At 33.8% G+C, this 72,089-nt stretch overlaps 2 long non-coding RNA genes across 2 annotated transcripts; one reads left to right on the plus strand and one right to left on the minus strand.

The window, feature by feature from the left end:
• The first annotated feature begins 16,200 nt into the window (after positions 1-16,200).
• On the plus strand, positions 16,201-52,257 carry LOC140596629 (uncharacterized). Its single transcript, XR_011998525.1, has 3 exons — positions 16,201-16,270; positions 25,337-25,406; positions 50,021-52,257. It is a non-coding gene; the product is annotated as an uncharacterized lncRNA (long non-coding RNA).
• On the minus strand, positions 19,017-46,898 carry LOC140596628 (uncharacterized). The gene is made up of 3 exons (XR_011998524.1): positions 46,802-46,898; positions 21,327-21,399; positions 19,017-19,199 (listed from the first exon to the last, which is right to left on the minus strand). It is a non-coding gene; the product is annotated as an uncharacterized lncRNA (long non-coding RNA).
• Positions 52,258-72,089: the final 19,832 nt, after the last annotated feature.

Below are 72,089 nucleotides of genomic sequence, written 5' to 3' on the forward strand. Positions count from 1 at the left end.
TTGCTACTCCCTGTTAAAAATTTTGATTTTCCTTTAAGCCTCCTGAAAACAACGACAGTGCTCCTATTTTATCTCCGTGCTGCTATTTATTAGCTCCAAGGCAACTTCCTTGATATCTTCCTTATTAATTAAGGATGTAGCACCTGTTTCATAGTAAATCATCAAATCTTATTACCAGTCTAGAAGGGTCTGATGTTTATGTGTATATTCTCTCCAACCTCATTGTCAATGTGATCTTTATCAAATGTAAATCAGAACATGTCACACTACTCCGTAGAATCTTTCACAGCTTTTTTTTTTTTCCTCTCTTTTGCTCTCCTAGATTAAAAAAATGCATACTCCTTAGCCTGTTAACAGTTCTCAACCAAGGACATTTTGCCCCTAGGCAAAATGTTCCCTGGGGAATATTCATGAATACCTGAAGACATTTTTGATTGTCACAATTGGAAAGGTGCTTCTGACATCCAGTGGGTAGAGACCAGGAATGCTGCTAACCATCTTAAAATACACAGAGTAACACCTCACAACAAATAATTATCTGGTCCAGTATGTCAGTAGTGCTAAAGTTGAAAATACTTGGCCTAAGTCTTCAGTGATTTGGAGCCTATCAGTCCAACAGAACTCTTACTAATCTACTCACTCACTCACTCACTCACTCACTCACATTTGAGCCATGCAGACTCCTCCTTTTTGGTTCTTTACTGTCAAGCTTTTTCCTACCTCAAGAGCCTTGGTTATTACTGCTGCCTGAAACAGTTTCTCTAAGTCCCATTTCAGATGGAGAAGAGTGGACCATGGTGTGAAAACACAAACGACATGAATGGGTCAGAGCTCAGATATGAAACAGATCTAAGGAAGCCCTACAGAATTCAGGGCATTATTAGGTATGTGAAGGAGCTGAGGATTTTACCTAAGGACAATGGAAGCAAGTAAGCATGAGAACAGCATGAAGAAGTTTGTTTTAATATAGTAATAATGTTTCTCCATGGTACCATCTATGGATCATATTTCAAGTTTAGGATTTGGGTATTTTTATAAAGCATTTTTAACTCATATATTCTCCAATAGGTCCATGATAAAATGAAGATTGTTTCCTCACCAGTAAATGTTAATAAAGTGGTTAAATTCATCTCCCAGGATCACATGAGCTCACAAGTAGGACAGGCAGTACTGTATCCCAAGTCTAGTCTGATTCCAGATTTAGCTCCTCCCACCACAGAAGAGCAGTTCTGTAAAAGAAAGATAGTCAAGACAGGATAGCAATTCTGTATACCACTTAGGGCTGGGGTAGACTGGGAGGCATTGGAAACATGAATCTAAGGGATAGCTCTGGAGAGAGAATTATTAGATGGATCTGAGTGGCAAACTTGCAGTTGTCAGGACTTAAGAACAGAATGTGAAGATGAGGGAAAGAGGAAAAGATCATAACTGAACTGGTTTCCGGCTGTGATAATAGGTGTTACTGCTGTTTATTTTTCATTACTGTTGAACATAATAGTGGTGGAAATGGTAAATGGTTAAAGCAGATGACACTTCCAGTTTTGTGATTATGGAGAAGTTCAGTAGCTACACAGTGTGGTTCCGGAGAGAGAGGAGAGTCCTCTGAGTTAGAAGCTAGTCAGCATATAGATGGTAGTGGGTGCTAGAAGTTGGATGGCATTCATCTGGGGGAGTTTGTAGAGTGAGAAGGACATACTCCTGCATTACAATCCAGAGGAATCTCAACACATGTGACAATAGAAGAGGTGGAGAACTCTGCAAAAAGGTGACCAAGGAGCAGCTAAGCAGTAGGAGAAAATTCTAGGCAAGTCTTGGATGTAAAGAGTTTCAAAAATGATAAACAGGTGAACAATATTTAGTGCTGTTACAGTTTACATGTGATAAGCACTAAGATATTATAATTTGATTGATGATATATGGTGCTTGAGAATTTAGATGAAGACAGTTTTTTTTTTTTTTTTTGAGAAATGGGAGTAGAAGGGAAATTATAATAGTTAAGTTAAAAAAAAGTGAAAACAAGTGCACGCAGAGTGAAGACAGGGAAGGAAAGGATCAGTTTCTAATGAAATGTATGCTTTAAGTAATACAGGTAACAAGACTTTATTGAAAGAGAAGTTGAAGGCACAGTGGGAGAGAGAAAGTGAGAGAGAGATAGAGAGAGAGACAAGAGAGACAAAATAGAGGCATTTTCTTACTTGAGAAGGAGGAAGAAGACAACATCTGAAGTGAAAATAGCAGTACCAGGCTAAGGGGAAAGCATGTATTTTTCCACTGCACCAAGAAAAGAAGAGCAAAGGGAAAATGCCAGTGCAGATAACTTCAAATTTATGGAATTCATTAGGGATCTGTGTGTGATTCTCTGACTGTCACTATTATTGCTGTGCTCAGTGTTGAAACCAGCTACTGAGAACAAGAGGAAAAGGTAGGAAGGTAAGGCAGTGGTATTCAAGGAATTCAGACAATGTCTTAAATATCTATTGCATATGGGAGAGCAAACTGAAAATAAAATAGTTGGGCCTGTAGGACAGTTGAGCATGCATTGGAAAAGATGCTGGTATATGGAGTTGTTAAATTTTTTCTAGAAACACTGAACCCTCCCCTGACCCCCACACTCCATTATAGGCTAAAATAAGAAAAATTTCATTCCTTAGAAGTTGAGGAGTTGTGAGAAAATTAGACTAAAAGGTAATGGGACATATTGTTGCCTATACTCACAGGAGAGTTGAATACAAGTTACAGATAGAATAGAGGTCTCTTGTGAAGGTGTAAACAGAAAAGCTAGAAGATTAAGAGGAAGTGATCAGATACTGAATGTCTAAATGCATTTCTGAGATAAACTACTCTGGTGGATGACTAGGTTCCAGTTTGGTCATAACTAGAAGAACCATGAAGATACTATGGTCAAACAGATTTAAAGCTAGGTGTAGAATGGTTATTCATCCACAGCTCTTAACTTCACTTTAGAAGATGCTAGGGTTGTACAAAGACTATCAGCCAGTCACCAGTACTTTCTAGACATCAGCTCTTCCCAGTACCCCTACCTCTCTCCTTACTGTATTAATCATTTCTTCCCATCTGTATCTTAATCTTCTTTTATACACTATTTCATTTAACTACGTATTCAAACTTTTTCAATAAGAAATAGTCTCTCTTTTCCAACAAACTGACTGAAAACATATTCATATTACAAAAATCCTTTAAAATGGTATACATTTTTAGACAACTATGATATAACTGAGGAAATACCACTGGTTTAACCCGCTCGGCATTTGTGAAGACTACTGATGATAGATTATGTTTGCAGAGGGCTATATAACAAGAGACTAATATCCCAGAACCCTTATAATTTATCATGTTATCCTGGTTTTACTGTAACTATGATAAAAAAATTGCTTAGCATCCACTTTTCTTCATCTGTAAAATGAACATTTAATGTTTACATATTATAGATAATGTTTATTAAGTGAAGGTATGCATTAAGAAGTCTATCCTTCTAAATAGAGAATATGATATATATATAAAATTGTCTTCATTAACAACAATTAATATTTACTGCAGATAAAAATGAGCCAAAGGGAGATAAAGCAATGTTTAATAAACAGGTGAGTACAAAAAGATTGAAAATCAATGAGGTAAAATTGCCTTCCTCTTAAAACGAATTAAAGTAAAATCCATTTATTGCCAAACCATGGACTATAATTTATATAACCATTACTTTCAGGATTTAGAGAACCCAGGCATTAGCCCTGATAGATTACAGAACTCAGAGACTTTGGCAGATGTCACCATGGACTTTGGTGTGCTTATTGATGGGGAAGATATAAAATAAAGATGATCCTACTTGTCCCCATCAATGCAAATATACATTAGGAGCATTTCAGACACCATCTATAAGCTAAGATCAAAAGACAAAACCTGTCTTTTTTAACAGTATTATTAAGTGTGTACAATAAACTCCCTGTATATAAAGTGTATAATTTTATGTTTTGACAAATGTATGCATTTGTGAAACCACTGGCACAATAAAGATAGTGAACATTTCCTTTTTCCCCTAAAGTTTCTTTTTGTCTCTTTTAACTCTTCTTTCTTCTTTCCCCCACAAAGACCCATAGTCCCTCATACCCACTAAACTTTCTATTATTGTAAATTTTCATTGCCTAGAGTTTCTTAAAGCATGCCATATGGTACAGATATCGTATAAATTATTTTGTCTGACTTTTTTCAGTATAAAAGCACATTGATGTATTTCACAATGTTAACATACTAAAGATAAAAATCAGAAACAACCCAAACATCCATCAATTGGTGAAAAATGAACAAACTGTGAAACATCCACACAGTGGAGTATTAGTTGGCAAGAATATAGAACAAACTACTGGTATATAATTAAATAAAATGGATAAATCTCAAAATAATTGTGCTGAGTGAAAAATAAAGACAAAATTATAAGCTGCATGACTTTATTTTTATGAAACTCTACAAGTATTTGCAAATCGAAAATCTGTTCAGGATATATATGTTCTGTGCTCTTGCACTGTAACATGCATCCTGTCCCCAAGATATGCCATGGTGTCATATTGATGATTTTGAATTAAAGCTACTTAAGAAACATCCAGTGCAAGAACAATTTGACTCTTCTTTGTCTTCAGAAAGCAGGAAATAAATCTCCAGTGTGAAAGGTACCTCCCCTTGCACTAGGAGAGAGAGAGGCATCCTTATCAGAGACAGGCAGTTCAGTGTCAGAGAAGCCAATGTAAACAAAGCTTCTACTTTTGATTTTACTATCCCAGGCCAATTTCTATTCAGAATTCCATACTAGCTGAAGCTCCCAAAGATAAGTTTTCTTTGTCCTATGAATTACTCACAGATTTATGTTTTTGCCTAAAAAAGTATAATAGCTTCCTGCCCTGGTGATTTCTTAGGTCCCATATCTACGAGATCTTCCTAAGTATGAATTAAACTTAAATTTCTCCTATTAATCTGTCTTGTCAGCCAGAAGAATCTTGGAAGTGTTGATAAAAATGTTTCCTCCTCAACAATGTGAAAGACAATTATTCTATGATCAATGAAAATAACAATAATCCCTATTTTGAATTTCCCTATTTTGAAATCAGGCATATATTTTGAAGTTTGTCAAATGCTTTTTATTTTTAAATTTTAATTTTTTTTAAACCAATGAACACTTGCCAATTTTGCATCATTCATACACCTCCAGGATCTACTACAGTGAAGTTGTGGCATATTATTTTTTAAAGTACTTCTAAATATTTTTTCTTGTTATTTTACTTAAAAGGTTTGCATTTCATTTTCTGGGCTTTTCTATTTTTTTGTTGACTCTTAATTTTTATATGTGATACTGTGGTTTATACTTAGAAATAGTATTTGGTCTTCATCTCATTCCTGGCATAGAGTTCCTAAAAAACACTTGTAATTTCCTAAGTGATAAGAGCTATGGGAGCATCTTTTAATTCAATGTTTGATCTTTGGTACTCAATTCCTGAAATAGTTTGAGAACAATAAAGGTGAGTGTCTTTTGTTATTCATAGCAAGCCCCTTTCAAACCCCACCTGAATTTTATGCTAAAGAGGTGATTTTTGGAAAGTCCCTAGATAACCACAGAGTGGAGGCTGGTTGTCAGGGAAACCAATTTTGGGATTAGAGAGTTGGAGCTTTCCACCCCAACCCCTGACCTCTCAGGATGGATGAGGGGCTGGAAATTGAACTAATCCCCAAAGACCCATGATTTAATCAACTCTAGCTGTGCAATAAAGCCTCCATAAAAATCCCAGAAGTATGGGGTTCAGAGAGATTCCTGAACAAGAATCTTGTTCAGGAATGAACAAGAACAGGTTGTTCAGGTTGATGAACAAGAACATATCTATGTTGTGAGAGGGTGGTCACCCCAAACTCCACAGGGACAGAAGCTCCTATGTTCAAGATCTTTTCAGATTCTGTCCTCCATCTCTTCACCTGTTCTCTTGTATCCTTCAATAACCTTTGTAATAAATCAGTAATGGTAAATGAATTGTGTTCTTGAGTTCTGTGAGCAGCTCTAGCAAGTGATCAAAACTGTGGGGGTGACTTATAGTCAAACCAGTCACCTCTGGTTTGTAGGGAATTCAGACAAAAGTTGTGGATAACCTGGGGACCCACCACTTGTAGTTGGAGTCAGTCTTGTATGATTGAGCCTTTAAACTGTGGGGTCTGGGGACACCTGGGTGGCTCAGCAGTTGAGTGTCTGCCTTTGGCTTAGGGTGTGATTTCGGAGTCCCAGGGTTGAGTCCCACATTGGGCTCCCTGCATGGAGCCTGCTTCTCCCTCTGCCTGTGTCTCTGCCTCTCTCTCTCTCTCTCTCTCTCTGTCTCTCAGGGTAAATAAAATCTATAAACAAACAAACAAACAAACAAACTGCGGGGTCTCCACTAACTCCAGGCAACTAGTGTCAGAATTACATTAAATACCCTCTCATTGAAATTTTCTCACAATGCCTGGGTCACTTGTTTTTGTTTTGTTTTGTTTCTATCTTCTTGTTTTGTTTGTCCCCATCCTCCTCCTTTGCATTTCACTTTCTTTTTCTGCCTGGATACTTATAAGGATTCTTGAAGATCATAGAATTCACTAAGATATATCTGAGAAATAATCATGATGTAACAATGTTGGTGCCACATAATGTACCTCTTTGACCTACAGTGTTTGGCATTTTTGTTTTTTAATTCCAGAGATGGGGAAAATGTTCTGCTAAATTTTGGATATGCTTATTTTTGTAACTTGGAAGTATGATTTTTGAAATGTTATCTGTCCTCTTATCTATTATTGTTTTCTAATGTGTTTTGGTTTTATATTTTCTCCATTTTCTTTATTTCTTTGATTAGCCCTATTCCCCATTAAAACTGAATATAATTTCCTTTTTAAGGTAGTAATACTTCTAAATTAGAAAAATGAGTATTTCAAAGATACTGTCCTTGACCACTATGTTAACAGCTTTTAGTGAAGAATGGGAATTTATTTGGATCTTACATGGAATTTATTTTTTCAAGATTTTATTTATTTATTCATGAGAGATATGAGGCAGGGATATAGGCAGAGGGAGAAGCAGGCCCCTGGCAGGGAAGCCAATGTGGTACTCCATCTGGGATTCCAGGACCAAGCCCTGAGCCAAAGGCAGACAGACACTCAACCACTGAGCCACCCAGGTGTCCCTTACATGTAATTTCTTAGTGCAGTGTTCCCTAATCACACAATTCCTTGCTCACTCATCATAGTCCTGACCGCACAGCTACTTTCACCTTGTTATTTCTATCTTTCCCAGCAGTCTTCTACTTTCTCATTTTTAAACATCTTCTGTTCCATCATGCTGTTGTAGAACTACAAACATGAAAAACCATTGTTTGTGTCTCTAATATGAATTCCTCCAAACTAGGGAGGAAAAAAGTGGTGACTCCTGGCCTTTTCCATTTCTGGTGTGAGTCAGTATTTTTTCCATGGTAGTGGGAAATTTTTCCCACTGCAGACTACCATACATACCGTGTCTATTGGCATTACTTCCTCCTAATTTCCTCTATTTACTTTACTCTAAACAGACGGATCCAAATGAGATTTTTAAGAATTTTGTTTGTATTTACTTTCTTTTCAGTTCCCCTCTTCTTTCCTCCCACTACCACATCTGAGGAGTGGTACAGGAAATGAATTGGTTTCTATAATCTTATATTTTTTGTACTTATACCTTAGTTTCTCTTAGTTTGATAGTTTCTGAAATTTTTCTCGTGTATACACCTTGTTACTGTATTTTTTTAAATAGACGTTTAGTTTTGTGGTTTTATTTCTACATCATCTTTTCTTAAGATCACTGGGTTTAAAAAATCATATATATAACAGATTACTTATTGCTTTGTTGGTTACAAGAAACAATTTCAGCCAAAATATTGAGGGGTTTATAACATTTGAGGTAAAGTATTCTACAGGAACTCATAAACTGGACCCCATTGTTTCAAATATCATTAGGACTTTCTTTTCTTCTTAGGCTGTCTTGTGACTCTTTCAGTGTTTATCTCCCAACAAGCTGACTTCTTCTCTTCTTTCTGTAGTATGTTAAACAAATGTAACCTCTTATAGCTTTGGATTTTTATGTACCATACCTTAGTTCAGGTAGAGACACTGTTATGTCTCACAACTTTATCTGTACATTTCCGTAAGGACTAGCTAAGTGTAGGTCATTAGACCAACACTAAACTCAATGTGTAAATTCCAACAGTAACTATGTGCGTGGAATTTGGGTAAAGAATGGTAGTTCCAGATGGATAGATGGATAAGGTCCTATGGAATCAAAGTAATGATTAGCCACTATAACTAGTTATAGGAATCATGATGCCTAAAATTGCTTACCCTGATCCTAGAAAATGCACAATCAATAACTTTTACACCATATCAGGAATTAATGGATCCCTAAAGGTTATCTCTAGTTTCTGGAAATTTACATAACTCAAACTAAGAACTCTCACATGTGAGAGCTTGATGCACATGTAGGATCTAGACTCTTTGGCATTAACCTTCAGTTTGGAGACTATACTAAGGTCTCATTCCTTCACTGTTGAAGATACTAGAACAATAGGAAGAAGGATAGCCTTGAAAAGATTTCATTATATTACATATAATGGTAAAGCTAATTACTGTTCACTTTCTCTTGGAGTAAAGATGAAATGTGTATTCAGAGTTGCTAATCATTTCAACCTGGTTATTTTGGCCAGTTCCTTTTAGTACGAAGTAGCCTTATTGCATGTAATAGGATACTTTCATGGAATGAAGCAAATGCTGTAATAGTCATACTTAATGTATTTAATAGGAAAAACAAATCTTTTTTGACAAGGCAAAGTGGTATATTCAAGACAATGTCTGGAGATGCTTGCTAGTCTGAAGATCATTATTATGCAGAATTGTCGATGTGTTGTAACAGAATGCTTTAAATAAATATAAGACACCTTGGAATATATATACACCTGTAAGGTAAAACAATGAAAAGAAATATGACTTATAGATTCAAGGGAGAATGCTTCAATATTTATATTTTCTCTTTTACTGTAAATTGATTGTGTAATACATTCATATAATGTGCAGTTATTTAGATGTAAGCAAAGGACCAATATGTCAGTTTGGCTGGCTACAATTTAGACAACTTCAGAGAATTTGAGAACTCTTTAAAACCATAAGGGAATTAGTATTCATGTAGATAATTTACATCTAATCATCTATATTTAAAAATGAAATAATTTGTGAGAAAATACTTATGTCTAAAGAAAACCTTATTTAATTTTCAGGATCTGGTAAAATTAAATGTTTTAAATTCTGAGTATTATCCAGTTTATTCACCAAGGACATTGGCCCTTCAATCTTGTTTAGATGTCTTGTGGAATAATCCTGTCCAGTCAATTATGCAACATTTGGTCATGCAAGGAAAAAGAGCCATATAAAATAACAAGCCATGCAAGTGAAATACTGATGAGTTGCTTCTATATTGCTTTCCCCCATTGATGTTATTCTAGTAATTTTGTCCTTGTGTTTAAGATGGTTAACCTGGCACTTATTATGATAACAGCATATGCGAATAAAAGAATAAATTACGAAGTGCATGATTCCTATTGATGTAAGCATTTGTTCTCTATCAGGAATGTGCCTGGTAACAACAGTCAAACAATGCTCTTTACCTTCCAAATTGAACACTGCACAATGCCTGACTTTAGATATAATTACTTCACATAATTGTTTCTGTCAAGAATAAATGAAGCCTTAAAAGAACAATGCAATCATTACAAGTGGAGCATCTTAAGATATATATTATACTGGGCCTTTTACCCTTAGTGTTTTCTGAGTTGATATTAATGACTAAAGATTCTTAAAGCATGCATCTTCAGGCACCAAAAACAGGTATCTGAATGCCTGAGCCATTCATAGCTAATTTTAATACACTCTTCTTGCTCAATGTAAACCTAGTAAAAGCAGTTATTTGTTTGTAGTTAATTTATTCAGCCCAAGCGAAAATGTGTTAAAGACAGAGGAAGAACAGAATGTGGAGTCAACCTCCATATTTTTAATACCAAATAACACAGAGTATGCATTGATAAAGGAAGTGATTTCATCAAGTCTCTGACCTTTATTTTAGAATTCCTGGTTTGCAACGTATATTTACATATCATACTTCCAGATTTATACATATATAATGAAATAAGTCATAAGGTGGCTTCCATGCCTATATAAAGCTGAGACAGTTATTCAGTAATTTCTGGGTCTCTAAGACATCTCTATGCCATGGATTTATATACATAATATTACATATTTTAAATTATATATAGTCATATAATTATATAAATTTTCTCCAGAAGAATCTGAATTGTCTCTCATTAACATATTCAATAAAAAATTACAGGCAACACTGACCTCATCTTTTTCAATATAATTTCAGGTTATTGGAAATCTCCTAAGTATTAAAAGTTTGTTAAGTGTAACTTTTAGTGTCATGGAATAAAATATATATAGGGTGCTCTAATTGTAGCAACATAAAGAGGGCAGGTGGATGGCTCAGTGATTGAGCATTTGCCTTTGACTCAGGTCATGATTCTGGGGTCCTGGGATTGAGTCCCACATCAGGCTCCCTGAGGGGAGCCTGCTTCTCCCTCTGCCTATGTCTCTGCCTCTCTCTGAGTGTCTCATGAATAAATAAATAAAATCTTGAATGAATGAATGAATGAATGAAAGAAAGAAAGAAAGAAAGAAAAAAGAAAGGAAAGAAAGAAAGAAAGAAAGAAAGAAAGGAAGGAAGAAAGAAAGAAAGAAAGAAAGAAAGAAAGAAAGAAAGAAAGAAAGAAAAAAGAAAGAAAGAAAAGAAAGAAAGAAAAGAAAGAAAGCAGCTAAGAGCTATTGCACTAATTCCAACCCAAGATAACAGGAACTTGGACAACAGAGGTATGGATAGTGGGGATAGAGAAAAGCAAACATGCTCTATATAAATTTAGAAGGAAAGAAGGAGGACCTGATGATAGATTAGACATGGAGAGGGTAAAATAGAATGATGAACCAAAGACACTTCCAGGATTCATTTTGTGCAACTTAGTGAATAATCCAACTCAGAGAATGAAGAGATGAAGATTTCATGGAAGGACCATGATGACCTTTAGATGCAACAGAGGCAAGTTGCTTTGCTACATTCACATAAAAGAACTGAAAAAGTGGTTGTACAGGTATGTTGTGGTGCTCAGAGATTTTGGAGCTGAAATACTGTGTAAAGTCTTTGAAAGAGAGGTGATAATTAAAAGCAGGGGCATTGATGTGCCTTCCTAAGCAAAGACCACAGAGTGAGAAAGAAAATTACCTACACTAGGGCTCTTGAGGTCTTCCAGATAGACCTCACTCACGGGGCATGCCGAAATATGCAACTTCTTGGGAAGCAGGAAAGTGGAAAAGTAGAAGTCATTTCTTAATAGTTCAAAGGCTACCACTGATAAATGTTTGTTTAAAAACTTGGTAATTGATGGTTGTAATCTATATCAGGCCACGGAGCTAGAAGTGAGCACCTTGAAGTCTCTTTATCTCATAGCCAACTGTTCATCTCACTGCACCTTCCAGGAAAAACCTCCATCTAATCTAAAAATGTTATATTACGTTCAGAACAGGATCAATCCCACTCCTCACATCCCACCCTCATAAAAGGAATCTGAGCTGAAGACCTTGATCTCTTATCCTGTGTACACCTTTTCTTACACCCATACAAGTATAATCAATCAGAAATGTCATGTATTACCTATCGTTTTTATTTATCTTCTCAAAACCAGTGGTTTTAAATGATGCATAAAGTGTGAAATTTTAACTTCTAGAAAGTATCAAAGGTAGCAAGCAACCCTTTCTAACTGAAAAATTTGTTTTTCTAATTTCTTTTCATTATTTGTTGCTGTGGATCCTTCTAGCTTTAAAAAGTTCTATTCTGTTTTAGCTTTTGTCACACCATTTTCTCTTTTCTCTGTTTCTTATGTATTCTTTTGCTGGACTCTCTTCTTCTGCCTTCTTAAAAATTATAAATTTTCAGTAATTTGCAGACTTCTCTTTCCTTAATACCTTCCCCTTCTGTAATCTCAGTCAGTTATGAACAGTCAGCTTCATGTGTTGCCTGGGTCTGAATGAACATGTAGGTGAGGGGAAGGCACATGGATTTAGTAGCACATGTGGCGCAAATTTGAGCACTTCTACTCACTAACTGCAGAAAGGCTTTTTCTTTTTCTTTGTTTTTTTCTTGGTGTCTCTGAGCATCAATTTCCTCAAAAAAAATATATATCATACTCTATATAGTATTGTCCTTTCATGGATGTTATGAGAACCCAAAATATATCCAGTTGGCAGTCGACAAAGGATTTCTCTATATTACTAAATCTAACTCTTCAACCCAGAGCTCTAATGGATTTCATATCTGCATATCCAGTTGCATTTTGACATCTCATCTGGGTGGACAGAATAATCCTCACTCACAAGCTTTCCTCAAACTAACCGCTATTTCTGGATTTTTGCCCTGCCTACTAATATCCTTATCTCCCAAATCCCTTTCAAGTTGCCCAAATCAGAAACCTGAAAGCTAAAATTTATTTAATCAATCACACCCAAGTCTAATCAGTCATCTTGTCTTAGGAAGCCACTGCCCATATATATTTCCAGTCAATTCCATTGTCTTGATGTTTTTGCATCTTCAAAACATTCATCAGCTAGCCTTCCTAATCAGTCTTCTGGGTGGTTTGTTTCTTCCAGTATATTCCCCTCCAGTCTACCTTATTTGGTACTGCCAAAATCATAGATTTGCTATGAACTACTTTGCTGAAAAGTTTGTCCCTTCTTAAAATTCTAAGCCAGGTCCTTTGAAGTCTTAATTTTTGCCTAACTTTGCCATGTTAGCGCCCTGAACATTAATGTTAACTCCAGCCCTACTGAAATATGTGCAATTTCCACATCAGAGAGTAGGTTTTTAAGGCTCTGTTCTTACTGCCTAGAACATTCACTCCTTCACATTCACTGTACTACTACCTATTTATGACACAAATGTCACCTTTCCTTGACTTACCCCCATCTTGGTTAAAGGTCCAACCCACTCCATCTCCTTAACAATATTATTCTCACTGCCAATATTTGCTTACACGTTGTTTTGCTTTCTCTCATTTGCTGTATTGCCCTTAATGTTTCAATTGTGAGTCACTTTATTGTTCTAGGAACATACCGGGTATCAAGAACATGTTTTTAATGAACTAGTGAATGTATGTTGTATTAACTTTTCTAAAAACAAAACAAAACAAAACAAAACAAACAAACAAAAAAACACTACATTTTCTGCAATTGTATTTTCTCATAATTCCAAATTATTTCTTCATTTCATTAATTTATTTTTGCCAATTAAGAGTAATTAATGGTAGTGATGACTGAATAGCTAGCTCTGTCATAGACTAGATGTGAGACCTTTGTCAAGTTATTAGCTTTTAAATGTCTCAATCTCCTTATGTATAGACTATTAATAAGCTCATAGGTGCATTATGTACATTTTTTAATTTTTTTGAGAAAAGGGTTTAAAACAGTAAATACTGATTACTTGTCTTTCATACTGTTAATAAAGAAGTTGCTGAAAGTAATGCTGTCTCCAAGATCCATTTTTCACCTAAATTTAAAATCTATTTGATAAATTTGTATCCAGAAAACAAAGGATTTATATGAATATCTAGAGCTATTATCTAGTTTCATGTGGTATGGTTCAGATGATTAAAATACATCAAGTGCTACAGAATTCAGTCAAAGAATTTTCTGACATAAAAAGTCAGTGTTTCCTGTTCTCTCTCAATTTCTTCAGTGACAACACGCCAGCAAAATAATCTAATGAATATATTTCTGAATAAATGTAATTAAAACTTATTCTGGAAATCTCTGGTAGTGTTATAGGTAGATTGTTATGTCTACATATGAGGTGAAGTTTACAGAAAAATAATCTAGATTCATAGTCATTTAAAAAATTTTTTTGAGCTTATAAGAGCAAATGATTTGATTGTACATTGTTCCATCAATGTAAATGACCATAAGTGATACCCATTATATTCTCCCTGTTATTTTTAGAAATAAATAGCATAATTGCTTGGGGATTCCTTCAGCAAAATGCAGATGAGTTAGATACTCAGTTGCTTTGAAAGGTAAATACACAACTTCAGAAATTAAGATGAGGAAGAGTACATAGCTACATCTTGTACTTGCCCATCAAGATACAGGAGACTTCATGGATATTCAAGATAGAAAGAGGCCCACTGTTCAATCTTTAGGTAAAATCAAACCTTTCCAAATTCTCAATCTTGAAAAGGTACTTGACATATTTTTACAAGTAAATTCTACTATGAAAAAATGTACTTTTTTCTTGAATCCAAAACTGGATATCTAGACATTCTGCGTTGTTTTACTCTTGGAAGAAAGCCAAACGGCCATGATATGGGTGGGAATACAGTAGCATAAACAGGCCATGCTGATGATCTTAGTATAGGACATGTTTACAACTACTAACTTGTATACTAATATTTGTCTCCAATTTAATTAGAATGACTGGCATATAGTATATCATCTTAAAAGCAGCAATTCCTGAATACTGTTTCTGTCTAACCTCCTGTCTAACCTCTGTCCTCTGTGTTTTGAGTTGTCACTGTGTAAATATAGTCAAGATACAATTTTATCTAAGTATAAAATATAAATGACCCTGACTTTTAGCAAATGACATCCATAGTATGAAATTTGCAGGATTAACAGAGCTACCTATTAGATAAAAGATGTGGTGGTCTTTTTAAAGAGTAAGCTGTTAACTGTGTGTTAATAAGATAATATTAAAGCTAATTTTGGAGCATTTCAAGAGGAAAGAGTTAGCAATCACCTTTTCATTTTAAAAACAACAGTAGTGCTACTTGGTCTTGGAATATGATTATTCTTTGAATGCCAAAGGAGGAGTCCTTCATAATTTAACATTTTAATCATTTCAAGGTGATTTGCTTTTACTGTGAGAAACCCTGTGTTGGCACTTTCCCCACATGTTTCCTAGGCATAATCGCATATTAGTTGCAATTTTCTCTGCAACATAAGACTTAATTATGCTAAGGAAAAATGCTTCTTTTTTTAATAAAAGGTGTAAAATACCACTGGTATCCAGTTTGAGCTAATACTAAGATTGGAAACTCATTACCCCTAAAAATGTCAGTTCTGATGAAGCATTTAAAAAAATTCTAAGAATCAAATTCAAAATGTCTTTACTAAGCTGTTTTATGGTAGCGTGTACCATTGGAAATGTGATGAGTCTTCATGTAAAAATGCTGATTTGAATTAGATTTAGAATGTATGTCATCCTCAATTAGCCTTTCCTTCATCAAAATGATCTCACAAACACGGAGAATGAATCTTTATTTCCTCCTTTGCACATGGGAGGTCATTTGTCAGATTTAATATACTTCTACCTATGTCTTCCTACATGCTTGGAGTTCAAGATGGATGACCATGGACTTCCAGAAAAAGTTTCTAGCTTAAAACTTAAATTTAATTTTAATATAATGCCAAAACCATTCATACTGAGACTGAAAATTAGAATAACATTTACTAAAATAACATTGATTTATTTCCATTTGGAGGAAAATTTTGTCCCCCCTACCATGAAAGTTTATAAACTATTAATTATCTAGGTAATCTAGGGTGAGAAAAAGTACATGGTAGGCATTTTTTTCTTGAAACATTTATATACTTTTAAGACCTAGACTAAATTAATACTACTATATTATATAAATGCACTTATTTTATGGTTGCTTGTTTAAAATTAATTAGTCTAAGGAATTTTATAAATAAATGTCCAACTTTGTACAATTATGGTGACCTTCAATACAGGTATCAATTTAGAGATTATTAAGTCCGACAAAAATGTAGTCTGTTTAGACTGGCGGTATAAGATTTATACTGAATAGTTTTCCAGAGAACGAAACTTATACATCAATTTCTTAAGGTGCTGTTTGCAGAGCCTAATATTTACAAGGACAGTCCCTGAGGAATTTGGCTGTTTACGAGAACTTTTGAGTACCTGCAGTTATAACTAAGAACTTTACTTCTCCTGTGGATATTTATTTACACCTTGGCGAACACTTAAAACTTGTTGTGTTGGTTTGCTTGAAAGGTAAATAACCACCTCCTTTTGCAAGTCCTTATTGAAGACCTTCAAGGAGTTAAGCCTAATACTATCTTCAAGGTAAGACAATAAAACAAAATAATGGTAAAATTTTCATTCCCACTTTTGTAATAAAAATGGTGGCTGCAAAATTTTGTCTTGTAAAATAAATGCTATTGACACCATAAAAGTAGATATAAAATGCTATATACTTCATGCTCATGAAACATTTAGTTCTTTATCAACAAAAAATTAAAACAAATTTTAGCATGTTACAAAAGAATGCTTTGAAAAGTTCACTTGTGTATTCAAAGGAAATAAATAGAAGACTATCTATAGAGTTCCAAAAGGATGAATAGAGTGGCATGTATATAAATTTTTACAACTCTTAAAGATGCTTTATAAATACAAAGGCAAAAACAATTACCTACAGGAAAGTTGATATGGATTACAATTACAATGTTCATAGTAATTGCTTTTCAAAATTTCAGGCAAAATAGTTACAAAAGAACCCTAAAGCTTCTGCCTTAACATGCAATCTATTAAAATGATTGTAAACTGCAGTTGCATGTTAAGTTTCTACTTCTAATTAATGAACAAATGAATATTGTGCCAGTTTCTATTTCAATAGTCATAACATTAACCCTATAACCCAGTTTCCAGAGAGTATAATTGTAATGATTATATCACTTAAATATTATACTAGTTTATAGCTCTTTATGTTTATAATTTTCTAATTTTGTACTCTAATCAATTTGTATAGTCACATGCATCAGCTTCATAGATAAAAGTGTGTTTGGGCAAAATCTGTAGCAGAAGATGAACCTCACACTTTGGGGGAAAAAAAAGATATAATGCCTTATGGTGAATGTTGCAATAGAAATTGGAAGGTACAATTTGAGGATAAGGGACGCCTGGGTGGCTCAGTAGGTTAAGCATCTGACTCTTGATTTCAGCTCAAGGTCATGATAGAAGAGTGCGAGACTGAGCCCCATATCATGCTCTGTGTTGGGTGTGGAGCCTGCTTACTTCTCCCAACCCCCACCCCTGCTTGTATGTACTCTTTCTCTTAAAAAAAAAAAAAATGAAGATAAAGAGTCTTGGCATGGTTTCTTCCATGTATATGTATATGAGCACAATACACAAAACAAAATAACATTGAATTTATTTGATATTAAACAGAATTATTTCCTTTGAATTCTATAAATATCAAAAGAAATATTTTTGGATAATTATATACTTAATGGTGAAATATGCCATTAGATTAAAAAAAATTCTGTGTATTGTTCAATATTGTACTATATAGTCTCTTCTCCTATGGAGCTTCCATAATAACCAAGGGAGAAGGGTAACATAAAATAATAAGATAACTTCAGTAGTGGGAAAGGATACTGTGAAAACAAAACATTGTAACAAGGTAGAGTTTGGATGCAGAGAGCAAACAGAGATGGCCTCTGCGGAAGTTACCATTAAGCCAAGACAGAAAGCAGTCATGAGCAAAAATGTGAAAATCGCTGAATGACATCCCAGGTGCAGGGAATTGAGATATAAAAGTGCTCAGAGAAAGGAGCTGGGTATTTGAGACAGAGGAAGGCCAATGTGGCCAGAAGAGGGCATGGGAAAGAGGAGGTAAAAAAAACATGCTGTGATCAAACAGCAGTGAAGAGGACAATTCTGACTTGCAGTAAACATTTAATATGTGTCAGCACACATGGTTGTAGTGTTTAACATGTGGATTCCAATGGGCCTTATCCTCAAGGTAACACATTTCATTTTTATTCAAACTGAAATGGGAAAAAGAGCGGTCTTTGAGGAATATTCCTGACAGTTCTCTCTGGTAAAATCTATCAGCAGAGGAAACAGTGGGAAATATGGTTCAAGGGAGTTATCCTTTTTTTTTTTTTTTTTGAGATTATTTATCTTAAGCTGTGTATGTATGAAAATGAGGAAATAAATCTAGTGAAGGAAAGTCATGACTCAGTTTCTTCATCATTAAAAGGGGGAAAATAAAATCATGGTTTGTTGTGAGAATTGAACAAAATTTGTGTTTAGTTCCTGACCTAATAATGAGTATTCAAACAGTACCTATTAAGATGGTGATGGAGGAGGAGGAAGGAGAGAAGAAAAAAAAAAAAAAAAAAAAAGGAAATTAGCATCACCAATCCTCGAGTAAAGGTATTTAAGGCTTATATCTCTCTTTACTAAAAACTAAATGGTTAAGTGTAATTGACTTAAGTTGTGTAAAGTGGCTGCAAAAGATATTTAAAAGAATCCCTTGGGTTAGCAGTCCAGAAAAAGTGCTGACCATCAACAAGAAGAAAAGACAATTCAAAGGACAAATTGTCAAAATTAGTCAAATAACCTCAACATTTTTCAGGACTATGTTTCTCAAGGTGTTTGCTTTATAAATATTGATATCTCACTTTCTTTTATATTTCCATGGCATCAAAGCACAATCACCTATGTTTAGGCTTAACAACATGCATTTTTTCAGATAGAACAAAAATATCTCCGTTGATTATACCTCTCTTAGGTCTTAGAAATGAAAACCTAAACAGAATGTACTTCTGACTGCTTTAATACCTTGAAAAAGAACAAAATATAAAAAAAAGGCAATCATTAATACATAGTGATATCTGCAAACTAAATTGCAAAGACTAAATGTTTGGTGTTCCTGTAAGCTGCTAAGATTCTGAACAAAAAATGTAATCATGATGAAATGAATATTGTCAGAGTTTGTCCCTACTAAAAGACCTGCCTTAAAAAAGAATCACAAAAAGACATACATTTCTTTCTTTTTTTTTTTTTTTAGAGTTTATTTATTTATTCATGAGACACAGAGAGAGAGAAAGAGACAGAGACAGAGACAAAGGCAGAGGGAGAAGCAGGCTCCATGCAGGAAGCCCGGTGTAGGACTCGATCCCGTGACTCCAGGATCAGGCCCTGGGCTGAAGGCAGAGCTAAACCACTGAGCCAGCCATCCGGGCTACCCAGACATACATTTCCGATTCTGGAAAAGAAACAAATTAACTTAAAGAATAGCAAGTACAATTTTTGTTTGTTTGAAGTAGTCATGCTTTGCTCTAATCTGATTTGTGATTTGGCAATATATGACAATAGACAAATTATTTTTTAAGTTAAAATACACAGAGGTGTGAGCCATCGAAAATTCAGCTCCCAGTATTAGAAAATTTGAATGTGACACGCTTATCAACAACCTGTTAAAGACTTCCATTGCAGTCAATGTATAAACATATAGTTGGAGTTTGGGGAAGTAACAATTAGAAATAAGAAGTGAGACAATACTACTGAGAGCTTTAAGATTAGGTTTGATCAAATTGTAAACCTAACTTAATAGTATCCTCAGGTCTACCACCTATCTTTTGGTCATTGCTACTTCACTAACATGTCCTTTTTTCCTTGTATTCTCCTGTTGTTAGGTTTTTCCAAGTAAGACAGAATTGAAGACAGTAGTAAAGCTGAGGCCAGGCGTCTTCCAACAGCTATTCTAGCAAATGAGATCATGGAGGAATGGGTGAGGAGGGGCCATATTCTGTGTTCCAAATTATGAGTTTGGACTCTCAGTGTCAACAGGCAGTTGATTAAACGATAGGATTAGTGACAACTGCAACATCAATTCTGGTAGCTCAGCCCCTTGACTGCAGGGTATGCTTAAATGTATTTCTTTTCTAACCCTTCCAAAAATTTTGTAAACAACCAAATACCCCATTTTAACTTCCATTCCACCCAAAATATCTAGAGTTGTTTCATTGTTGTTTCAATTACTGCAATGAACTGTGATACAACAGTTGTCCTTTTTTAAAAAAATCAATTATCTGGGATCCCTGGGTGGCGCAGCGGTTTAGCGCCTGCCTTTGGCCCAGGGTGCGATCCTAAAGACCCAGGATGGAATCCCACATCAGGCTCCAGGTGCATGGAGCCTGCTTCTCTCTCTGCCTGTGTCTCTGCTTCTCTCTCTCTCTTTCTCTCTCTGTGACTATCATAAATAAATAAAAAATTAAAAAAAAATAAAAATAAAAATCAATTATCTTGTTTTACCCTACATTAACATATTCAACATAATTTATTAAATACCAAAAATGTAGGGAAAAATTCTAAGTGGTTTATATTTATTATCCTTAATACACAGAATGATCCTCTTTAGTAGTTATTACTGTCATTATTTTACTAGTATGAAAGCTAAGACTAAGAACCGTTAAATAGTTTCTCCCAAAGTTGCACAGCTAGTTGCATCTGAAATTCATCCCCAGGTCTATTTGATTCCTAAGGCCACACTTTAACTTATTTGATATACGGATTTTAAGAAAGGCCCAATTATGGAGGTGATAGGACAGGGAAGTTGGGAAGAAGGGCACAATTGATGTAATATAGTGAACAAGTTCGAAAGGCTTAGCCTAACTGTTCCAATTCTACTGCCAATACTTTCCATCATTGCCTTTTAGGTAAGTTAAATATTAATTCACTTTCTACGTCTAAGAAAACACTAATAATTATTTCCCTAGGAGTATTGTAAGAGTTAAAATAGTATACATGCAGTTTTCAGATCAGAAAAGGTACATGTATTGGTTCTTTATTCCTCTCTCTACAGCTCAAGAGCACATATTAGTAAATTATATCATATTTAACAGTAGAGCATAGCATATTGTTAGCAAAATAAGTCCACATTGTTAATCATATCTGTTTTTACAAAACTTATATTAGTGTGTTTCTCTTCTTTTCACAATCACCTGAATACGTTGTTAGCTGAATAAATCAATGTTCCAAACTTGAAAAATTGTGATTGCAAAATAGATTTATTATTGAAATAGAGATATGGCAGAGGGGTTTTAATGAAAGGCAATTTTATTTTTTTATCAAACTAAAAGTAGTTATTAAAATGCAAAAAAATACCAATCATTAATTTCATTGTAGATGAATTAGTATAACTCATTCATAGCATTAGATGTATTATGAATTAACAAGAATGATCTTTAGCTTTAATAATGAATAATCATAGGTACTGAAATTAATAAAAAATATATTGTCTTGACCCTAATTTCCAATGAAAATTTATAGGTTATATTTTAAAGGTAATGTTGTTTTTCCTATAAGAAGGTAGAATAAGGAACTTACATACCATATCAATAGGAGTAACTGTTTGTCTCTCCCCCACCCCAGATATCAACTACATGTTTCCTTTGTTTTGTTCCCTGTAAAAAAAAAAAAAAAAGAAATGCTATTCTGAAAATTAGCTTTATTTTTTGTGTTCATATCTGCCTAATGACTATTATTCAAGGCTTCTTCAGTTTTAGGCTACAGAGGTCAGTGGAAAACAGCTAGGAATTCTGACTTTGGAATCAGGTAAACTTGGATTAGATTTCTCTCTTCAATATGGACTATTTTTAATGACACTAAGAAAATTATTTAAACTCTATGACTCTTAGATTCTTCTCTGTAAGTGGAGATAACAACCTCTGCCTCCAACTATTCTGTGGATTAAATGAGGCCACATACCACACACACACACACACACACACACACACACACACACACACTGTTTATCACTATCTAATTTATAAAGCTTAAAATATTAAGGAGATTCAAATTTTTGCAATACTCTGAAGAAAATTCTTTTGCAACTTCCTCCTTTACTGATTCTTTAGAACAAGGTTCATTCAGGTTTCTAAAGAAGTACTTTTACTTTTTAGACTTCCACAATTGGACAATAATGGAACACTTAGGTGGAAGTTCAGGATTTTTTTTTTCTTGTTCTCCTTAACATGCTTAAAAGGGTGCTAATACTTGTTTCGGTAAAATCATGGTGGCTTCTGTTCAGAGACTAAAATGAAATAAAACTTTTTGATTATGTACTCAGGAACATTTGTTCTGGTGGGGTTTTCATATTTAATGGTAATGGTAAAGCAAATGATAGAACCAAATAAAGACTAGAGGCACAATCTAACCTATTACAATAGTACAAAATCTAATAAACTTAGTTTCTCTCAATCATATTGCTAAGCATGCGCTTTCTTTTGCCAATTTATCATACATGCTTTTTGCATGGCAGTGATACCCTACATTCAATGAATATTTGATACATTGCCTCTAATGCTTTTTTGTGGCTCACCTAAATGCGATACACAAGTTCAGATTTCTATTTTCATGTTACAAAATATAAAGGCATTTAAAGATTTTCAATAATTGTCCCTTTCCCTTCTTATATTGTCCATTTCTCCTTATGTTTGTTAATGATATAGTTTAAATCTTTATTCTCCAATGCTATGGCACTGAAGATTAGCAAATGGCTAAGGCATCACCAATATAGGCCCCCAGAAATATCAATCATGGTTAAGGTTAACAATCTATGATAGCTTATTTATTTTGCAATTCCTCATAAGAACAAATCTTTTATGATCACTAAAATGCAGAGATAGGGCAAGACAGGGAGGGGCTAGGAAAAAAAGAAAAAGGGTGCAAAAAGAATGAAGAAAAGACAAATATAAAAAGCTACTTCTTTCCACTGTTCTCCAGAGGACGAACAACAGAGCTTCCAGTCATATATTCATGACCTGACTGGTGAATTTGGGGGCATGGGCAGATACTCTCATTTCCACTCATGTCTTTCTCATCATTTTGGATCTCCCTGCCATGAGATAGGGAGCACCTACCTTTGTACTCTGCCCTGAGTGGATAGGCCTAACATATGACTTCCTCACTCTGGCCTTAAGTGAGCATTTCAAAAAAAAAAAAAAAAAAAAAAAAGCTGCTTCCTTTCACATCTGGTTCTCAACTAGTATCTTATTTATATATGGGAATGACTCAAGCACTGGAGGACATTATCACTCAGCACTCAGATATTAAGTAACAATAGCATCCCCGAATAACTGAGACAATGTCAAATATTCCTTCCCCACATTTCAAAAGGTTCTTTAGTTGAAAGCTTCATTACCATACTTTGATTCTTTATAAAATGAAAATTATGATGTTAAAATGTAGACACTAATGCCATATTTGGTACGAAAATATTATTTAGGAGCCATAGAAATTATTAACTCATTTAAATCCGTATTAAAAACATACATCCAACTCGAATTTATTGTAATGCTAGTAATTCTACATCCAGCAATCTATTTCCTGTGTCCATCTGTCAGGTGGCTCTAAACTTGAACAGGAATGTTCAACAATACATTTCTAGAGAAGGGTTATTTTCTATATGGTGAATATGTTTTCCATAAAAAATATATCTGATGATATAAAATGTATCAGCTTGAGATACAGAGGAGATATTTTCTAGTCCTTGTCTTCTAAAGTAACTGATCATCAATAAGTCACCTAGTCCCTATACATCTCACTTTATTCATCTACACATTGAATTTACTAGACTGCTTTTTTACATTATTTATCAGACCTAAAAAACAACACATTTAATTTTAAATGTCATATACTTACACATCAGATACATTTCAAATGAGTGAATTTGGAATCTTGCTAAGAAAGAAAGTATTCCAGCATAAAAGAATTCAAGAATACATATATGCTGCAAAGACCAAATGTTTTCTTTGAGGAAACATGAGTGAGAAATCCTGTGTAGTATTTTAATAGAATATATTTAGCTAATTCCTTTAACTTAACACACATCCTGTTTTTTTGAAATGCAAACAATATAAATAAGCTGGTGAGCTCTGTAAATAAGAGAAAAACAAAGCGATGGAGTTTTTCTCTGACCTGAATGAAGCTAGCAAGTGTTTGAATTCACATATTAGTATTGTCCATACTGTACCCTACTCTGTAACAGTGACATAGAAGCTGTAATTAAGAAATGATCTTTAAGAGGAAAAAGTAATGAATCCAGAATGCATTTTGTTTAGTCGATCTAAATGAAGGGGTGGTTGATTATCATGTCCAAAGCAAGCAACCAGGAATACCACTTCTGATTATCAACAAGTGGAACCTCTATAATGATCTCAACACACACACACACACAGCTTTGGATCAAGTGAACATGGTAAATATTTAATATCTATGACTTTTTTTTTTCCAAATAGGCTTACCATTTTACTTTCAATAGAAATTTAGATACAGGTTGCTGACTTAAGAGTTAATAAAGACATAGGCTCCACTAGCAGAATTAATATTCAAATGGCTACATTGTCTCTAAGGCACTTGAATATCAAAAAGGAAGAGGAGATTTTATTGATCTGGGAAATGGCAGCAGGTTATGCTTATTGTATATAATAAAGACTATTGATTTTGTTAAGCAGAAAAATGGCACTTTAAAAAGCCCATTTCATATCAACTGCAACAGAATAGTGCTTTCCACCAGTCTGGAAGTTTTCAGAATCATTTTAATGGAGGAAAAAGTATAATTTGCCAGGGACATCCTTTATACCAACAGAATGAGAGTTCATTGCTATAATGAAGGTTTTCCTCTAATATCTAAATTGAAATTGCAATCTATTCAACTATCTTAAAATTATAGGCAATGCTCTCCCTGCAATAAAAGGACCACATATTAAAGAATAATTTTTTCAGCCTATACACCTAAGGAGCTTGAGAAGGAAGAGGTTTCTTCCTAAGGAAATATGGATATGTTCAAAAGTTGATGATGGCTTGAATAGAAAGCCAATACACTTTACTTCAGTAAGTTTTAATTATTTCAGGGAGTAGTAAAACCTAAAGTGCTAGAGGCCTGGAAGTTACTGCAATCTACCACTAAATCACTGTTTATTGATGTTTTATAATGTGCTGATGGAAATGACAGAGCGTGCTACCACATTTATACAATAACTTGGAAATAAGACTGATAATTTTTGTATAGTTCCACAAACTAGTGAGTATAACTACTTGATATGGTCTACTACAAGGTATTTATTTTGCTTTTGAGTTTTATAATTCACAGATTTATTATGAAATAAGTTGTTGGCAGACAGGCTAGAGTCCAAGTTTCACTTAATTCACCATATATCTAAGACTGATCACAAATTTTGCCAGGGGACAGAGCTAGACTACATTTTCCAAAGTCACTGATGGTAAAGTATGACCATGTGCCTGAGATCTAGCCAATAGACTGTGAAAAGTGATGTATACCAATTTCAGGGCTACCACAGATTTCCCTATGTTCTTATCCATGCTCTGTTTCCTTTCCAGCTGGCTGCCGTAAAGATTACCAAAATAAAATATGAAGACAAATGTTGGAAATGGCCTAACATCTACCTTTGTAAGTTCCTGATTGATAGTGTGGAGGAGAATTGCCTGGCCCTGCTGTCTTTTTTGCTCACTTAGAACTATTATATCAGCAAGAAATAAACTCACAATATTTGAGCTATTATTTTTACCTATTATGTGTAAGAATTGCTATCATTATTTTGACTGATACAGAAGTTTGTACCTTAAATAGAATATATTGTTGTAAAAACAATCAATGTTGAATTATGTCGTGCTTTGAAAGGCAGGCAGCAGACAACAAGATCACATAGTAGACTGGAAAGCTTGAGAGGTTTGCTGTACTTTTGCATAACACCTGGTGTAACTATTGCTACTAACAATTTGAAAGAAGGACAAGTACTTACCAAATCTGTGGCTCTAGAGGAAAATGTTCGTAAGAGTCAAAATGGTATTATCTATCATTCTTTCTTGTTTTTAGCAAAATATTGCAAGAAAGAAATGATTTAAAAAAAGAATTGACCAGATTGCAAACAAAAATGAAAGGGAACAAAGAATAGTCACAAAACTGGAAACTCTCAGGGTTAGAAGAATCAGCAGCTCTGGATTCTAAATAGTAGGATATAAGTCTAAAGAAGATTTGTGACAAATTCCATAAAGACCTCTCAACTTAAAAAGTAAACAGGAATCCACCCCTTGAGCAAAGATCAGATGCTTAGTGGAAATTGGTACCTTCCCATTAAAATCTCTTACCCATGTTTCACCAGGATGAGGAGAGAGAGATAAGCAAAGAAGTCGTATTTAAGAACGAGGCCAAGTAAAATGCTTTGGGTCTGTTCATAGGTCCAGGAACTGCCTTGAAGCAAATTGGTCAAAAGCATTCCAGATACGGGGGGGGGGGGGGGGGGGGGGAGTGTATTTCCTTGACTGTGTGCTGAGAAAGCCTGTGTGGGCAAACCAAATCAAGTTTTGATTTGCAAACTCTCATCAGAAGAAAGCAGATCATGTAAGCTGTGAGGCCCTCAAGGAGAACACATGCCCAGTACCTACGTCAGATGTGGCTGTTAGGAGGCAATGGATGAGATAGGACCTCCAAGTAGGCAGGAACTAGGGAACAAAAGAGAAAAACTGGTAAGAGAGTTTATACTACAGCAGAATCTGAGTACAACAAAGGAATGTTCTCTGGGAAAGAAAAGGTCTTCACAATGCCAGGAGGCTATGTGTCCAGCACAATTTTATGACTCTTATTATTCCTTGTTTCAAAATGGAACACATATAGTTTACTGTGTATGCACTTTTCCATATTTGTTCCTCAGTTGTGTGTTAGGAGGGAAATGGAGGCAGGTAACTGGTCTAGTTTATGGATCTTCAGCCATGAGGAATTATGGAGATTCTGGATTTTGAGCTGTATGCAGTTATTCACTTTGTATTAACTTCCTCAGAGACTAGGTGATTGATTTTTCTGTGTGGGAAACTAGGCATATATTTTAGTTATCATGAAAGTGGCCAGATAAAGAGAATGCTTGTTGTCACAAAATCTACATTTTTTCCCCTTCAACTTGAATACCCAGCTAGCCCTATTTCTAAGCCAAATGTGCAGGTATAGACCTGTGACTGACCTCTTAGCCTTAAGGAGCAGGAACGAGTGATGTGTACCACTGCAGGGCCTGGCCCATAAAACTACCCTAAAATCCTCTTTTTTTTTTTTTTTTCCAATCTGGTAATTGGCAAATTGGTAGATGACCATCATTTTTTAGAAGTCAAAGATGACAGATCATCTCCCGTCTGGGTTTCTTCATAGTTTTGTGGGAAAGAGTCTCTCTCTTATGACTTCTGCATCTGCCCAAGATTTTAACGATCATGATAAACTTCTAATGTTTTTAAAAATTAAAGATTTATAGACCAGAATTTCTAAGCACTTAATATTAATCTAATGCTCATGTTCCTTGGTTTCCCCTCTACTGAAAAATACTATAAAATAGAAGTATAATAAAACAAATTCTGAAGAAGGATACTAGGACTCCAAGCATAAAACTTCTGATGATTAAACTTCTACTTCAATTAAAGAACTTATAAAAAATAAAACTGATCTAAGTACTGAAATAGATAAGAAATGCTATTTTTTATGTTTTGATGTCTCAATGGTTCAGAATTTGTGTGAAATGCTGAAATTTATATAAAATATGGAGATACGAAAGATTTATATTTTGGCATCCTTTAGATTCTAATTCCTGTTTACCTGCATAAAACACTGAGTAGATTTTCTTCCCCAAATTAAGTTTTTTACATGATTTTGTTATTCCTAATTTAAGCTGGAGAATTATCTTTGCAATCTTAGGAAAACTTCACCTAAAAATCAATTTTATTGCAGTCATAGAAAGTAACAAACATTATTACTTGCTAAAACTCATTTCTTCCTATCAGCCCAGTTTAAGTAGATGAGTTCTATGATTATGCCAGCTAAGTGATTTATGTTCTTCTTGAACTTCTATGGCAATTAGTAATTTTATATTACTTTATATTTTCTGTCATATATTATAGTTTCTTTTAAAGATTTCCTATTATAAAACTCTCATTGAATGTTTTCACTCAGTTCCTTTGTGCTTCATCTTCAAGTCACTACAATATATTAAAATTAGAAATTGTGTTTTGCTCAATAATATATGCTATTGCACCAATTCCTTTATGGGGCCTCTTCCAGGTCCTGTACTATACCAGGGTATCACTGGAGCCAAATCTTCAGGAGTATCTTCCTGACTCATGAATTTCTATCTAATGTAAAGTTTGCCTTTCTGATCCTATTCATAGTTCCCATCTCCTAAATTTGGTAGCCACTGACTCCCTGTGAATCCACCCAGCTTGAATTTCCACTTGACTAAATTTAATATGTAGAAGGAAAGTAAAATTTCAATTTACTAAGGGCCAGGACCATGTACAGTCAATATGAAATTGTTTAAAGTAATATTTGTGTATATAAATGAAACAAATGTAATACATTTTTCCTACTTTTAACAAATCTGTTTTACATGTAATAAGTACAATTCTCAAGAAGTTACATAGCTTAAATAAAGACAAAAAACAAAAACCCATGAGTCCTTCCAGGAAAGCAGCTCTGAAACTAAACCAAAAGAAATAAAAATAGCCTTTTCTTTCTTAGAGTATGAACACAGAATCAGAGTGAAATATATAAAATATTAATAATAATAACTTCTTTGAGAAAAAGGGATATATGAACATTGATCTCTGAAGATCTTATGGTATGTATGGGGTATCAGAAACAAAATTTATATCCATAATCTATACCTTTTTAACATATATCATAGATACATTTTGAGTTAAATACGTATATTAATGTTTTTTCAGACATGTATCACTAGAAACTGCAAGTGCATATTACCTTCAGACAAATATATATGCTCTTTATGCCTCAACATTTGACACTGAGTAATGTACAGAATTGTTGAATCACTATATTCTACACCTAATACTAATAACAGTCTATGTTGAATTATGAAATTAAAAATAATTTTTAAAAGCCCTGAAAAAGTAAAATATAATTAGAAAAAGAGAATAGTTATGCGTTTTCCCCCTAAAATCTTTTGCTAATAAAATTAAGAAACAACTAATGGGTTTCTTTTGTAAAGAAAATTGTGAGGGAAGTAGGTCCACGAAGAGAGGCAAAATAGGAAACTGGGGTTATCAAGAGGCATTCGTCACTCTGGCATCAGTGTTAGTAGATGAAAGCAGTTGATTCCTTTCTAGGTTGGAGGAAAAAGAACATATTGTGCAATTATGTCCTGTGCTGAATATATTGTTGGCATTCAACCAATTAATAATAACAAGAATGAAAACAACTCTGTCTGCGATAAGAATAAGGCTTCCAATATTAGTCACAGTCTGCTTAGCTTTAGGTTGGCTTAGATAAATGTAGTAAAGACAAGGAAAACATCCCACTCCACACTTTTTGGCTAATTTAATCTCTTTGCTAAGTGCTTAGGTAGTACGGTGACAGACATAAAGAAAAATGCATGGATTGATTGCACTGATAGATAAATAGAGTCCATTTTAGCACAAAGAAAAACCTTTATAATTAGATGTGAATACCTGGTTTCTTGCCATCCATCACATATGCAAGTTTAGGAAAGTATTTTTGTAATGAATTAGAAATGAGTAATATTTCATAATACTCATGATGCATTATACACATCCTGCCATAAATGGCTCAGTCTGTACAATCATAAGATTCAGAAATGGTTCACCTCATTTCAAAGGCCTTTCCACATACGTCTCTGCCAAAATTTTTTGAACTTAGTATTTTTCAAACATGTGAATCATCCAAATTTCGCAAATGTTTTGTGCAATTTTCCTAAAGCAACTACTGAAGTCCTATGTAATTTCTTGGCAAACGGAAATCCAATGGTTTGTATTTAGTCAGCCCATAAATTGAGGAGATACAACCTTCATAAAAACGTTCTGGGGCCCTAATTTAACCAAATGATACCTAAGAAAATAAGCAAAGTGAGCATTTTAAATAAAATTTAGTTTAGTGATTAAAGCAACAATATGCATTCTAGTTTATATACAGGTCCTAATACTGAACCCAAGGGGGAAAAAAATCAAAGTAATTCTATACCATAGCCTCTAATTTTACAAGGAAGATAAAAAACACAAAGAAAAAAAGTAAGAAGGAAAGAGAATGGAGAGGGAGACTAAGAATGGACCAAGATATTTGATTAATTCTGCCCAGATCTGATCAGCACAAGAAACATGGATCAGATACACCAAAAATACCAGAATAATGACTGGAAGAAATAAGGAACAAGCCTATAGTCTAAAACAAGCTTGAGATTTTATTGTTATTCTGGAATAAATAACAAAATTGTAAAATAACTCTGAGTTTATACAAAGTTAGGGGACAGGAGTGGCTATCTTCTCTAGGTCAGGGGTGGCCTCTCAAGTTTTCCTGAAAAATAAGGGAAAGCAGAGAGTAATTTTACCAAAAAGGTTTGTGTGGTTTTATTTTAGGGGAGATGTCTGTTTATTTTGGTTTGTGCTTAATTCTTAAATATTGTCATCCAAAGTTCCAAAGTAAATGAAGCTATGACAAGGACTATAATGATGGAAACCAATACAGTAGATTATCTCTAAGAAAATTTACTTAATATCAACAAGACAGTTTGCTCTCTTTCCCTTAAGCTTCTCGCTAGTATCAGCACAATGAAGCCAATTCTTGAAGTTCTATTTTTAAAATGTTCATTTCTTATAACAAATACAAAAGGGGATTTGCCTATTTTCATTCAATTTCACAAGAATTTGGGGAAGCATTTAAAAGGTGAGTTTTAAGAGATTTTTAAGTATAAATTTCTCTTGATTTTTAGGAAATAACTACTAACATGACAATAAAGACAATTAATAAAGGGTGTATAAAATTATTAATGGATCTGCATTGCTTCATATTCTGAACTCCCTGCTTCAGGTAAACCTTGACAATAAAAATGTACAAAATACATTTGGACAATTAGAAAATAATGAAAAGCATTCAAGAATGACATTTGACAAAGGCAGATAAGGGAATATTGTACTTGAAAAAATGAGCATTTATAGATCAGCTGCCCCTGAAGTGATAAATCATAGATTATTAAGAAAATTGTATACCAGTATATTGAATCACTTGCAATTAGTTTGGGGATAAAAGGAAAATGGACTACACCTAATTAATTATGACAATGAAAGATGTTGATTCAATGGAAGACATTTATAAATTATAAATAAGATAAAAACATAAAATTTAGAAATTAAATTTAGAAAATAAATCTACATTTATGTTTTATATATATTTTATACATATAAAATTTAGAAAATAAATCTACATTTATAACTATATATGTATATATTTTATGCATGTAAACCTAGCAAAGAAGCAATTATAGAAAGACTACTATTGAAAGAAAAATATACAGTAAACAGACAAAAAAATTTGTAGCACAGAATGAGCTATGAAGGAGATGTGGAAGCAATGTGTCATGGAGTTGTAACAGGATGGTACCAATGACTAGGTGTACTCTAGCTATGACTTGAAATAACAGAGCTCAATTTAAAATCTCAGCTTCTTATTTACTAGCTGCAGGACTTTGGGCAAGCTGCTTAATATTTTTGATCTTCACTTTCCTCCCCTGTTGAAGACCTCAAGATCTATACCAAGAGTTGATATGGTAAGGTATTAAAGGCCTAGCTTACAAGGAGAAACTGATGTATGGAATCAATTCAAACCTAAAGTGAGTTAGACTAACTCAATTTCTTCATACATTCTTGGAATTATCTTCCTTGGTTACTGTGATTTCTTTGCTAAATTCCTCAAAATTAGTGCATCAGAAAATATATCCAATTAAATAAGACACACACAATAAAAGAGGATATAAACAATACTCAGCAACTGTTTATCCCAATTATTATAATCAATTATAATTATAACCGTTTTATTTAAAATTGTAAACATAAGGCTAGAAAAAGCCTTCATGTAAAATATAATTTAAAATAATCTCTATAAAATATAAGGTTTTTAAAATTTGTCTTGTTTATGACCATGCCTTAAAAGTTGTTTCTTACAAAGAAAACAAGATTTTTAATTTTTTTTGATACTTAAAAAAGTTCCAAATCAATAGAGAACATAATTCTTTCTATGCACTAAAATTGGCCTTTATCAAATGATTATTTTCTTTCTTTGCAATATGTACCCTCTGATTTTAAGACATTTTAGGTTTTAAGTTTTAGAGTAATATAAATATTTACAAAGGGATGGAAAAAGCAAGAATGCATTATACCTATTTTGTTTTGTTTATAATAACATTGCATTAATCAAGGCTTCGTTCAGATAAATTGAAACTGGTTCAATTTCTTCTTGTCAAGGAGAAGAATATAAATGTTGTACAATTGTATAATTGATTTTGTGATTCAAAAGGGGCTCTTTAGTAGAGATAATTTATCAAAGATGACAAAAATGGTAAATGAGTATTTCCTCGGAATTTGGAGAATTTTCTCATTGAAATGTTGAATTTACAAATGTTCAATGATCTAACAATCAAAGATTTTTCTTGTAAAACATGTTCCTCAAAAGCTTTCTTCATATTTACAGTTTTTAATCCAGATCAATTCTTCAACCTTATTTCAATGTTTGGTTTTCTTTCATTAAGAAAAAGAAGACTATGAAGAAAAGATATTGCTATGGTATATTAAATAGAAAGAACATTATTAATAATTAGTTGAGCTTACTATTCATCTTCTAAACCCCAAACCCACTGTCAATTTAGGTTGTAGTTCAAACATTATTTACAAAATAACATTGATGTCAAGAAACTGAAATAATACTGCTGAATTTTATATACGGGTCACATAACTTATAATAATATATTTATCAAAAGCTTTCATATATATACTTTTTTCTGGTTTATCATTCTCATTTATGTTTGTAGCTACATCTATTTTCACTGTGTCTACAATAATAATATTGGGAAAATAATAACCTTCAAGGCATCAGATGAAGTCTCTGGTGATGTCACATTCACTCTGACATTTATACTGACTTCATTTATGACAGACTGAAGGTGATGAACAGGTCCAAGCAAGAGGTCACCTTGTGTCAAGACTGGTATACAATCTGTCAAATGCACTGACTGTGAGTCTGCTAATGAGGAATTAACTAGACGGAATGTTGCTATTTGACTGTTTTCATGCACTCCAAACCTGTTAAACAATGCTAATCAGGTGTTTATTAAGTGAAACCATTATGCCAAACTTGCTGCAAACCTCACCATATGTCAGAGAGGTTGTAACATATTATTCATCCATTTTAAAGCTAGATTAATAAGAGTCATTTACTAAACTTTTCTTTTCTTAGCCTTTGGCTATGCCTTAGAATTAAGGTTATACTTTTATTTCAGTGTTTCTTTAAATGGACACACTTAACTCCACAAAACTATTTTAAGTGAGTGCCTCTTGGTGAAAAGCTCTTTTCATTTATTTTTATATGAAAATCAACTATTTTAATTAGGTAAAAGGACACTTATTTCAATTTGAGCAAAACTGGTCTAACCAAACAATGTTTTTTTTTTATAATGGAATGACTTGAAATATTTATTTATAAAATTACAAATTTTTGCCTAGAAGTGGGCACATTTTAAGGGTCTTCATCTTACAATTTAGTTAAAAACAAGAAGCAGTTGCAAATAACTTCTGATTGGATATAATTATACTTAAAAATATCTAAGGACTTCTAATTTATTTTATATTTCCTTTATATAAAAAGATATTAATTATGAGCTCCCTGTATATTGATACCTAAAGGAACATTTTGTAACCTAACATGATGGTATCTTCCTCTCTTCTAAGACAAGTGTCAGAATTTATTTAATCCATACAAAACTGCCATCTCTCATAATAGTTATTTCTATACTCTCTGTATGTTAATATGTTTCGCATTTTATAAGAAAATAGCTTTTAATTCATCAGATCTAAGTTTATATGCAGAAACATTAACCTACCGCCCATATGATTTGAACAAGTCGTGTACTCTATCAATTATAAAATTTGGATCAATATATTTGTCCAGCATGAGTTTTGAGATAATCAAATGATATTGGTCTATCATGCAAATTTTAATAGAAAAGTATTTTAAAATTAAAGCTAAAATCAAGGTTCATATTGATATCTAACAAATATTTTATATATGTGAAAATACTTTATAATATCTATGTAATAGCTTCAGTTTTACATCATTATCATATCCCTATCACTATCCTCATTATACCATACATACCATGTGTTTAGATATTTCTATCCAACTAGACCTCAGATGCTAAAAGCAAAAACTGCATTATCTTTAAAAAGTTGTCTTTTTATCAAAAACCATCTATATTATGTACAGAAGGCAATGACATTTTGTTGGTTGTCTACACATACAGGAGATTTAATGTCCAGTTTGCCAGCCTCAGCTGTTGAAGTTTCCTGAAGAAAATTCACTATTTCTCAGAAATTTGTGAAGACCCTTTGAGTTTCAAAATTAGAATTAGATGTCCTTTCTATGGATTACCATAACACTGTACTTCTTTTCAGAACACTTTCAATATCTCACTAAATACAAGTTCTATGAGGATAGGGACTATGAGGTATAGATAGATGTACAGATGTATGCATATGTCATTGTCTCATATATACACATATTTTGACATACATATACACGTATGTGTTTACATATGCTTAGAATAAGGCTGGCACATAGTATGTGTTCAATATGAAAAGTGCTTTAATTTGTTGAAGCAATGGATGAATGTGCAGTTTTTATAGCTGTTAGAAGAAAAATTCATTAAACACTATATAGACTGGAAAAAAAAAAACCTAATATGGACAATCATTTCCTTTTGGCTTAGATCTTAGGAGTCCTTTTGCTTGATAAAGATTGCCAGAGGTACACCCTCCTCTTGCTTCATCTCCCTACAGTAATTTGGGCATGGGAGCAAACCATAGATTATGTAAACTAAGATAGAAGAACAACCTCAGGATAATATACATTTCAGAACAAATATTTTTAGAGACACATGGAGATTTAAAGACAAATGAAAATTTTATTTAGTCTAATCTCTAGTGTATTAGTTACTTATTATGTAAAAACTGCTGTGTAACAACCAACACACCACAGAAATACAAAGGATTACAAGAGTTTATGAAAAATTACCTGCCAAAAAATTGGACAACCTAGAAGAACTGGATATATTCATAGATATATAACCTTCCAAAACTGATTCAGAAAGAGATGGAAAATTACAACAGACCTATTATTAGTTATGAAGTTGAATAAGTAATCAAAAAACTCCCAGGAAATAAAAGCCCAAGACCAGAGAATTCACAGGGGAATTCTACCAAACATTTAAAGAAGAGATAATATCTATTCTTCTTAAACTATTCCATAATACAAGAGGAAAGTTAGTTTCCAAATCTGTTCTACAAGGCCAACATTGCCCTGACACCAAAACCAGGTATAGATACTACAAGAGACAGAGAAACAGAGGAAAAGAAGAAAGAAAAATCTCTGATGAACATAGATGCAAAAATCCTCAAGAAATATTAGCAAACCAAGTCCAACAACACATTAAAAAAAATCATTCACCGCAATGAAGTGGGTGTCATTTCTGGGATTCATTTAATATTCACAAACCAATCAACATGGTATATCATGGTATATCAGATCAACAAAAGGAAGTATAAAAACCATATAATCATTTTAATAATGCAGAAAAAGCATTTAACAATGTACAACATCCCATTCATGATAAAAACTCTCAACAATATAGGCTTAGAGGAAACATGCCTCTACATAATAAAGGCCATATATGAAAAGCTCACAGCAAGCATCAGACTCAATGGGAAAAAAAAAAAAAAACAGAGCTTTTCTCTTAAGTCAGGAGAGGACAATGATGTCCAAGTACTTTCCATAGATTTACATTCATGAATAAATTCTAGTCATATATGATAAGCATATGTAATAAACATTAGACATATGTTAAGTAAAACATATTTTTCCACTGCCATATTTTGGTGCTGAGCATCATCCCCTCAATTTCTTGTGCCACCTCTAGGCCAAAGGAATAGCTTAATGAAAAGTTTCTAATTCACTTAGGTTAATATTCATGTTCTTGCCTTGGATTCTGGCCATATACAGCCATGAGCATTTTTGTGCATCTCTTTTCTTACATTATTTAGTAATACCTGTGGCCTTCCATTATATTTGGTTCAACTTGGATTTTGTTTCTCCATCTGATATCAAAGTCATTGTATAGACTTCATGGCTTTGTCAGCAAGATCCATGCTCTTTCTGCTCTGCCTGTCAATGTGCATGCCATATGCTTGTGGGTATGTATACATATGTGCATAAATATGTGTGCATATAAGACAAAAAGTTGAATCTTTCAATATCTCCTAGGTTTTCCCATATATAATTTCTTCTTCTAAATGTAATATCTTTAGTGTGCGTTGTAATAACAAGATATCTGAATTGAAACATATTAATTATGCAAAATTTCAGTCATTGGAGATAAACCTGAAATGTCTTAATATATGTGAAGAAACCAAGCAACTTCATGCTGATGCATACACTTTTTGTAGCATTGTTATGAATTTGTCCTAGAAACACAGAGATTGGGATATATTTTATTTTGGGTGATTCCCACCCACAAAATTTAAATGAAAACTAATTATATCAACATATTGTAATTTTGCAAATTTGGAAAGATATTACTATGTGAACAGAGGGCCCATAACATTGTTGGAGGCCCAGGCAATTGAAGATTATTGATAAAACTTTGCAACTTTATCACTAATCAGCCTTGCAGTGTGTTAAAGCTTTCTATTTATTAACGTCGTGGCATTATGATATAGTGGGAAATATATGGGATTTGGAGTCAGATACTCTTGAAATACAAATTGTAGTCCCCACACTTGCAAACTGTATGAAGCTCTAACTCTCAAATCCTGTTCCCTTCCATTATAACATGGGTATAGTAATACTATACAATAGGATCTTTGAAAGTTACTTAAAACATATGTAAATCTCATAACATAGTAGTTATCAGATTTATTTTTTTCACTTTAAACTCTTTATAATTCAACAAAATGTTCTATTAGAAGTAAAAAGATAGCTATTTCTAACAAAATGTCTGTGAAAATGTGGAGATTTTTCACAACATGAAAGATTATAGTTCCATATTAGAGACATTCTATTACATCCTATTCCCCTGAGCTCTTAACTCAAATGAAGCACTGAGGACTAATTAATATGATTGTTTTTCATATATTTTGGGGTTCTTCCTTTGTTTTTCTGAATATTTCACAAAGGTAAATATGTTGCTTACACTATAGACCTCTTGGTTATTTATCTTGCATCTGTTTCAAAGTGAATATAAACAAGGCATTCTCTTTGAAGTTAGAAAAACTCAGTGACTACACAGATCCTCTGAGTATAAAACAAGAGAAAGAGGTTTTTGATTGTTAGAAAAGTTGATAAAAATGTAGACAACAAAATGAAAGGATGGTAGAGTTTTATACCCCAAAGCAAAAGTATTGAAAAATATTTCCCTTTACACACGATAACCCCAGGGATATGATAAAGAGATTAACTATATCTAGTCTTCATTCTGATTTACAGCTTCTATTTCCTTAATTGCTATTTTAGTTTGATGTTGAGTTTTTTCAACTTTCAAATGTAGAAACATAACGTTCAGTTCTTTTGTGGGTATAAAAGTGTACCCACTTACTGGTCTTTCGGCTTATCATGTTTTAGAGGAATTAAAATTGATACTAACACATTATGATCTTAATATTTCTGAAGTATTTTTGTACTGTGAGTAGAAACAATATATTTTAGATTTTGATACAGAAGATTCAACACTTTAGACACTCAAGTTTCAAACTGAGTATCAATTTTCCTACCTGCTCATAGAAAGTTTTATCAGCAACACTTAAACATGTCAAAGCTTAAAATGAGAAATACCACAGGAGTTGATCTGAACTATCAATATTAAGGAAATTACTTTTTAAATTAATTGTATATTCATCATGCACAGCAGAGGTCTAGGCACAAAAGTATGAATATTAAGCTAAATAGTATGATCAAGAATAATTTTTAAACATTTTAATGGGTTGGTCACTAAATTTTATATTTATATCAACACAATTGAGAAATTTGTGAGGGCTAATTTGGAAGGGGCAAAAAAAACACCAATTTAAAGTATTTTATTTTCTTGCTAAAAACATGTCTGTTCGAATAGTTTCCATTCGTAATTTTTGAAAAAGCTTCTAGTAATGTAGGTATCAATGCAAAAAATAAATGTTAAAAAAACTGGATGAGAGCCAAATCCATCAAATACTCCCTCCAAAAGATAACTTCCCAGAGTCCATCCCAGATGACAGTGCCTTGAACATCTTTAACTTTTCCATCAGAACCATTTAGCATTACTATGCTTCTGCGCAGCTGGAACATCACTACCATTGTCAGAACCAGGCAAACAAATTTATGATGATGTTCCTGGGAATATGGAACTAATGCAGAGGGGATTTCTCTGTAGTTCTTCATTAACATTTTATTCATTACAACAAGGGAGTTTTAAGAGTTTCCTTTTAAGCAAATTAGGTCACTGGATAAAAAACACACAGCGTGGAAACACAGTGTATTACTACATAGAACAAAAGATCTGGTTAATAAATTATGATAATGGGATTAGTCATTTGCTAATGTTGAAAGGCACATTTAAATATTTTGGAACTTATAAAGAGAATAATTTTTTCATGTATTTATATTTTCTTTGTCTATTTGAGGGGGAGGAAGAATTTTTCCTGAGTGTTCATAGAGTTCTTTAGATACTTCGAATTATTTAAGATAAATAAGTAGGCAGAAATTGTGTTTTAATCCTTAACTAAAAATGAAAAGTTGGAGAAAGCAATATAGGTAGATTAAAGAAACAGAATCTAGGAGTCAGTCTTCTCCATGAGAAGAATTTTTCTTTTTCACATAATCATTAAAAAATCCACTAAAGAATTATTTAAGATAAATAAGTAGGCAAAAATTGTGTTTTAATCCTTAACTAAAAATGAAAAGTTGGTGAAAGCAATATAAGTAGATTAAAGAAACAGAAACTAGGAGTCAGTCTTCTCCATGAGAAGAATTTTTCTTTTTCATGTAATCATTAAAAAATATACTAAAGATGGGTTTTTCCCCAAAAACAAACATGTCAGTTCTATGTATATCTCCCTTGATCCACATATACTTTCACTTTCTCATCATTTTTTAATGTACTTTGAAATGTTGAACATCCTAGGTAAGAGCTTTGACATATTTTCTTTTCCAAATCGTTTTTAATTCTGTTCTAAAATGTTCTGCTCTCTCCAAAATGGATTCAATATGTAACAAGTAGGCTGAGAGACTTAGGAGAATATAGAGAATGAGGGGTGCTAATTCACATAAAGCACTGTCTTAGCTTGGGTTTCCTTGAAGTAAACTTGGAGATAAGGGTTAAGGAACTTGGGATATATTCAGATCTTGCTCTTAAAGAGAAAATGAGTGAAAAAAGTTTGACAGGACAGGTGATGGAGCTGAGCAAAGGCAGGATGTCCACATAGGAAGTGCAGCTCATAGTAATGCATACTTTGAAGGAGACCCTGCATCTTACACCCCTTTGTCTGTCAATTATTGTTTACAGACTGGGAGTGGTGGTATCCAAGCTCCCATCAGGAGCTGCTCTTGTTCAGCCTGAGGGAAAATTTGCAGAGACAGGGCCAGGTCAAGGTTGCCATTAACAGCCAAAGCTCATAGCAGCTGGGTCCTGGTACATTGGCCATCTGGTACCCTAGGGATCTGAAGAAGACACCAACAATGCAACAACTACCAGCAAAATAGTAACTCAAAATATCTGGTCATATTATGTTTCTATAATGCTTTATAATACACAAAATAATTTTGTGTTCATTATATTAAAAATAGAAACACTATATATATATATTAATAGAAACAGTATAATATGTGTATATATATATATACACATATATATACATACACACAAACTCAGTTCATAGAACACTAAATTTGAAATAGGAATCCTATGTTGGTATTACTGATGTCTACTATGTTTGGCACAGTGGTATCTTCAATTTTTAAGGATGGAAAAATTGAGGCACTGTGAATTCAAATAAAGCTATATAAGTAATAAGTAGAACTAAGGTTTGCATCCAATTATTACAGAAAGATTATGCTTTTCTATAAGTAATATTTGCAAATCATGATTTTATACTTATATACAATATTAGAAATCATATATTTCAAAAAAACTTTAAACATAAATATTCTATTAGTAAAATACTCAGTTATATAATAAAATGCAACCTATACAAAGAAAAAGATTTTAATAATATAAAGGAAACAGGGAATAGTTATATTATACAGTCTGCAGAGGGAGATAGTGAGAAGAATCTCTCTTGGTGAAGTGATGCTGGAAAATTAAGAATTTGCTAAGTGAAATTTTAGAAGGTGAAAGAATAGGCATTCCCAGGGTCTTATACAGTGTCCAACACATAGAAGTACTTTGATATATATTTTTAAATGAGTGAATTACTAATTTTAGATAAGTAGGTAACAACCAAAACTGAGATGACAAATATCATGAAGTATGAAAAGGAATACAAGTGGGGCAAGAAGTGGAGATGAAAATGGAGAGGAAAGCAAGGATCAGATCATGATGTTTTTTGTGAGGATCTTAATGAGTTTCTCTATATTTTGAGGCAATGGAGAGACAATAAAGTTGAATCAGGGAGGGAGTATCTTTTTAGGATTTTGCTTTATATAGGTCAATCTGGTAGCCTTCTGGAGATTAACAGAAAGGGACAATGGGACTGAATTCAGGATGGCAATGAGGAAGTCACTACCACAATCCTGATTCACAATAGCCTGAATGAAAAAGATAGAAGTTGATTTGGAATTGAGTGGATAGCGGTACCCAAGTGGCTCAGTTAGTTAAGCGACTGACACTTGGTTTCAGGTCAGGTCCTGATCTCAGGTCATAAGATCAAGCCCTGTGTCAGGCTCTAGGCTTAGCTTGACATCCTCTTGGGATTCTCTCTCTCCCTCTCCTTCTGCCCATTCCCCTGTTCTCTCTCTCCAAAATAAATAAGTCTAAATAGAAAGAAGGAAGGAAGGAAGGAAGGAAGGAAGGAAGGAAGGAAGGAAGGAAGGAAGGAATAGTTGATAAATATTTGGAATCCAAATGACAAATTTTAGTCCAAATGCAAACTGTCATTGATGGGGCCCCAATGTTGATTACTAATCTGAGTCATTGGTAAGGTGGTATCTATACATTTGTGGATCTCAATTTAGAGGCCATATCAATGTGCCTCATGAATGAGCATGATTGGAGAGGCACAGAGTTGGAGTCAAACATGATGACCTAGGTATAGGAGTTGTACACCCAGATGCATAGTGGTTCTACCATTTGAATTGAATAGTGTATATAATGAAAGAATAAAAGAATGATAATTCCAAATTTGGAGGTCACAGACATTAAACACAGTGATAAATATGTGTGAAAGCAAAAATATTCTGGGAAGAATTGAATACGCAAGTAAACTTAGGCTAAGTGCTATAAGATTAAAGTAACTATTAAAATATGAAGATAAACATTCCTTAATGTCCGATTCTCTAGACAGAGGTGGAAAGCACATAGCCCAGTGCTATACATCTCTCAGACATGGAGCATTGGTCACAGTTCTGTCCCATTTTCCCAGAGTAAGAATTCAGGATCTCTTAATCCAAGGTTTTAGGAAACTATTAGCAATCATTTAGGAAAGGGAGGGAGATTGGATTCATATCTAAATCATTTGTGTATCCTTGTGTATCTTTGTATATCCCACACATGTACACACAGAAATGGAAAATTTGTTATATAAACATATAACATATCTAATATATGTGTAATATATGTACATAATACATATAATAATCATATACCAAAATATCTCTAGAAACAATATACATGCTTAGAATACTCTAGTGCAGAAACACTTCATCATGAAGTCACAGATACTGTACAACAAGATGGATGGAAATTAGTTTGGCAACAATCCAAGAGTTATCATTCCATTGGGATTATGTATTTCTTCAATAATTTTCTCCTTTCCCACTTCCCCTATTGCTTTCCCTACTCCAGCCCTTTCAAATACATGAAAAATAAAGTCACTCATAGAGGAAAAAACCCTACAAAATCATGCAAACATGCAAAACAGATAGCAGGACCTCAGGCACCATCAATTATGCTCTTCCTGTCTCAAATAAATCGGACCTCACTTTCAGGTGAACTAACTTTTGTGAAAAAAAAAAAAATCCCTTGCACTCAGTCTATTCTTGACAACCAGAGCAAATAAAATTTAGAATATTACTAAGATAACGAAAGCTAACACTGCTTTTTGTAATCTCAATTTTCTACTTTCATATAAATGTGCTTTTCATCTTAATTGTCTGGACTGACACAGCCAAAGACAAAGAAGCAACCTCACAGACCAGGGCCCTATCAGCCTTATTAGAAAATGGACTTAATTGTCCAGCACAAAAAAGATTTGTTGAAGGGAAAGGGTGGGACAAAAGTACCCAACACAGTAAGATAAAGTCATATCCAAAAAAAGAAAAAAGTTACACAGTCTTATCATAAACAGAATGAGCCACTTAAGAAACAGAAACACAGAAACACTTTACATGGAGGAGCTGATGGGAGACTAAGCACATTCCCTATTCATATAGTGCCTCCTTCCTTGATTTATACACTAATTTTTAGCCTGGTTATTTCTACAACTTTCATATTTTTTGGATAAAAACTAAGTGGTCTATACTAAGTTTAAATAACTCAGATAAATTGTAGTCACTTAAATTATATAGAATATATGCTTTAAGAAAACACTTTCTAGGGCAGCCCAGGTGGCTCAGCGGTTTAGCGCCGCCTTCAGCCCAGGGCGTGATCCTGGAGACCTGTGATCCAGTCCCACATAGAGCTCCCTGCATGGAGCCTGCTTCTCCCTTGGCCTATGTCTCTGTCTCTCTCTCTCTCTGTCACTCATGAATATATAAATAATTTTAAAAAAAGAAAAAAAAACACTTTCTACTGATGATGCACACAAAATTTCCAATGTATAATATGATGAGATATTATGAAAGTATTTTATACCAATAACTATATTTAATTAAGAAAAAAATACTCAAATTCTTGTTTTAAACTGAATTTTTATACATCTTAAACAATTATATGAATTCCTTTCAATTCAAAAGGTGAGTGCCCAAACATTGGTTACTAGAAAAAAAAATAAAGATTGTATGTATTTGAGAGAGAGAAAGAGAGCATGAGCTGGGGTTGGGACAGAGGAAGAGAGAGAAACAGACTCCTCACTGAGCGGATGGCTTGAAGCCAGGGCTTGATCCTAGGACCTCAACTCCATGACCTGAGCCAAGTTCAGATGCTTTTAACCAAGTGAGCAAATCAGTGTCCCAAGGTTATTAGAAATTTTAATATTCACTATTTTAATATTCAAATTTTAATGTCCACTATGTGGACATTCAGTGATAGAATCTTCTTCTTTATTTCAGTTTTGTTTAAAGTTTAATAAATTGCAACTAACTCACACAAACAACTCAACACCAAATGAATCCAATTAATTTCACTGAATTATTAAATCTGAAAGTTATAAAACTTATAAAATCATTATGACATTTGATGAAAATACTTGTAATAGTAAATGTTGAACCAATACAGAAGGTGGAAGCCCCAATGGAGAGGAGATAAATTCGCAATATACTTGCTAAGAACATCAGACATCACACTAGTCAATATTTCTAAAATAATATATTTACTGGCGGAAACAATAACGAAGTAATTATTATTTTGTTATATAAAGATGAAGAAATGGGCAGAGTATTAATGCCAATTTGCCAATGTTCACACAGTTGTAAAGTGTTAGGATCTAGGCTGAAATGTAAAATCTGGCTCTAGAGCCTAAACTCTGAAACAATACCAAGAAAAGTACTGAGAAATAATTACATTTATGGGCTGGAGTATCAAGGCTGTCATAATAGGAAAAAGGAGTGCTCAGAGAATGATGGAGATACAGTAGAAGCTCCCTTCATAGAAGTTAGGGTTTTGAAGAAGGCAATAGTGATCATATAAAACAGAGAGGTAAATAGTCATCACTGAATCAACATATTGTTTGTATCCTGTTGTGTACATGGTAGGATTTAGATTATTTTTCTATTTTTCTTTCAAATTACTTTATATAAACCAGAAACTAAGAGTTAACACTGTGACCTCGTCAAAACTATTAACTGGTAATAACAGCCCTAAAGAAATATTCAGGGTACTAAGCCCATGAAAATTATGTATGTCACACACACACACACACACACACACACACACACACACACACACACACTCACACACACACACACACGTTATACTTTTCTAGTCATCAAAAACTAAAACAAAATTCATCCTATCTTCAGTAATGCCTGAGCACATCTGTATTTACTCATTCAATGGTCCTTCCAATTGCATTTTACATAATCATCAATAATAATGGATTTAAACAGGAGGGGAAATAAAAATACTATTTAAGATCAATAGCATAAGTAATGATGTATGTAAGAAAACATAGAGCGTGTTGGCCCTCCAAGCTATTTACAAGGAACTTACTCTTCTTAGTAAACTTAGTAAAACATAACGTAGATGATATATAGACACTGGCAATCCTAATGTTAACTTTTTGAAAATGTAAACTTAATTCCTTTAAGGCAGTCTGCTAAAATCCATACATTATTTTCAATACTGAATTACAGTTTTTGCAGGTCATTGAAGAAATATGAATTTTAATTTATCATATAAGGGTGTAGTGATGCTGCTAAGTTTCAGGTTTTAAAATTCATATTTAGATAAAAATGAAAGAAATAAAGACATTTTCTTTCTCCTCCTCCCTTGAAACCTACTAAGAGGAATTACATAACACATAAATACCCAATTACACAAACATATTCCATAAAAGACATTGATTGAATCATTAAGGTACCAAAGAATAAGTAAGAACTGTCTAAGGCTTATATGGCACAAACTATGCATCTTTAATGCCAGACAAGTGAATAAAATTGAATAAATGGTACAACAAGACCTGATTGTGGATGAGAAAATTCAATATTATCTTTCAGTTTTTCTTTGTGTCTAGAAAGTTTCAGTCTAGTAGGGAAATGCACAAAAATAGTCAAAAAGTATATTCCTTCATTAAACCACGTTATATGTACTTCATCTTTATTATTTCAATTTGACACAATATTGCAATAACCAATATTATAAAGAGGTATTCAATATACCTGCTTTGTATTTCTTTTTTTATTTAAAGATTTTATTATTTATTTGAGAGGGAGAGAGAATGCACATGCAAGCATGAGCAGAGCGGAGGGAGAGCATGAAATAAACTCTTTGCTGAGAAGGGAGCTCAACATAGGGCTTGATTCCCAGCATCACGACCTGAGCTAAAAGCAGATGCCAAATCAGCTGGGCCACCCAGGCACCCCTGTATTTCTTGGTCATAAGAAAAAGAAATGAAATCAGTCTGTGAAAAAAAAGGCCAGAAAAACCAAACTTTTATTAACTTGGTAACTGACATAAGAAATTCAATTTACTTTTTACTAACTTTGAGTTTATGATGTATCTCAAGAGGAAAAATATGGAAACCTTGGGAATGAGAAATAAACTTGATTCTTAAATTCTACATGCTATTAGCAGGTACCAACCATACTACCACACATTCTAGACAAGAAACTTAAAAGGATAGCTATTCATAAATGAATCTATATTTCTCTTACTAATTAATAAACACCATGCTGTGAGTAACTGGTGATAATGTACTATTAAGAAAAATCAATAAATTTACACTGAGGGTCAAAGTAATTGGTGTTGTGGAATAAAAAATGATGTATTGTGCATTGATCCTTTAGCAATCTTTTAACTAAAAAGAAGAGAAAGCTAATTACTTTAGCAGGTATCTGAAAATGATAAGATTAAAACAAGCTAATTATATGTTCTTGAATAATGACTTACTTTGATGAAAGTAAATTGAGGAAAAGCATACTGTGATTTAGGCAAAGAAATATTAGATTTTACTAATTACAACATAATCCTGATCCATTTAACTGCCCTTAACCTATTTTCAAGAAGCTTAAATAGAAACAGCAAGCATTATTAAACAGAACTATATAGCACATTTCCCCCATACTATGCAAGATAAACTGAAACGCCAAAGACATATGTGTATGTGAGACTAAAATGAAAATCTTACCAGGTAAATTGGCTAAAAAAATGTTCAATAAATTTTTCCTAATAACAATAGTTTAAAAGTAGTTTTATCGCATTAGTGTTCACTTACCTCAAACAACGTTGGAGAAATAAAACCACACAAGCTGATCAAGTCTTGAAGATCCTTTTATGTAAATACCACTTCTGATTAAGTTTTACAGACACATCGCCAAATCACTAATGTTTAGTTCTCATAACACATTTTAATTGACATTTACTCTTGCATAAATATTTTGGAATGAATACCGAAAACTACAGAATCTGACCCCATCTTTGTTTCTCAAAGCTTTGTTCTTTCCATTATTACTTGACTATCCAAAATTTTTCTCCTATCAAAAATCAATATGTGAAGAGAACAATTTGAGTTTATCTCCATTCCTCTCATCTATAACATTCAGCAATAAAAATCTCTAAATTTTAGGATCAATAATGGAATGAGAGTCAGTAGGAGTATTGCATCTGGTATACAGAGGGTACTCATAAATTGTACTGGTTGATGTAATTAGTGGAATTATTACTTTTTAAAGTTACATACCTCCTCTGGTTCTTCATCACAGTCAGCATCCTTCTCACAGTCAGAGAATGTGCAGTGAAGATGGAAGACTGCCTGCCTCATTCACAGGCTCTCCGCTTCACCCTGCAGGGATCACAAGAACAGGGAATGGGCTAAAGGCAACACACAAATCCTCTCCTCTTGTCGAGTTGCATAGAAAATGCATTATCGAATCAAGCAAATGGAGGGGAAAAAACTGTCCTATGTGAAATTTTCATAGCACAACAAAGGAATGTTGCTGTAAGAGATCAGAATATATTTCTTAAAAAATTATCCACTGATCCCAATAGATTAGAACTCATAATCTCCCTTAAAGAAGAGCAAAATTAGAGGAAATGGGTGAACAGAACAGAACAAAACCAAAATCAAAATTAAAGCAAAACCTCAACAGCAAAAGCCTAAGAGGGAAATAAGTCACAAGGGCAGATACTGGGTCACCTGGGTAGCTCAGTCAGTTAAGCATCTGACTCTTGATTTCGGCTCAGGTCCTGATCTCAGGGATGTGGGATGGAGCCTATTTCAGGCTCAGTGCTCAGTGCAGAGTCTGCTTGGGATTCTCTCTCTCCCTCTCATCATGTTTCTGTCTCTCTCTCTAAAATAAAATATTACAAAAAAAAACCCCCAAAATACTGGGAATGGAGTGTGAGAGGATTAATCCTGTATAAAAGACATATTTGAAATGCCAAACTTGATAGAGTAGAAAACCATGGATATACAGCTCACACTTGAGAAATACCAACAGAATTCAAATAACTCCATGGTAAAAATAGATATAAAAATGAGAAAATAATGAAAAAAAGTGAGATCTGCACTCAGGATCTGCATAAGATCCTATGCAGGTAAAGTAATATTCCTTTGAAAAAAATAAGGGGGAAAAAAAGAAGTCTATAATGGAACATTTTTGAGCTGAATAGGGTCCCAAGTGGTGCTCAGACAAAAAGGCCCCAATAACTGTAGCAAAATTAATTAAAGTGATTCCCATTTAGAAACTACTAAGAAAGTAAGGAATTCTAATAGGGAAGAAATATCTATAAATCACTAGATTAGGGCAGCCCCAGTGGCTCAGTGGTTTAGCGTTGCCTTCAGCCCAGGGCCTGATCCTAGAGACCTGGGATCGAGTTCCATGTTGGGCTCCCTGCATGGGGCTTGCTTCTCCCTCTGCCTCTGCCTCTCTCTCTCTCTCTGTCTTTCACAAATAAATAAATAAAATCTTTTAAAAAAAAACCCACTGGATTAAAAAAAATGCCTAAAACAAAACAAAAGCCAACTTCATTGATCTAAGAAAATTCAAGTCTAAAACAATACAAAAAAACCAAACAAAACACCTAAAAACAAAAACAAAAGTTTCATGGTACAAGAACTCTATGTCTAAATGTCCTCAGATATTCTAAGATTCATAGAATATGGTGACATGAACCTTACTGTCACCTCCCCTCTTTGCAACCAACTTTGCCAGCTTTAATTTTCTAGCAATTTTCTCAAGTTTTACTTTAGTACTACTAAAGAATATACGTAATCAAACTAAAAATATTCTTGGCCAAAGTACATCCTATTTATATAATGATTTTTGTATATTAATCCAGGCTATGAAATTTGTAAAAGTTCATGCAGTGGCTTAACTTTGTAATTTGGCAAGAGAAGTTGAACTTTGCTTTCGCCACAGTATAATTTATTTTAGAGGAGTTAAATTATGTCCACTGTATATCTATTACATGTTGTGAATTTAAGGACAGTTCCTGGGAGAAGGTAATCTATGTATGTAAATTGTGAGCTTTTATCAGGAACCAAGAGTTCAACTTGCATAAGGATAAAATGGATCTCTTTGCAAAACAGGAGCTTATCACTAATGAGTGGAACTTGGAACACTGGAATTATTTCTTTCAAAGAAGAGATGAAATGAAGGTAGCTCCCACTTTGGTATGGGGAGTGCTCCTTTATTCATAACATTCAATTAATACTTATTGAGTACTCAGGTTGATATTGGAGATGCCAAGAAAAACATCTCTTGCCCTCTGAGAGTTTATATTCCAGGGATAATATTCATAGAAATTTAAAATGTTGTATGGAGAGGGTGTATACAGCAGAGTTATTCACAGGTTATTATGGGAGTCAGCAGGCGTGGCATCCAAACCATTAGTGAGAGTCCAAGGACCACAGATCATGGAAGCTGGCTTTCTTCCTGTGAACTCTAAACTGTTATTTTTTGTATGTTAAGGTATATGAACTGTCACATGATCAACTTGGAGCAGAGGCAAAGGAAAATTTATTACCTCATACTTTTTCCTAGTCCATTACAAATTTATTCATTAATTGCCTCCTAAAAATACTTTATTCTCTCAAATAAAATCTTTAAAAAAAATGCTTCTCTCTCCTTCTACCCCTTCCCTCCTGCTCATGGCCTGCTTGCACACTTTCTCTCAAATAAATAAATAAAATCATCAAAACAAAAATACAACTTTATTGAGGTATGAATGACATACAAAAACTGTACATATTTAATGTATGCAACTAGGGAATTTCAGAAATAAGTATACATCCATGAAATCACCAATCTCTACCATAAACACAGCGCTTCCAAAATTATTCTTTTGTCCTTTTATTATTTTCTTTGGGTCGAAGTTGTATTTGAGGTCTACAAAGTAACAGAATACATTTCTGGATAATATATTTTTCTTATCTACCTTTCATACTAATTTTAAAAACATCCATCTGGAAGGAATAGGTAATATTTTAAGTACCTGTTGAAATTAGACAGAATAGGGCTTTAGTAGTCAGGAGAGTTATATTCTAACCTGAAATTTTGCAGCTGTAGTAGAACAATGCCTGAATAGGAATAGTTATGAGACTCTACAACCAAAATGTTAAGGAAAAGCAACCTTAGACAAAGATAACTATATACAGGCACAGACGGAACGAGTATTCCTTAAAGACAACTTAAAATACTTTGAAATCCATTTTTTTTCACAATAGTTTTTAAACACTGTCTCTTTCGCTGAAGTGCTATAGAAAATATGTTTATCACTGCAGTATTTTGGCTTAGAAAAACTTGGATTGCATCTTTTGTAACATCAGCATTGAAATACTTGAAAATGTCTGAATATAATAAATTTACAATAAATAAAGTACCACCTAAATCTTCCCTAGATTAGCAATGAGGTCTCAAAAACTGTCAGGTAGAGCTTGTATTTCCCTCTTTTACAGACCCCTTCTGATCACCACTCAAGAGGTCTCAGCTAGACACTGTCGTGGTCTCCCAGCATGTGCCAGAGTGATTCTCAGGTGGGAAGCGCACAGCATCTGCCTTGAGAAGTGATGCTTGGAAGAAAAGCAACAACCCTTTGAGAGGGCTTTTATTTTTCACACTCTACATTAGGCAGTGGGTCCAGAAAGGTACGATTTATACCATTTACATGTGGGAATCCAGAATTCTAAATAGGAGTGTTACAGACCACATGGGCAAAATATTATCCAACAGGTTTAGATTTAATATTGGGGTCTTATATTTTATATAGATTCTTCTGGGATCAAATAATTGTTTATACATCTCAATATGATTTACAAACTTTGTTTTGCATAGAATAATACCCAGTATTTAGTTCGTGTCACTTGCGTTTAGCTTTGTTATTTTCTCCCTTTATGATTGATGGTATCTTAGTTGTCAGCTTGGGCCAGCACATCGACACAAAATGAAAATATATATTTGATCATAACTGAGCTATTGACATCACTAGATTATGAGTGTTTTAAAACTTATTGCCATAATACAACACAGGTGACTTTCTTCATCTGCTTTCATTCCTCCGCTTCTGTAATAACAATCAGTTTTTCTGCAGGTGGAAATGCCTTTTAGTTTGCATAATTCTGTACTGCAATATTGCACCATATTGAAATATATGAAACTTTTGTTTAAGATGAATAGGTGATAAAATGTTTTACAAGGTTTATTTTTTCCATTGGCACCATAATGCTTTGTTACAAAAACAAATAATGAAAAACATCATCATTAACACTCAAAAAAGCACCATAAGGTTAACATGTTTGCTTTTACTGTGATATACTGTATATGATTTGACATTATAACGGTAAAAAGCAAATGAAAACCAACATAATGAAGAGTTTTCTCCATTCTCATTGAGAATCCAAACAAAACATAAACCTGCATAGCATCTTAGCTAAAATTGTTTACTTTGTTCTAATTTTCCAGAGTAACTTTGAAAGAGACTAAGAAATATAAGGTTGAATATGTAAGTTTCATTACGCTCCTTATGAATGTTCTTTCAGTTTTTTTCCCATAAAAACCAAGATTTGAAGTATTCATTCACATTTTCAATCTGCACTGTAGAGTTCTATTTTTTGACAACATAAATATTAACTTTAAGAGATTTGAGCTTTTGTTCCCAAGACAAAATAACACAAAGAGCCAAATAGAAATCTGACAATAAATATTCATGGTATAACAGATAATCCAGGTAACCAAACTTTTAGAAATGAATCCGTGACCATGCAATGCCTGCCAGAAACTGGTGCAATCTGTCCTCTTGCAGGACAGCTCCAAAGCTGGGGTCTTATATGTTACCAGAACTCCCACAGGAGTCCACTCCAGTTCCCCTCAATATTAACTTGCTTGACAGCACACATTTTGTCTCCTATTTGTTCCACTATACCACTCCCTAATAGTTTTTCCCAAACTTCATCTCAGGATCTGCTTCTAGGAAACCCAAAATGAGGCAAAAGATAAGAAACTGGAAATAAAGAGATGACTTATGGTGAGATATAAAGCCACAGAATGGACATGGAGACAAAATCATGATCAGTTTCTCATTGCATACAATGGAATTTAGATTTCATTGGGAAGGTGATGATTAATATGGAATGGTGCAGTTAATTGTATTTTAACAATTAAGAAAAATGTATTTTGGGATATAAAAACTGAGAAAATGCTCTCAAATGTCCATCTCTTGTCATGCTACAATTTATTTTTGACTAATCGTGAGCATGATGCAATTGCCTCTTTTCTGCTTGTCCTCTCAGCTACCATTGACACAGCTGGCCTCAATGGTTAGCTGGCCAATGTACCTGTCTATGGTCCAACAATGGTAATTACAGAAGGAAGAGCACTTATCCATACTTTGAAGTGTATTTGTTTTCATTTTTAACTAATATGCCATTTTACCATATGTCAGGATTTGGGAATTTCCCCACATAATCCTCCTTCATTTAATGATTGTTAGGAATATGTTAAGTCTAACAAATGATGAAATTGAGAGAAAGCAAAATTCTAAAACAGGCTTTATTATGGTTCGTTGTTTTTAGGTGGGAAAAAAATCTTTGAAAGGAACTAAATTTTTCATTCAGTGCAGCAAATATACAGAAGGTATGATGTTGGGAAAAAATGAATAAATCTTGATTATACCTTTCGAAGACTTCATAATTGTGTGTCAAGGGGGTAATATAAATTCTAAAATGGAAGAAGATTTCAATATGAGAAGAGTGAAATGAAATTATAGTTATTTATCATACAGAAATGATGAGCTGAAATTTTCTGAACTACTGGCAAAGGTAGAAGTTGTGTAAGAGGCAGAAAGGGAGAAGCACCTGTTGTTCTTGTCTGTTCAAAAGACCAACATGAAGTCCTTGCTCAAGGACACCTGCCTATCCTTCATTCAAGAATTCTGTGAACTGACTCAAGTATATAAAATTAAGAAAAGAGCCCAGAATCTCTAATCTGGCGTCTGAACTCTTTCATTCACCAAAACTAGAAGGTGCTTTTGTTTGTTTGGGTTGCTATATAAATCAAATGAGACTTCAAGTACTTTGCCTGTCACATTTTTTCCTGGGATCCCACTAATTCATTAGCCACAATCAAACACCTCAGTGTCAATTCATTTCCAGAGATGTAATTGTTCATTCCATTTGGTCTGTGACCACCAGGTTTTTCTACTAAGATTAAGAAACCGGGCAGCCCCAGTGGCTCAGGGGCTTAGCGCCGCCTTCGGCCCAGGGTGTGATCCTGGGGACCTGGGATTGAGTCCCACATCGGGTTCCCAGCATGGGATCTGCTTCTCCCTCTGCCTGTGTCTCTGCCTCCCTCTCTCTGTGCCTCTCATGAATAAATAAATAAAATCTTACAAAACAAAAACAAAAACAAAAAAACAGGTCAATTCCGGCTTATCAGGTGATTTTCCTTTGGTATGCAAGAAGAGAGCAAAGAAACTATTCTGGAAGTTATCTCTGCAATCTATGTCTCATAGGAAATTTACCTTTGTTCAATAGCCTGATTAAGAAAAAAATCAAGCTTTTGAATAAAACGCTAGAGTTAGAACCTAGATTCTGGAGTCTGTACAGATGAGTGGATGAGGAAATCTTATAAATATAATTGTAAGTAGTATATATAGTTCTCCTATAGTTAAAAGAAAAAAAAAAAGGCAGGATGAAGTACAGCTATATCTAATCTTAAGGCAGTGGCTAAGGCTGTACAATGATTGGTGATAAGATAGGGAAGAGATTCATAGAAGTACACTTTGGAATAGCCCAGAATCTGAGATGATCTATTTCTGTTACAAATTCTCAAAGATGTACCAGGGATAATGTATTTTTAAATAATGAAATGGCCAGGATAACCCATACTAAGGATATTATTTACCTTTTTTGTCAGCCTAACTGATGTGGGAAAAAAATAGTTTCAAAAACAAAGCATCCATGGACAAAGAGATTAATATATTAATTCAAATATTTGAGTTCCTATCATGTGCCAGACCCTGTTTCAGGCTCTGATGCAACAAAGAAAGGACTAAAACAGACCAAAACAGCAAAACGGCTTATTCTCATGGAAACTGTTCCAGTGACTAAGGATCTTCATGGTGCAAAAAGCACAAATATTCCCTTACCAAGGATGAGTTCACTAGACTCCCTGCTGAGTTCTAAAATACTGAACAGTTCAGAGTTCCTGATAGAGTTCCACACTGCCAGTTTTTAGCATACTGGTTAAATTGGACCCTTCCAGCAAAGGAAAGACATACTTAGCAGTTCCTCACTGTAAGAGACACTTGTTCTTAATTTAGACTTCCTTTGCCTTGTTCTTTCCAGAAACACTCTTGAATGGTACCCTGCAAACCATAGCATCCAAATTTACTTCCCAGTGTGGATAATAAGATAATTCATTTAGAATTCACTGGCTTTAATATGCACCCAATTATCTAACATAGGACCAAATGGCCTTGTAGGATAGTAGATAGGCCTATTGAAAAATCTAGCTACTGCTAGGCAGAAAAGAAGTATCTTGTGAGGCTGAAGTGCTTTCTTATGACATATGGTATATGTTTTGTGACAGCATACTGGGTCTGGCCCAGACACAGGTAACAAGGAATGAAAGTTTGGGCAATGTTGCTCATGATTACATCTAGAGATGAGCTTTGATATTCAGTTTAGTGCCCAAGGGAGGAATAATCTGGTGGATCCAATAGTGATTCCACTGAACTGGGAAATTCTTGAAACTAGTCTAAAGGTCAATATGTATTCCTCATGCCATTGATAAAACAAAACATAGGGTTATTCTGATGGCTTGGAAAGACTTTATCAAAGAAAATGTTAATGTGAATTTCAAAAGGATATAGATGACAAGGTGTTTTTTGGAATATTTCATTTTATAATAATGAAATAAAAGGTGGTCTGCCACAATTCAGGTACCTTTAATTGATCAAACATTATTTGTACATGTCATCTCTAATTGGCTCTATCTTATTATAGTTTATTTGCCATAATGTTTCCATTGCAGATTCACTCTTGTATTCATTCAATCATTCATTTATTCACCTATTCCACAAACATCTCTGTACCTGATTACCAAGATAAGAGCTTTTTTTTTCTACAAGGACACAAAGATAATGGTCTTCAAACTTCTGAAGTTTAGTATAAAGATGGATAAATTAGAAAACAGTTATGATAAAATTTGGTAAGCAAATATATTACAGGATAGAGCTAGTGGATGCTTTGATGAGTAGCCAGCTGAAATGGAAAATACCATCACGAAGAAGTGATCTTAAGTTGTATTAAGAAAATGTGTTGGAGATAAAGCACAAGAGTCATTGCAGACAATCTCTGTTTAGGGGAAACATGTCCAAGGACTCACAGCAGGAGAACATGGTATACTCTAGAGCTTGCAAAAGCACATACTGGCTAGAGTGGAGGATATAACAGGTAATAATAAATTCATTACTACATAAAGAAATGTACCTATGACATAGTGCTCAAAAAATGAATATGTGGACTAAAGAAGGTAATTATGAAGTCCTGAAGATAGCTTTTCTCCCAGTCTTTAATGTTATTCGTGTGAATTAATGCCATGTCTTCGGGAACCTAAAAAAAAAACCCTAGATGACACCTTAATATAGTCCCTCAAAATCAACACTGCACATTTATCAAATTAAGTCTTATGGAAGAAAATAGAGTTCTGTAGAAATGAGACACACAACAGATAGTTTGGGAAGAGAAAGGAAGACATTAGGAATGATTCATTGAATGAAAGCTCATGAGAATAGGGTTTGTAGAAGTAGTTGGCCGTGGGCTCTGAATGTCTAGAAACCAGGAATAAAGAATGGAATAAGACAAATACAAGATTTTTTAAATTTTATTTGAGCCTGATTGTAACTTGTCTCCAGAACATTGTTGGTAGTTTTGTTTTCCCAGAGCTGTGACAAAAGTCATCTACAGTGGTACGTTACAAAGAGAATTTGCACTAATTCAGGAAAACATTTTGTAATACTACATGATTTCCTAATAAGAAATTTTGCTATTTTGTTTCACACCAGTATTTAATTTTCCTTCAAATAGTATTACATTCTTAATGTCTAATTTCTTAATTCAAGAAATGCACTGATTAGTTAACTTGAGATTTAACTTGAGAACATTATGTTTCAGGGCCTTTATTTATCATTTTACCCCCAATGGATCAATGCATGCTTATCACTTTTATTAACTCACTTCACATTCTCTTTAACAGAAAGAAGGATTTTAGTTGTTAGTAACTGTTTTTCTCTTTAAAAACCACACAGTGATCTTTAAATAAATTAAATTACAAACTTTATCTATTCCCATTTTATCTGCTACAAACTAGTCAACAGAATTAGCCATAGCATTCACACTCCTGTTTCTTCCTGATGCTACAACATCCACATATAAGCAACTGCGTTTTACAACATGGCTTTAGTCAAAAACTAACATTGCTTTTGCAATGTGTATGATTATATGGAGAAATGATAGCTTCTCCAAAACAGACCCCAAAGCATATGTCTCAAACACAAGTTTATTTTTTTTTTCCTCATCTAACCATTCAAAAAGGGCACTTAGGATAAGAAAGCAGGTTTCCTACATGTGTGATTCATGGGTCTATGGATCTAGCACCATCAGAAATTCATTAATAGGCCTAGGAAGGTAATCAAGAAAATTCCCCCTGGCAAGGAAAGTGCCTTACAGTGCCTGACTAGAAGTTCTGCTAGTGACTTCTTTGGATTGCACACTTTCCCCAACAAGTTTTAACTGCATTTTATGGTCCCTGCTTGACAGCTAGCTGTACATTGAGTGTTCAAGAAAAGCATACACTAGGGGCTGAAGGTATAAGGATGGGAGCAGGTAACAAGTCTTTTAGACTAACTCAAACGGAACCATAATTGGACCTAATGGAGAAAAATGTGATGCCAGATACTGAACCAAATTCACAGACTCAATGCAATTTTACATTGTATACTTTGTGAAAGGAGAAGTATTTTCTGTCTGTGGTAAATATAGTATGCACGGATAATTGTAGGTAACTATGGTAGAGATTTCTAAATACCTACCAGGATCAGAATTTCTACTTCTTGGATATGCAGCGAGATAGATTTCCTAGTTACCCTATATTAAGTGTGTTAAGTCACTTAGGTTTTGTGACTTTTAACTGTCACTTTACCTAAAGTAATGTGTACCAATAACAGAAATGGAAATGAGACTCTAAGGAGTTGCAAAAGGTAGGTTAGGAATTAGGTTAAGAATTTGGGTTCAAGTTGGATGAAAGGAAAAATAAAATATTTGACATTCCTTCAGGGAGTTCTATTAGCTAAGTTGTAGAACACTATCTTTAAAATAGCCATTAAAGAGATACCTGAATGGCTCAGCAGTTGAGTGTCTGCTATCAGCTCAGAGCATGATCCCAGGGTTCAAGGGATCGAGTCCCACATCAGGCTCCTCATAGGGAGCCTACATCTCCCTCTGCCTATTTCTCTGCCTCTCTGTGTCTCCCATGAATAAATAAAATCTTAAAAATGAATCAATAAATAAAATGTCCATTAAAGATTTCCTGATCCAATCCCTGATTAATTCTATAGTTTCTCCTTGTCTTACATTATTAGCTATAATCTTACCTTACCAGATTTTGTCTTTCAATTCTTGAATGTGGCATGATCCCGCATCCACCCACCCCATATCAGAGCCTAAACAAATATTTTCTCTGCCTGAAATGCAATACTCTTAATTTTCCCAATCACTACTCAAACTTTAGGTCTTTGCTTAACGTTACTTCTTTTAGCAGTATAGCAACAAGCTCCACATTATTAGATTGGAGCAGACTCCTCTGACGTAAGAGCAGAGAACCTGTTCTGCATTCTTTCATTTGACAAGTACTTACTAACTCTTCTACATATCAGGCATAATATTAGGGGTTTGGGATACTCAGGGATATGATGTAACAGGGTATCCACTCTTCTGGAACTTAAATCAAGGAGGATGCTAAGGTAAGGGTAGAAGAATCAAACTGAAGGATGTTATTCTTGGAGACATAGTGATCTGAAGGCAATTCCAGTGAAAACTTGTAAACTAAATTGGTATTTAAAGTTTTCGCTGAAGAAATATTAATGGGGGGCGGGTGAGAGGATGAAGAACATAAGGAATGTGCTACAGTGCACATAGTAATGTACCTCCTTGGGGCACATCTATTTTGCTTGTCCAGCACCTGAGTTCTTGAGTTTGGATTGATAAAATATGAGATAGTTTAAGTTTTACCCAACACAAATTTATTTTGCTTTAGGGAGGTGACAGGGTAGACAGGGACCTAAGTTTATGACAAAAGTATAGTAGAAGCCTCATAGCTGTTACATTGAAGCTGCCTACTGTGCCCAGGAGTAGGTTGGGGCAAACTACCTCATGACAGGAAATCAATATGCTTTGAGTCCCTCTGGATTTTATATTTTACAGTTCTGTACCCCTTAGAGATATGTGACTAGAATCCATTCTCCAGTGCAGTTGTAGCTCATTAATATCAGTTACTCCTCACTAAGTTACCTTAATAAAGGAGAGGTACTTGCCTCTGTATATCATATTCTCAGAATCTCATTTATTTGGGATCCATGTCTGTCCTTAGACTCCCCGATTTCACATTGCAATGAGGATTAGGTCAAAGAAAATCCTCAGACTTCTATGAAGCTAAAGGAATGGCCTCAAACGGGCTGTTTTGTATCTGGCAAAGTGAGCAGACAACATGGGAAAGCCCCAGTGTTGGTGGAAGGGCTAAGAAGCAGACATGCTATATAGTTCTAGATATCAGAATGAATCTCAAAGAGGCCAGAGGGCAAGGAGCAACAAGTAGTACAAGAGGAGACTGAAAAGATAAACATGGTTATGATCCCAAAAATCTTTGCCTGTGTTAAGGAATTTATTTTCTGAACAATGAAAAGTCACTGAGGGGCTTTAATGGTAAGATTTTATTTTGAAAGTTGCAGTCCAGCTGCAACATAGGTGCTTATATGAAAAGAGAAAATGCCCAGGGTTTAGAGATAATCTAAGCAAATATTAGGTAAGACTATATAGTAAAGGAAGTGGTGATAGACATGTATAAATTTAGGAGATATTTAAATGGTAAAATTGACAAGACTTGCTGAGAGATTGGATAGAACAATGGGAGAGGTATGTGGCAGGTAATAATTCCAGCTTGATGTTTTGTGTTATCGCTCGCCGTTTTCAAGAACACACACACACACACAAAAAACAGTGTTGGGATGAAAATCATGATTTTTGTTTTGAAGTTTGGTTTGAGGTCTCTTTGAAAAATCCAAGTAGAAATATCTATTAACAGGAAATATAGGTTTCTAGAGCTCAGGGGTGATCTGTTGGATGGGACTATGGCTTTGGAAGCCATAAGCATGGATGAAGTTGCCCCGAGAGAATCTAGAAGAAAATATGGGATAGAATCAAGTCTTACAGATTTCTATTATATATCGGTCAAGAGACAGAAGGAATTCACAAAGAAATGTATAGGTAGTGACTACAAACAATTAGGGAAACCTAGAGAGTGTTGTGACAAAATAACCAAGAAAAGAGCATGTTTTACAAAAAAAAAAGTGTTGAAGTCTGAGTAATGGACATTGATTTGGAGTCATGAAAGTTAATTACCTAGAGAGGCCTTAGTGAGAACTGATTCAATGGAGTTGATATAGAAGCCAGTTTTGGGCAGCCCTGGTGGCCCAGCGGTTTAGTGCCACCTTCAGCCCAGGGTGTGATCCTGGAGACCTGAGATCGAGTCCCACATCAGGCTCCCTGCATGGAGCCTGCTTCTCCCTCTGCCTCTCTCTCTCTCTCTCTGTCATGAATAAATAAAACCTTTTTTAAAAAGCCAGTTTTGTTAGAGACTGGGTAAATGAAAGCAACAGTGAGTGCAGCCAATTCTTCAGAGTAGTTTGGTTATGAAGGGAAGGAAAAAGGAAGTTGGAACAATATAATAAGAGTACAAGATATATATTTTTACACCACAAAGGTAACTGATAATGTGAAGTTTTAAACAGGGAGGAGGAGATGAAAGAACTTTTAAAAGTTCATTAGAAGTCTGAGAGTAACTTTCTATTTCATTTGCAAGAAGCTTGGATAGCCCTAGGCCCTAGTTCCTTTCTGCCTTTGGTTTCTTAGAGAGCTGGCTCAGTTGCAGTAAGCAAGTTTGCAGAGAGCAGTGGCCTTGGCCTGACTTCATCATTCCTGGCAGACAAGGGCCCTGAATATACACACCCTTTAGTGGTGTTTCTAGGTTTGGAGACTCCTTGAAGATATATTTCTTTTACTCAAGTATCGCCCAATCTCTCAGGCTAATGTATAAATATGTAAAGCAACCAGGTGAGTTTAGGGAAGCTGGTTCAAGATTTATTCATGAGAGACACAGAGAAAGAGAGAGGCAGAGACACAGGCAGAGAGAGAAGCAGGCTCTTCCAAAGGGAGCCCAATGTGAGACTTGCTATCTGGACTCCAAGACCAGGCCCTGACTAAAGGCAGATGCTCAACCATTGAGCCACCCAGGCATCCCGGAAGCTGGTTATTTCTTGAAGAGCCCCACTCCATTGTATGTCCCATCTCCAGCTGGTTAAGGTAGGCCTCATCTGCCGGAACCTTGATCATGACACATGTCAAACACCTTTGCCTGGTCTATACTACCCGATAATGAAAATTGAGAGGACTGTATGTGTGCTGTTATTTCTCTGCTTTTAAGTTTCTCTCCCTAAGAAATCCTATGTTTTACCTGTGCCACTAAAGTTGTATATCTGTAACCCTTTTGGAGTAGTATTTCAGAATTTCTCTGTGTCAGATGAAGTGGTCAAATCATCTGCCTTACAGATCAGCTGCTGTTGCTCTACATTTTATTTTTGTTTTACTTTTCACTATAATATGTTGTAGAATTTTTAGCCATTTTATGTATATTTTTCTGCCATAGTTAGAGTAGTAATTTTCAAATTTCCCTCAAGTTTGTGAACAATGAAAATCCTATACCAGAAACCCAGATATGAAGGATAATGCATAAGAAGGCAGAGAAAGAAAGCTAAAAAAAAAAAAAAAAAAAAAAAAAAACAAACCCAAAAACCAAACCAAAACAAACCAAAACAAAAAAACCCAATACAAGAAAAATCCATACTTGCAATGGTCTTGCTGAGAGGGAAGCACTCTACATTCTATTATATCCCAATAGACAAATACCCATAAGATATCTCAAAACTCCCATTACAACTACACACACAACTGAGTCTCAAAGTCTTTCTGAAAAATGAAAAAGATGGAAATTCTTAATTTTTAACTAAAAAACAAACAATTCAAGCAAGCATTCTGTTCTATCTCCCACTTGTTGCATATAAATTCTTCATGGAAGAAATTCTAAGAAATCCCAGAACTGTTTAACCACGTCCACAACACAATTTACAGATCTTCGCAAACATTGTACTTAAGGTAAGGCTCCAGCTACTGTATATTTTCCTTTCTTCTGGGTCAGCAAATCATCTTGGTTGCTTCTATTTAGCTCTAGAAGTCTACTCTCCTGGTTGTTAATAGCAAACATACATAAGCAATCATGCAAGATTCATGAAAACTCAGAGAAAACACTTGACTTTTTTTTTTTTTTTTTTTGTATTCCCCGTTACCAGAAGCTCTAGAAAGGTTGGTATATGGCATGTGCTTGGAGTAACGTAGAATTTGTGTGTCAAAGCAATAGTTGTAGCCACTGCTGGTTTCCAAAGTCATAGACACTGACTGGATAACATGAATTCTTTAATATGTCTCAAATATCCAAATACCAGCAATAAAATATGTTGCTTTTGATCAAATGCCAACTACATATTTGGGGATTTGTTATGAAAGCTGTTAATTGGTATATGATCAGACATAAATTGCTTTTAAAATAATCTGACATTTCTGTCATAAATCATCATGTCACATTCAGCTCTATCATGGTAGTTTATAAGAAGAGAACATAAACATGACACAATTTGTCAATAGAATCCAATACAGTAGAGTACCATATGATATGCCATAAGATTGAAGAAAAAAGATCAACAACCTCAGATTTGAGGCTGACGGCCAATTGCCATAGGAACTTAACCTGACTTTTCTGTGACAATAGCTAAAATATTCTTAAAGTGGAATCAAATACAAACATATTTTATAAAGTATTTTAATTCCTTCTGTGGAAATAATTAGAATGCTTTCCCCTTCTCCCTAAACTAAGTAAACTGAATCACATGTATCTTATTATTAGAAATATTATAAAATAGACCAAGAAAAAAGTGTCTACAGAAACTAAACATTTTCTGCCAGATACTGGATGAAAGAAAAAAAAAAGGTGTTTCTCAAGGACATCTTGATTTTATCTAATTTCATAAGCATGCTCATGGGGATGTAGGGAGGTCAAATTATCACACTGAATTATGGAAAGAATTATCTCAATCCTTTCATAGTAGGATGCAAAATGCTGTATGTTTTATCTATTCATTTGGATTTAATGGATATATTATTCTTCCTTTCTTTTTCTGGCTTAAATGAAGAGCTAACCCCAAATTATATAAAGAATACTAGATCATGAATGCACCAGATGTCTGATGCAATATGTAAAACCTGTCACATGAAGTAAGAGAAAAGTTATTTTTAAACGAATATTTGAGTATATAACTCCTATTCATCTCTTTTTTCAGACTATACACAGACTTTTATATAAATTATAAAAGGCGGTTCCATAGATGAAAGCTGTTTGTAATTTGTAGAGGCCATTTTCTTGTCAACTTGGTAGTCTTTCTCATAGCAGTTTCATTATTAGGCAAACCAATTAAGTGTGCTCAGAGTAAGCTACATATGCTAAGTACACAATTTGTATAAAATTCTAATCTGTTCATTACCTTTATACCAGTGATTTTTTTCTCCCTGACTTGAAGTAGTAGGTTCATTTTTTTTTAATAAGAATTTTGTGTTAAAAATGGCATGTTGAAATGCCTGACATGAGAATTCTCAAACTGTCTTAACTAGATTTTGGCATTTAATAAGCTGTAAACTGCTGAAGCTATTTGCAGATGAAGTCTCATTTTTGTCCATCAGCAGGGGGCTGGAAGCATAATTAATTGAGTGAAAGTTAAAAGACGGACAGCACGGTTACATTTATGCAAATATTGCAGCAGAACATCTAACGGAAGAGAAAAATAGCTTGCAACCAATTGGTTTGGTTTTGGACCAAAATCCACAGGGTCCATTTAAACATTGCAGATTGTGCATCTGACAATTAAGACCTAGTGTTTCTTAATGCTAGTTGTGATGGTAAGAATAGTAGGCAAAAAGTCAAAGTCCAGAGAGACAATTCTATTTCTGCTCTCTTTTTTACCTCTCATGAATGTTAAAATATCCTTGCAAAAAAAAAAACAAAAAATCAAAAATCAAATGATGCATGTGTGTGCAACCATATGCCAGGCTCTGCTGTTTGTTTCTTTTATTCATATCCCAGGCATATGTACTCTTGCACACCAAAGGTTCCATTTAATTAAAGTTAGTTAAAAGCTTAGACCACAGAGATCAGGACAGCTGCTTGAGATATTAACCTGGGTGCCGTCGGGGGACAGCATAAGCCTTTGCTAGTATTCTGTCTCCTATTACATATTTTGGTGGGGTTTTTCCCCAGTAGCTCTTTGCCTCAGAAGACCACTGACTTTTCCTTAAATGTTTGGGAAACATTAGCTTCCCCAATGATCACAGGAAATTTCAAATTGAAATTTTACATACTCCTCATCTGTATGTTTTTCCTCATGACTGTAAGGATCTGCATGACTACCTTAGTGATTGATTTTTGACTAGTTCCTTTGTGTGTGCTTTTGATTTTTGGCTATTCAGCAAAATATTGCTTCCCATAGAGAAATTTCTTAAATAATATTTTCTTCTTCTCATACTTCTGTTCTTAGAATTAAAGCCTCAACTAGACCCGCTTTTTTTAATGCTACAGTAGACTTATTAACAAAAATGGTTCTGTGTTACAGAATTGTGTCTCTTTTTAAAGTATTATAAAAAGACAACATTTAGAAACTTTAGTATTATTTCTAATTGAAGTTAAGCCTATTTCCAATCCTGTTATTTGAAGCTTTAGGATATAAAGTTTAATCCTAAAAATAGAATACAATATTTTTTGATGCCTGCAGGAGATAAAGATTTTAAAAACAAATCAAAACAAAAACAAGATAGATGTCCATGGCATATTCTCAGTGATTGATTGTAAAAGGTTTCTGAAGAATCTATACTTAAAGGTGTGTAAAAACATTAAAAGAAAGCATAGAAAACTAGCTTGAAGTAAATGAACTTACATGGAGACCTTCCATATTCAATTGAATGTCCTATATTACTTTTGTTTCATAAAATTTTATTCCTTATTATAAAGTGCATTGCTGTATAATTCTGTTTCCTTGCTTCAAGTCAAGATGCTAAGCCCATGATGAAAATGCTTTTTGTATACTGTCATTTTTGTATTGTCATTTTCTTCATAAACAGTTTTTAATCTTCAGTTTAATTTCAAATGTAGAATATAATTACATAATTTCCACTACCAAACACTTCATATTTCTAAAAATATGGCACCCCTTTATAAGTATTAGCTATTGTATACATTGATTTTTACAGTCCAAATCCTGAAAAAAAGTTTTCAAATTTATATTCTAGAGTGATAACTGAAATTTTTGAGCTGTATTTCTCTTTAGATGTTCATAAAGGTTGCAAAATTTAGTAACATACTTAGCAATATCAAGTGCATTACACGCAAAAAATAGATTTTAACATGAATTATATAAGAAACAGAGAGAGAGACACACATACACTCTTATACAAAGAACAGATCCAATTCCGAGAAGTTTTGTTTGCTTTATTTCATTGACGGGAGAATCAAGGAAGTCTTTCTAAAGTGAACCCTTTTAAGGAACATATTTGTCCAAACAAAAGTGATTTTTTATTATCCTAGTTATTATGGCTTTATATACCTTTTTAAATGAACTTCTCTTAAAAGTGAAGTATAAATATTTGTATGTGTGTTGGTAGTGGTAGTGGAATTTTTGTTTTGTTTTGTTTTGTTTTTTAGGCTTCCCATAATTTAATTTTTGTTCTGGCAGGTAAGAATAGTTTTAGATATATTGAGAAACTCCTGATTTATCATTCTAAAATTTCAATTGTCTAATAATTTGGAAGATCTCCTTTCATATAATACAGTTTAGTCCTCTATAATGTGAATCATTCTATAACGGAAGGAATAAGTTGCCTTTGTTGTTCTTTGGCTGCGAAAGAAAAAACCCTGTTTCCAAGAAATAAATTTTCTGGTTCATCTGAAAATGTTAGGAAGGAACTTCTACTTTTTTGGCTATTAACATTTTATTTTTACTTCTATATACTCTAATTACATAGGGATTCTTTTTCCTGGATATAAAAGAGAGGACAGTAAATTGAAATTAAGTTAAATACATTCAGAAAACATTTATCTTAAAAATAAAAAAGCAACTATTTGAAAAGAAAAAAAAAAAGTCATTTGTCCGGTAGTCAGTTCAAATGACCTGACAAACTATTTATGCTAAACTAAGAACCATGCCTTGTTTCTTGTTTTCAAAGATTTCAAAGAGATAAATTTACAAAGGTGTATAGTTTTAGAGTCTGAGTAATTAGTCAGTATATATTTTACCCTTGATTAATAAATAGAAAAGTTTCTAGCCTAAGGAAAAGAAAAGCAAAAAGAATCAACCAACATCTGTCTTTTAGTATATATCCCTCTGGGATAAGTACCAGTTAAAACTACTAAAAAAGAATGGCAATAAAATTTCTGCTGGTTGCGAGTTAGTCAAGCTTGTAACCCCTCTTTTCTTGGAAACCTCATGAAAAAAGGAACATGATAAACAATAAACCACTTCTAACAAAGTTGTTTGCCAAATTTACTCCACCAAGGTAGAATATGAAATGTTATAGACAGCATGTTGTGATGGGATTAAATATCACACTTATGGGAACAATTAGATTTCTGTATTTACTTTATTGAAGCTAGAGTGTTTCCAGAAGTATATCTGAAAAGGACCAAGTGCTAAGTGAGATTTTTGCTTGCTTTTCTACTTCTATTATTTGGTCATCTCTAATTAATTATATCAAACTGACATGAATAGGGGATGGATTATAACACCTAAGGATAAAAATATGTATTATGATTTATGTAAGTCTCCAATTTTGTTTTATCAGTAAGATAAAGAGGGTGTAGACATTGAAATTCATTCTATAATATCTTAAAGTATTTATAATATCTTAGATTAAAAATGGTCTATGCTTCAGAAGGAATAAATCCTTTTTATTGGAATGTTAGTCAATGCCTCTAAAAATAGTATCCTTGACTTCTGGTAGAAACATGTGTAATGAATGAGAGAAGAGCAAATATATTTTCATATTGGTCAGTTTCTTGGTAGATAGGAGAAATCTAGTCTCAAAAATAAGAGTTCTCATATATTTAACATAGCAAACAGCGTATAAAGTATTTTGTTTTCATTTTCTACTTAATAGTAATTTAACAAATTAGAAAACAGAAACACAAAGAGGTTAATTGTTGAGGTTTAAGGTAGTATACCAAGGAGAAGGAAGAGGCAGGATTTTAATTCAGATATTGGACCTCAAATTTCAAGCTCTTAAGTATAATAAAAGCTACCAATGGCATTTTTCCAGTGGGAAATTAGTCCTTTTGCTCATGTAGGCCATTTCCTATGTTTCAGATATTTCTAAGCATTTTCTTATTCTTCTTCCTGATTGAATAAAGTTATATACTGAGAATGTCAGCAATTAGAGTATTGTTTGAATTCTGGCCATGACACTCAGTTGAATCATAGAGTGAATGATTAATATTACTTTTCATAGAGATTATGACATTTTAGGAAAACTAAAGTGTATAGTGATGGATTAGATTCTCTTGAAACATAAGCATGTTTTCCTCTTCCAGGTACTTGATCAATGTGAGGTGGGCAGACAAAATTATATGATGTAGGCCTTCATTGAGCTTGTAGTCTAATGAAAGAAGGCCAAAAGCACTATTCAAACCCATGCATCCCAAAAGACGGGGACCGAAATCCAGAGTAGTAGACTCTCCAATCACAAGATAACTTGCTCAGAAGTAGATCCTAAAAACAACAGATCCCAGCTCTGGTGGAAACAAATTTAGTTACACTTTATACCAATATGCAACTCATGCTCTCAAGGAACTGAAAGAAGGGGAAGAGTTCATGATACAGAAATACTGAGATTTCAGACAAGCAGGTAAATCAGAAATCATGGAGTCAGGCTATAGGGGAACACAAAACCAAGGCAGGACAAGGACTAAAAAGTAAAAATGTGCAGACACAGCAGAAATAGAAAAAGAGCTCATGCTACCCATTTTAGTGCAATACTGGTGATTTCCTACTTGATGGTTTGAGGTTAAGTATCATCTCCAAGCAACTTGGTTTTCCTTTAACTAGAAACCAATTTTAGCTATGAACATCTGGAGCTAACAAGTAATATAAAGCAAATGCATACAAATAGTCAAAAAAGAAACAGGAAAATATTTTGAAAAGAGGTTCATATTGATTAATGCTATAGTTACATTTTTTCCTTCCCACCAAAAAATGTTATCTGCATTATTTGTAAAATTTAAGTGGAAAAGGTCATGAGTAATAGTAACATAATATGATTATCAAAATCCTGGATCAAATCCTACTGGATTTTAAAATATAATTATGGATTATTATTTTAACTATACTGTGGAATATTAGCAAATTTACTACTGAAAAAAATAAAATTATTCAAGATAGGTATGAATTACACTCTATCTCAATGTTGTCATGCCCTAAAAAGTTAAATCCAGAGAGAAAACCAATATCTTCACTTAATACAATTATTGTCCCAAGTTTGAAATTATATATGTGTTGATTATATATATATACATATATATTGATTACACTTGGAACTTATTTGAAAATGCAAGTTGGGATTTCACTAAGGCATTGGATTCAGTCAACATTTTTTTTTTTTAACTTAGAGGAAACAGATGGTTTCTAGCCTAAGTAAAGTCCTTCAGTTTCCATTCTCCTTCATTTCTAACCTCATTACTTAAGAAAGTCCATCTCTGGAAGCCCCAGTTTCAAACTATCTCCACATGAAGAAACTGTTCACTAGTGAAATGCTAACATGAGACTGATATCAGGATAGCAAGCAAGCCAAAGGAGTTATCACAATTTCATATATTGTTTTTTCTGAAAAGAATCTTGGATGAGGGAACAAACTCATGAATGAACTGGGGATACCTGGGATTCAAACTCATCTTTCCCTATTTGTAAGGCTCTATCGTGGGATCCTGACTGGAGCCAAAGAAAGCAACATCTTCAGCTTACTTCCGCAGAAGTCCAAACAATTTTGAGAGAATATTCAGCAAAGTAAAGGGAAAAATGCAAGAGAAATTTCTAATTGGATCCAGATAATAGAACTGAGACACGTTAAGCAGTAGTGCACATATATTAACATGTATACATATACATAACATCAAGTCAAAGATTAAATATGCTTTTTGCAAATGCCTTTCGTTTTAACAGCTCCTCACTAAATTGGATTACTTTCACTAACTGTATTGTGAAGAACGCATCGTTGAGAGCTCCTAAACCAAGTCTTCATATAAGACATACTGTAATTTCAGACCTACCTCCGTTAGGCATGAAGTTAAATGTGGTAGAATGATTCAAACTCTCGTGTTTAATACTTACTCTAACTGAATAAGATCATCTTTCTAGACTTACCCTTTCTATATAGACTAGATATGTCCTAAATTGCTAAATAATTCAGTCGAATTTAACAGCTTTAATGAAGTAAAAGCAAATGCTTCATTCTAGTTTCTATGATTAGAGTGCTTTGCTTTCGAACAAAATAGAAAATTACACTCAGTCCATTTATAGACAACCAATCTACTGCTGCTTGTGGAAAAGCAGTAAAAGGTTCAACATGAAAACAGCAACACATCTGGTGCTAAGCTCTAATGCCTAAGTGAGCATGCAAGAAATTATTATACGAGGGAAATATACAATATATTCACAGTAAGTGCAGTATATCAAAGGCCACTGGTGTAAAAGGTTGAGCAGGTAAATGATTAAGATGACTCTGTATTCACTATCAGCTTGTTTGTTTAGAAATCCCTCACCTACTTTCTACAACTTCTGTTGAATAATCTGGAGACCAACTAATAATTCCATGATACTATAATACTAGTTTCAATTTTCTAACTGGCTTATCTAGCTTAAATGTCTTCTTCAGGTTTACATAAGAATGCTAATGTTCTGATTCCAAAAGGCGCTGTGATGGGAAGATTCTCACCCTCTCAGCACTTGCTGATATTCCCCAAAGAAGTAATGATACGATAAAACAGAATAAGGGATAGAAAATTGTAATGAATTTATTAAACCATGTGTTATTACATCATCTGACAGAACTATTGCTTAATAAACACTTTAAGAACAAATACTGACCAAATGCTATTAGGTAGCTCACCTGACCCTATAACTATGTACTCTATATATTATATAACCTTGATTATCCAAGGAGGACATATTTTTATCAGTCTTATTTTGCACACAGAGAAACTGAAACTGAATCATAGCCAATTTCCAAAGCTATTCAGGTTATAAAAAGCAGACCAAACTATTACCTACTGCACTAATTCTTGTTAAATTCTATTGACACCCTGAGTTTTGTATTTGCTTCTATTCTACAGGAGGCATGAAATGGTGGGTTTAGAAATTGTTTGAAAGTATATATATTGAAGAGATGAATGTGACTAGTTCTAGAGCAGCACTATCCAATAAAACTTGCTGCAAATAATGGAAAAATTTGGCACTGCCTGATAATGGTAGCCACATGTAGCTACTGAGAACTTAAATTTTCATGTGAATTTCATAATGTAGGAAGAAGTGAAAGAAATATTCCTAAGAATTATATTATTTATATAGTACAAGGGGTGCACACATTCATAAAGGTAGTTTATGATGCCACATTTGGATCTGAAGAGTAACTTCAAAAGTAACTTCAAAACTCATATAACTAGACAAGGTAATATGAGTATTATCCCTATTCTTTGGCTATGTTACATTTAGGTTGCCTAAAAAAGAAATTTTCTTCCTTATCCTTTATTACTTCATTTACTATGTTATTACTGTATTTAAGAAAGGAATCCATTTCATGTATAGTATCATGTAATTCCATCCTTTTATATTCTATGTGGAAATAATTCATGCACGTGGTAAGACAATATTCTATTATAATAGACAACAATAAAATTATCTTCTTCCATTATTTTCCATGGCAAATAACAACTTACTTTGTTCTATTTAAAAGCTTACTTGTAGGGATCCCTGGGTGGCGCAGCGGTTTAGCACCTGCCTTTGGCCCAGGGCGCGATCCTGGAGACAGGGGATTGAATCCCACATCGGGCTCCTGGTGCATGGAGTCTGCTTCTCCCTCTGCCTATGTCTCTGCCTCTCTCTCTCTCTCTCTCTCTGTGACTATCATAAAAAAATAATTTAAAAAAATAAATAAAAGCTTACTTGTAGCCTTACTTTTTGGTAGTTCTGTTTTATTTAGTTTCTAGGATTCAAATTAAACAGGGCATATGTCTGTAAATAAATGGCTAATATAACTTATCTGTGCAGTTTTAACATTAGTTTAGGTATGAATATTAAAGTTTTGAGTAACAACGGTAAGAAAGACATAATATCCAATGACAACTTTTAATCTATCCCTAAGTGAACATGATTTACAGTGACTAGAAGAAAACAAAGGAAACCATTTGGAAAAAAATCTATAAGAGTTAGATAACTTGAACCCCAGCTGCTGAACCAAAAAATGTTACTCACTCATAAGCATAAAAATTGTGATAGTTAATAATAAGATTTAAAATCAATATAAAAACTGGGGTACCTAGGTGACTCAGCTGGTTAAACAACTGCTTTTGGCTCAGTTCATGATCCCAGAGTCCTGGGATTGGCTTGCTTTGGCTCCCTGCTCAGTGGGGAGGCCACTTCTCCCTCTCTCCCAACCCCAATCATGCTCTATCTCAAATAAATAAAATCTTTTAAAAAATCTATATAAAAATGTTTACTTTTCTCCATCCTGTGAACATAAGGCAGTGTCCTAAAATCATAGCTGCTGAGGTCAAATAAGATGACAGAAATTTAGAAACAAAGTAAAATCACCAAAAGCATTTGAAAAGTATTGAAATACCTACTAGCCCAAATTAGAGTATTCTGACTTTATTCCATCGTTTTCATGAAAAAAAGAATTGAGAAAGACAATAAAAACTACAAATACCAAAAAGCCTGACTCAGTATAATTATAAGGGTATACAAAAATCTACATAAACATTTTATGAACAATTTAAAACACACAAGAGAAAATAGGAGTTATACTTTGTTGATACTTATGTCTTCCAAATTCCAACTGAGCCAACTGCCAACAAGACGCAGGTGCATAAAAGATGAACAGGTGAAAGAAATAAAATGTTATTGTAGAGAAAATATTATCTTTGTCCATTATGCATTTACCTTAGGACACATTAGCACATCTGTTATATATTTACTACAGATACAGGTTTAGATGAACAACTTTAAAGTTATAATTCCAAGTCCATCTTTTTTCTTCCTCAGATCTATGTATCGCATTGAAGGTATAGTGTCTGAGTTAGAAATACATTGGAGATTTTACTAGGAATCTGGTTCATTTAAGACCTCATTCTAAGAGTCTTGAATTGAACATTTGGAATAGACAACAGTATTATGTGGTTTTGAAATAATGTCATGGGTTTGAATCCACCCACTCATCACTCTTATTGATAGCATCCTAAGGGATTTTTACCAACCCTAAAGAGGAATGCTATGTGAACATACTAGACTCAGGGCTACTGGGTACCCAGCAAGCCTTGAAAGAAATTAGCAAGGAGATCTAAATTTAAAGAATTACAACATTTGGCTTACTATTAAAAAATTTTTGTTCTTATCCTCAAGTACTCAACAACTTTATTTTGTCGGAAAAATATATGGAATGGTAAAAATTAATGAAAATTTACATTATTTATGTAGTACAATTGAAAAGAGGCTAGATTTTGAATCTAAATGTAAAGACTTTTTGGATCTCTCACCTTTGGGCTCCTTGACCTTGGGAAAGTCATATACTTTCTCTAGAGCTCTGAATTAATTGATTCGTAAGAAGTGCTCCAGCTTTTGCTATGTGTGTGTGTGTATACACATGCACATCTACATACATGTATACATATAAGTTTTAGGATTCCCATCTCATGTATTTTAACTGAAATTACATTTTTATAGTAAGATAGATATTTAGGTCTATACTGACCAAGTTTTATGCAAGAAACATTAAGTTTAAAATTTATCTCACTTGAAATCATGATTTCACTTATACATGAGTGGGATTTCTGCATAACAGA

The sequence above is a fragment of the Vulpes vulpes genome, unplaced genomic scaffold, assembly GCF_048418805.1.
Source record: "Vulpes vulpes isolate BD-2025 unplaced genomic scaffold, VulVul3 Bu000000640, whole genome shotgun sequence".
NCBI lineage: Eukaryota > Metazoa > Chordata > Mammalia > Carnivora > Canidae > Vulpes > Vulpes vulpes.